This window comes from Rhipicephalus microplus, chromosome X, assembly GCF_043290135.1.
Source record: "Rhipicephalus microplus isolate Deutch F79 chromosome X, USDA_Rmic, whole genome shotgun sequence".
Lineage (NCBI taxonomy): Eukaryota > Metazoa > Arthropoda > Arachnida > Ixodida > Ixodidae > Rhipicephalus > Rhipicephalus microplus.
Genome location: NC_134710.1, coordinates 419,364,176 through 419,436,264, shown reverse-complemented (window position 1 = coordinate 419,436,264; position 72,089 = coordinate 419,364,176). Strand labels below are relative to the sequence as shown.

The 72,089-nt window shown below is 45.8% G+C and overlaps 5 non-coding genes across 5 annotated transcripts; all 5 read left to right on the top strand.

Annotated features, from left to right (window-relative positions):
• Positions 1-43,229: 43,229 nt before the first annotated feature.
• Positions 43,230-43,302, top strand: TRNAT-CGU (transfer RNA threonine (anticodon CGU)). Its single transcript has one exon. It is a non-coding gene; the product is annotated as a tRNA-Thr (tRNA).
• A 384-nt stretch (positions 43,303-43,686) lies between these two features.
• Positions 43,687-43,759, top strand: TRNAT-CGU (transfer RNA threonine (anticodon CGU)). The gene has a single exon. It is a non-coding gene; the product is annotated as a tRNA-Thr (tRNA).
• A 384-nt stretch (positions 43,760-44,143) lies between these two features.
• On the top strand, positions 44,144-44,216 carry TRNAT-CGU (transfer RNA threonine (anticodon CGU)). Its single transcript has one exon. It is a non-coding gene; the product is annotated as a tRNA-Thr (tRNA).
• A 384-nt stretch (positions 44,217-44,600) lies between these two features.
• On the top strand, positions 44,601-44,673 carry TRNAT-CGU (transfer RNA threonine (anticodon CGU)). The gene has a single exon. It is a non-coding gene; the product is annotated as a tRNA-Thr (tRNA).
• A 384-nt stretch (positions 44,674-45,057) lies between these two features.
• Positions 45,058-45,130, top strand: TRNAT-CGU (transfer RNA threonine (anticodon CGU)). The gene has a single exon. It is a non-coding gene; the product is annotated as a tRNA-Thr (tRNA).
• The last annotated feature ends 26,959 nt before the right edge of the window (positions 45,131-72,089 follow it).

The following is a 72,089-nucleotide window of genomic DNA, read 5'->3' as shown; positions in this document are numbered from 1 at the left end:
ATTCCCATGACGTAATACCAAATTGTGCATATGTGAAACTAGCGAAATGATCCCGAGCACATCATGAGCGTTGCATGTATTCATGTTTTTACATGACACGCATTTGCTGATTCTCATGCTTGGAACGGTGGGATACCTTTGCCATCCATTCACGTCATGTATTAGCGAATCGTGTATATATGAAGCTAGCGATACCACCGTGAACGCATCATGAGCGTGGCATGTAGTCATGCTCTTACATGACACGCATGTCATGATAATCATGTTTGCGCAATTCATGTACCTTCATTATTTATTCTCGTCACGTAATGCTAGATTTGGTATATGTGAAGCTAGCGAAACGACCATGAGCACAACATGAGTGTGGCATGTAGTCACAATCTTACATGACACGCATTTATTGATTGTCATATTTACAACAGTCAAATAAAATACCTTAACGATCCATTCACATCCCGTAATAGTAAATTTTGTACTAACTTTTTCATGAGTGGGGGGGGGGCAAATCTCTCTCTCTCTCTCTCTCTCTCTCTATATATATATATATATATATATATATATATATATATATATATATATATATATATATATATATATGTATATATGTATATATATTAGGGAAAGAAGTGTATACCTAAGGGCTCGTTTTCCCGTGTTTTGACACAATAACAATGAGATCTAATACACAATATTGCCAAGGAATGTATAGGGCAAGTTGTTAGAACCAATGTATTGTAAATAAGAGAAAGAAAAGTGGGTGAAAAAATAACTTGCCGTGAGCAGGAATCGAACCTATGACCTTCAAATTTAATTAGCATACACAGAAGTGACACAAGGCGCCTTCTAATGGTGTCAGATTCAGAGTGCTCTCCGTGTGCTTCATTGGCAGATCTGCAGCAGCTTCGTTGCGAGATCCACTCCACGGAGCAACTTTTTCTACTCCGCGAAAATCTGCGGATTCGACCGGAAGTCGCCAGGACCCCATCCCTTGAAACAGTGCCAACTTTGGCCACGCCAACGAACACCGGTCGTGTCAGTCTCGCCTCACCTCAGAGCTCACGTTTTACGAGCGTAGCGTCGCTGTGCCCAGAGTGCCCACTCATGCAAGAGAGACGTGCGAATCCCGTTCCATTCTGACCCTACTATTTGCTCCAGAGGGAGCGCGTGTGTTCTATTGGTGCATTCCCTTTCGTTGCCCTCCGCCAGAGTGGATTGCTCCGGCGCAGAGGTCGTTGGCCACTCCGAATCTGCCAATCGATGGCACCATTGGATACCACAAAGTTTAATCACACTTTAACAGGCCGAGGAATAGCGCCCTTAGCCCAATTTCTGCGTCCATTAGGCGACGCACATCTTGCTATCACGCCTCTTTCTCTGATTTTTGCTTTGGTTTTACATCTACAGGTAGCGTCATGGTTTGCACAATTTATCATAAATGTTTTCTACGGGATAGAGACGTACCAACCATCAACGGGGACACGTCCACGTTGAACGGGGCTTTAGCTGTCAAACACCGAAACATACATTTGACAAACTATCCTTTCTCGATGTTGATTGATTGATATGTGGAGTTTAACGACCCAAAACAACCATATGATTTTGACAGACGCCGTTGTGGAGGACTCCGGAAATTTCGATCACCTGGGGTTCTTTAACGTGCACCCAAATTTGAGCACACGGGCCTACAACATTTCCGCCTCCATCGGTAATCCAGCCGCCGCCGCCGGGATTCGATCCCGCGACCTGCGGGTCAGCAGCCGAATACCTTAGCCACTAGACCACCGCGGCGGGGCTTTCTCGATGTACAGTAAATACTCATATACTCCCCTAAAAACGCGTTTTACTTTCGTGTTATAGGCCAATTTTCATGACTGTGGGATCAACCATACTTTTTCAACGCATAATTGCTGTTATTTTTTTAATAATAAGTACTTCTAAATAAACCTGCATAGTGCAAAAAACCACGATCTTTTGTTTACCCTCTCCCTGGTCTTGTGGCTCAAGCTGAGGGACAAGCTTAAAAGCTCCGCTTTCTATCGAGCTCGAGTTCAATGCTTTATTTGTGGCCACTTTGCAAGCTGCCGCTATGTCTCAAAGTTACCATAAGCAAGGCTGATGATCAGGTTTATCAGAGACTAAGACGGAAACCACTTTTGGCGTTTCAGTACCGCAAAAACTTAAACATCAAAAACGATTCGTCACACTCATCGGCTCGAAACAGCCTCAATAGAGCAGCGTTGATGATATATCTTTTTCGAAGAAAATTATTTTCCGGAAGAAGCAAATGCTGTGACCGGTTTTTAAAAAAGTTTGCTCATCCCCATTCGTACTTGCATCAACAAGTCACAGCAGAATAAAATCATAAACAAGTGATGCAATACTATAGGGACCCTGTTCAGCGCTTGCCTGCCCTGAAATACTACAACAGAAGACGCGAAAGCATCCCATATGCGACCCGCACCACAAAAAAGCCTACAAAGAAAACCATTTGAGCGGAAATGTTGGCAATATATCACTATGTTTTAACATTTTCTCGTAACACTCTCATTCTCCCGTAAGAACACAATTGAGTGATTACTGCATGATGGAAAACTTCGCCTTACTTGTTGGTTTCCCCAGCGTGCGGCCAAGAGCGACCACTGTTGAAAGGGGGTAGGGCTCAGCCCCTCTAACTATTCTCAGTGGAGGGGCTCGCGCCCACCTTGTCCTCCCCTCGGCTGATGCGCCTATGAATTTGATGTGAAACTAGCGAAACGACCGCGAGCGCATTATGAGCACGGCATGTAGTCGAAGTGCGGTTATATGAGCATTTCGGTGTGCAAGTCGGCTTCACGGCACTTCTTTACGGCTATTTAAGGAAGGCGGCTTTGCGTCAATACGCCGGTAGTTTTTCTCCCGCGGTTTGGGGACGGGGGTGCCGTTATATGCCGGGGTGGGTTATACAGAAAAAAAAAAAACGATATCTATATGACCCTTAGGGCGTGTCAAAGCTTCGTTAGAGGCCAACTAAGAACTGCGGCTGAAAGTGCCGAAGATCCATATATCAAGGCCGTAAGTGTATGGCCGACAGCAAAGCCGTAACGCTTCCTGTCGTTTTATCGCTTTATTACCTTTAATCTACGGCTGTGTTAGCTGCGCACCTTCGAATAGTATTCACTATCGATGAAGACGACGATAGTGACCAAGGTTTTTTGCGCAGCGGTTGCGGCAAACAGTAGTTCCGTTTTCACTCTGTGCACGCTGCGCCGGCCTCACGAGCGTGACTTAATAACTTCATCTTTGCTATTTTGTTGACATCATTACGGCATAAAATATCGCTTCGAGTCAGTGCGCGTTGACTGCGCGCGTACTTTCGTGATCGCCCACGATCGCGTTGGACACGACCGCCTCTCGCAGCGGTTCTGGCAGAATGCTGTTACGCTGGGACTAGGCGCGTGCTGCTCGTGTGCGTGCCTTCATGACGCCGTGGTTGTCATTCATGATCGCAGGGTTAGTGACTACGAAGGGTAGTTCTGCTTTGAGCACGACGTAAAACACATACAGCGGGAGTTCTTGAATATCACGATTCTGCTGCGGCCTACACGTGCATCAAACCAACTGGTAGCATCACGGCGGATGGGCGAGCTGTCGCCGTGCGTCTCAATGGCTGAATATTTAACGGAATGTGCATGTGGTGGCACAAAGCGTATCTCTGATGAAGAGACGTGGTTTCTTCGATGTGGCCGTGCGCTCACGAGCCGCCGAAAAACGGCCGTGTTTGTAGCGGATTTTTGCGGTGATCCTAGGCAAGTTTGTTTTCCTTATGGGGTGGTACTAGCGAAAACTTCGTTGGAGCACTAATATTGAGAAAAAAATATTTGTTGTGACGAGACATTCTTCACATTGTTTTCTAAAGGCGGCTGACGGGGAATTGAGAATTATCCGTGGCGGAAATTTCGTTGTAGCGGACTTCGTCATAGATTAGACTGTATAAGGCAGCTCGAAGTGGCAAATTACAGGCAGACACAACATTAATGAAGCCTAACAGTGATGCGAAGGAAAGTATAAGGGATATTAGAAATTAATGTAACTGTGATAAAAGAAAAGTGCGCGAAAAAATTATTTGTCAGCTGCCACCTTGTAATAGGTCGACGTGCTACGTGATGCCAGCAGGCAAAAAAAAAAAATGATTCATACTCACCTTAATGGCAACAGACAGTGCTGACTAACGCACCTACATTTAAAAGCGCATATATACCCTATGAAGTGGACCGGGAACTGACCGCCTCCGTGGCTTAGTGGTAGAGCATCAGACGCGTTATTCGAAGGTTGCAGGTTCGGTCCCTGCCGGTGGCAAGTGATCATTTCGTCCACTTTCCTTTCTTCGCATTTATATTACATTTACCTTTAATGACATCCCCTACACTGTCTTTCCTCTCTATTTCTCTCTCTCTTTACACTTTCCCTGTTATTATTGTCACTTCTCCTCAAAATTGTGTCTAACAAAAAAAAAAACAAGCCCTAAAACTTACACTTCTTTGAATCAAATAACAGTTACCAGTGACAAATGCAAACTAAAAAATATGTTCAGCCATATCCAGTCAAAAAATTCTTAAGCACATCATCTTGATTGATATGTGGGGTTTAACGTCAGAAAACCAGCATATGATTATGAGAGACGCCGGAGTGAAGGGCTCCGGCAATTTCGACCATCTGGGGTTCTTTAACGTGCTAAGCTCCCTATCTTAAGAGTAGCACTATATTGAAAAATTGCAACCAAAGCATCATGCGCATGTGGCAACCTCGATAGTGCGGGAACCAGCATATCAAACATTTTTTTATACGCTTCTCAAATGCGCATCATCCGTTTGGTCACCTGACCAGCCTTCTCTATTTAGATCAGCGTACTAAAATCTGTGCGAAGCCATGGGGAACATTTCAACAGTTATGACGACAACCACCACCACAGTGTGACTACTACGGTGTCACCACTGGGATAGTATCAAGAGATAGTATTCCTTGCCATTTCTTTGTCACTAATAATAATAGCAGGTTTTAGAGCATAATAACCTTTATTTGACTTACATCAGATCACATTATGGCAGATTACAGCTCACTTCTATGGTGCTCATCTTTGGAATCACATGCTTCTTCATGTTAAGTCATCTCATTCATTGCAGCCTCTTAAACATAACATGAAAACATGCTGTTAAACGACCCTTGTTCATCTAAAACAAATTTATTTTCAGCATCACATCATTCTTTTGTGTTGCTACAAAGAGTGTTTCTCAGTGTTGTACAATACTGTTAAGTAAATATGTCTTCTTAATTATTTATTGTCCTGCACGCTGTGCATTTTCTTTTTTTACTACCACTTTCAGCTCTTGCAATTTTTCTGTTGCTGCATTTCTGCATGTAAAAAAAGTTTACTCGCAATAAGAACAAAAAACTTGAACGTGAATTTTTACATGAACCAACACGGAAATTTCAGTATTGCTGTAATCGATGGTATCGCACAGTAAGATGGCAATTTCTCTGCCAATTGAAACTGCATAAAACGGTTCACAGCATGGATATAAACTACATCGTCACCATCAAAACGACTTCGCACTTTTTGCCGCCTTCATAATCAATATATGTTTTCTAGTCGTTTCAACTAAATCTAGGCATTTAACACATTCACAGTAACACATGCCATCATTCAGTGGGATGCCTTCACTGATGATGTCTGTACCGTGGGATATGCACAGAACCCACTGCAGGACAAGTATTATGTGAACGCAAAGCTGCTGTTGTACAGAAACACAAAAATCGTCTGTCAATAAGCTGCATCTGCTGCGTCTCGGAGGTCACATATTGGTAGACACTGCTGGCTTCACGGAGCGCTCACTTGCCAGGGCTTACTGCATGACATAATGTTCTCTCTTAACCTTCAGTGCAAAAATAATCAAGACTTCATACCACCGAAAGTCAGGTATCGGAGTTATCAATCTCACAACTGGTGATGCCAACAAAGGAATTGATATAACTCATATCCCTTTCAGAAATAACCTCTTGTGAGACATGAAAAATGCTGTTTTACTAGTGGCAGTGTTACCTGTCATGTGGCTCAAACTGGTGGCCTTGTCTGTGAGCGAAAATTCAAGATGCAAAAAAAAAATACTAAATTGTTTTGTTCGTGTTGGATTCGACCTCAGGCTTTCTTTGTGGCAGGCAGGTCTTCAATACAGAGTCATGATAGTACTTGGAGCGCCCCCCCCCCCCCCCAAAAAAAAAACTACCAATGATAAGTATTTCGCTTCGTCACTTCACAAAAAAATTATTGCATAACCCATTATGTCATATTTTGCATCTGTACTTGCAGCAGGCATTCTAGGATTGTTTGAAACCTCCAAGTGTTACACACACCGATGTTCCTTTCCTAGTGGCACAGTAGTGGTGTCCAGCATGGTACGAAGCCGGGCTAGCGATTTAGATGGGGATGCAAACGGTGCGCAGTCGCGCTATTGCACTCTACTCTTGAAGGTGAAGCACAAGCATCCTCCAATTTTTTCGCAGCTGCTATGGTCGAGACCTGCTGTGTGCCATAATAATTTTATTCCACTGCCCTGTAATTGTACACTGTGGAAATCATCCTTTACAATGTATTGAATTGTACTGTATACCCGCCTCACCTTATGTCTCTTACGGGGCGTGTGAGGTATTCTCAAATAAATAAATATGCAGAAAAATACCACCAACATGAACCAGCACGCACATAATGACTGCGTAAGCATTCTATACAGTTGGTTAACTAGAGAAAAGCCGTAATGTGGGCCCACTGTTTTTGCAACGGTTTCTTCACGTCTCCCCGATTGCTGGTAACGCTTATACAGCAATCTTAATCGGTGTTTGCCGCCTACCTGATCCCTTGTTTACTTTTAGTGGAACCGTGGGTTAAGTAGTAGGATTTGCCCGATTTCTGTGGCACATACGTGCACTAGGACTTTTACAGCCGAGCTATTATATTCTACGTCTGCCATGTGTCGTGGCTAGAAAGTTATCACCACTATTAAGCGGCAGGCGCACATTGCGCATGCGTGGTTAACCAGAGTAACTGAAACGTGCCGAGCTGCCATGCTAGCCTTACATGACTTAGTGCACACTACGCCAACTCTTGGTTTCTCCATGATCAAAGGCTGCTACAATGCGTGTCAAATGACGTAGGCAAGTCTTTTGCAATCCTCCTATGTCTCCCGTAGTATTGCTTTGTTAAAGTTGACGCGACATCACTAAATAGGCACTCGTCACGTAGCATTCTCAGCAGTTGCATGCGTTGCGTCAGCTATTCCCTCGCACCACTACACTCTGAAAAGTAAATGAGGAAAGGAGTATCAAGGTTGCTCCTCCAAAAAAGTAACTAACTTGCCACACCCATTGCACCATTTTGGGAGTAACTGCGAAAGAGTAACCACGCTCTCGTAGTACTCCTCAAAGGAACAGTTTTTCGCAGAAGAAAAAAGAAGGTTTTAAATGACTTAACGGGTCTTTAAAGGGTGTGCAGGCATTTCATTAGATGAGCATTTGATGTGCAAGCATCACATTCAGAAATAAATTTCGACACATTTGCAGCAAACACACGGGATTCAAACTTGCGAGCACTCAATCAGCAAGCGCGTACACTAACCAATATACCACAACATGCTACGGCACCGTCTGAAGGAAAAGAGGCTTGTGCAAGCATTCATATGTCATGTACACACATCAATTCCGTGTGCACACCATAAAACGGGCCCTTTACGCAACAAAAAGGAAAGGGCCCTTCCTTGCCGTGCCATGCGCAATCTTTTGCAAGAAAAATAAGGCTTTGAATGACTTAGCCGGTCTTTAAATGGCGTGCAGGCATTTGATTAGATGTGCATTCGATGAGAAAGCATCTCATTCAGAAAGAAATTTTGACAAATTTGCAGCGAACACACGGGATTTGTTTCGTCTTTTGAAGGAGCAAAGAGCGCCAAAGAGCCCCATTCCATTAGTGCGCCAAAGAGCCCCATTCCGATTAAGTGCGCAGTTTCTCCTGAAACCTTTTTAGAGTGTAGAATGACTAAATAAACTTCCGGCGCTACACAATACTCCCGAGAACCATATGTGCGGGCTTACGATAAGTGCTTATTTACAAATAGCGGGGCATAGAAAGATCGAACAACCATTTTTCGAACACGTCAAGAAGGAACGATCAACACAGTATTCATAATTCCTCACCAAACGGGGATCGTGTTGCAGCTTGGCTCCCTTTGGGATGACTTTCGCCCTCTTGGTGGGTCTCTCCGACGTCTCACTATTCATTCCTGCCATTCTCAGAGAACAATCCACGAAGCTCCGTCTGACGCTGAAACAGTCGGGCTCTTCGACTTTCCCCTTCTGACTGCCCGCGGGCTGCCAGAGACAGCAAGAGTGCACCCCTGTTTCTCGGGTCGCTCCGCCTACCCAGTGGCGCACTTCCGGTTGGCGTTCACTTTTTCTCGGTTTGGACGCATCTGGTAAACTGCGGAAAGCCCGAGGGTCGTCAGAAGCTTCCAGGGCCATTTCGTCGTGGAAGCTCTCTGAAAGATATCGGGCAGGTTTTGGGCTAGCGACGCCGAAAAGATATGATACGTTCTCGCCGTCATCCTTGTGGGGACTCAACGGATTGCAGTGCGGGTGCTTGGGGACTGCGCATTCGCTTGTCAATAGGCGTGGCATTATCTTCTAAAGCCTGTTCCGCCGTGCGAGATGGGGTGATTACGAGTGATGGCGGCGAATGTTTAAAGCCACAGTTAATCGCTTTTCTTATGTTTTCCGTGGAGATACCTTCTGTGAGAAACGCGTTGAACTGTTGCCTGCTAACTGCGTTAGAGTGTACTAGAAGGGGGCAGTGAAATTAATGAGGCGAACACGCCGCATCTCGGATGATTGTCCGGCGGGCGACAGTAGCGGCGGCGCTGTTGTCCCATGGAACTGAAGATCTCAGAAGCGTCTGCATTAGGAGAGCGTGCGCCATATAGCCTGCCAAAGCGTGTAATTGCTCGTTTTTAGCGCGCTTAACGCGTTTCCGAGCCTTTATCAGTGGACGCACCTGCTACGCGCCATGGTGTACGAGTGAATATAAAGGCATGCCGAAATCGCGTCGTTACATTCACTGTTTCAAAAGCCTGCCGACCCACAAAAAAAAAATTGTCAATCGGAATTTGCACGGATCTGCATAGCTTCGCAATCAAGCAGCGCTTTGAGCTGCGTTACATCATAAGTGGCTACTGGCAAACTACAAAGAGAGGAGAAGTATCAAAACCGCGAATAAATCATACGCTCGCTTTGTCGGCAGTAACTACGATATCCAGAGCACAGTGTTCCTCATATGAGCCTAAATGCGCTCGATTGTTTCACTAGAAACCTGAGTATACGTAACGTTGTCACAACATTCATATCGGTGACGACTCAGCTTTATCTTACCAGTTTTGCAGAAGGTAATAATAATTGCTTTCTGAAACGCTTACTACGTATTAACATATTAAAAACAACCCACAAGAATATTAAACAGTACCGATTGTATATATATAGCTCGTCTGTTAATCTGCCTAAATTCATTGCAACCAGTTCTCATTTTGAGTCGACAGCTTAAATTGGGCTGCTTTCCAAATATTCTATTGGCGTAACGCCATTGCAAGCCCGCAAATTTATGATGATGTTTTGTATTATAAGCGTAGTGCTATTATTAAGTGTTAAAAGTGTAGGCATGCAGTGCTGCATCTTGTTCTGAGAAATTTAAGTTTTATGTGTACACAGTAAACACACACACACACACACACACACACACATATATATATATATATATATATATATATATATATATATATATATATATATATATATATATAAAGAGAGAGAGAGAGAGAGAGAGAGAGAGAGCATCGAAAGTGTTATTCGATTCGAATCGCAGGTTTGGTTCCTGCCCACGGCAAGTTATCTTTTCACCCATTTTTCTTTCTTCATATTGACATTGCAATTCGGTTATAATTTCTCTATACTTTCCTTGGCATTATTGTGGGTTAGATCTCATTAATATTGTGTCAAAACACGGAAAAACAAGCCCTTATGTATACACTTCTTTCCCTTATATATATATATATATATATATATATATATATATATATATATATATATATATATACAAAAGTACGCGCATTTAAGTCTGGCGTCAACGTCCAATCAACAATACCCATGCAATACCCCTTAGCACAGATTCTGTTTTTAGGCGGTGCGTTTCTAGTCAGATTTCAGTAGACTTGAATTAGTTGTAAGATGTCATACTGTTGAAAAGGTGAAATATAAAGTGCGCATTTGTACAGAAAGACGCTCTATTCAGCTTCGCTAACTCTTCACGTTCGGCGCAAGGCTACCCGGAACTTTTTTATGGGAAGGGGGGGGGGGGGAGCCGCAAAACGAATGACTTTGGCAATTGGTGGTCGCTGTGAACGCGTGTAACTGTTTAGTATACCCTCAAAAATTAAACTTTGAAAACATTTCGTGGTGTAGGGGGTTCACGTTCTCTTCCTCTCCCGTCTTATGGCTTCCTGGTTCTGCATGCGTTTGACACGGTATTGGTCTTTTTAATCTCACATATTTCTGAGCACAGCTGACTTCCAATAAATTGACACAGTTATTCTGAATATTGTAGACGCCTAACTAACGAAGAAAGAGTTAAGACAGAAGTAATCAGAATAAGACATGCGCTTTTTAAATAATTTTTGATCTCTCACAAAGGTTTTTTTTTGGGAGCTCAAATTCAGAAGATTAGCGTGTCATACTTCATAGGCTATGGTATCATGTGCTAGTCATAAATCACGGGAGGTACGATGAAATCTGGATTAACAAAGCATGACGAAAGAGCCGAAGCGCATAGCAGTTCCTGCACGAAGCGCACGGCTCTTTCAGTACTATTTGACTGCAGCGCCGCCGCTACGCGCAACGCGAAATAGATCAGGCGGCGAGGCGCGGTCACGCCACTCAACACTTCTAGTAAACTCTAATTGCGTCTTGCATGTGCCTCAAAAGTTATGCAGCACACGTTCATAGGCACGCACGGAGACCACTATAGAGTTATTATTTTCGTAGTAGTCGTTTGTGGCGCCATGCCTGCTTTCTGTGAACTAAGCGGAGACGATAGATGGTCATATTCTGGATGGGTGGATAGATTGAATGGATTGATATGACTGTACCCTTTAGATCGGGCAGTGGCTAACGCCACCAAGCTGCAATACTTAGCGAACCCCAAAAACTAGATTTATATATTTTCCTTTAAATAGTGAGGTTGAGGACTCGTACTTTGCAATGAATGGTTTGATTTTCACTCGTGCCTTGACTTTAACCACCAATCAGATAACCCCCTTCTAGTTAATTCTACCCGTTTAAAGTCTATTTTGCCCTTCCTGTCTCTAAACTCCAGTGCTTTGAAAAACTCTGCGCCATCATTCTGAACTATAAGGTGAAGCCCTTTACAGAACATTATCAAGTGTTCGGTAGTTTCCTCTTCCTCTCCACATGCACGGTATACCATGTCTAGCCCTTTGTATTTGGCCCGATATGTCTTGGTTCGCAATACTGCCATCCTGGCCTCAAACAGTAGAGAACTACCCCGACTATTATCATAGATCTTTTCCTTGGCAATTTCCTACTTGAAAGTTCGACAGATCTCTAGTGCGGACTTCTTAATCATGCCGATTCTCCACATATCGGTCTGAGCTTCCATCACCTTCTTCTTTACCGATAAATCTTTTTGGTTGGTCCCGCTGTGGTTATCCAAGTATTTACCAGTCAATTTTCATGTTCGCTTTGTCCATTTTGTATCAACATACTTCATGTACAAGTAGCTTAATACCTTCCTAGCCCAGCGCTCCTCCCCTAATTCTCTCAGTCAATTCTTAAATTTTATCTTGCTCCTAGCTTCCCTACCCTCAGAATATGTCTAGCACATATCACCTTGTACTCCCTGATTTGGTGTATTCCCGTGAGCTCCTGAGGCAAGCCTGCCTATTCCACGTTGCTTAATTTCTAATCTTGCTTGAACTTGTGATCTCATGCACAAGACCATATTGCTGAACGTCAGACCTGGAACCATGACCCCTTTGTATATTCCTTTCAAAACATCATACCTATTGTAATTCCACAGTGCCCTGTTTTTCATTACCGCTGCATTCCTGTTACCTTTAGCAGTCACGTATTTTCCGTGTTCCCTTAGGTACTCGGTCCCAATGCTTATCCTAATGGCCAGATATTTATATTTATCTGTTATCTCTAGCGTGTCCTCCTGTATCCTAAGCTCACTACCTTCATGATCATTAAAAATCATGACTGCTGATTTTTCCTTACTAAATCTGAAATCTAACCTATCTCCCTCATTACCGCAGATGTCCACCAATCTCTGCAAATCTTCCTTGTTGTTGGCCATTAGCACTATATCATCTGCATACATCAATGCTGGTAGTGCCTGTTCTATGAGTTTTCCTTGTTTGACGAAAGAGAGGTTGAAGCCCAGTCCACTTCCCTCTACTTTGGCCTCTAATCCTTGTAGGTACATCGTGCATAATAAGGGTGACAGGGGAAACCCCTGCCTAAGCCCCCGTTTTACTTCTGAGGGCTTGGATACCTGTTTTTCCCACTTGATAATTACATTGTTACCTTTATAGATATCCTTTAAAAGAATAATGACCACATCTTCCCCGCCTAGTGTGTCCAGTATTCCCCACAATTTCTCTTGAACCACGCTGTCGTACGCTCCCTTGATATCCAAAAATGCTAGCCACAGGGGCCCGTGTTCCTTTTCTGCGATTTCGATGCACTGCGTCATTGAGAACAGATTGTCTTCCAACCTCCTGTGTTTCCAAAACCCATTCTGCTGTTCCCCCAGCACCCCCTCATCCTCTATCCATGCCTGCAGTCTTTTCTTCATAATCTGCATCGCCAGACTGCAGAACACTGATGTCACTGTTATAGGACGGTAGTTGTATATGTCAGCTTTGTCCCCCTTTCCTTTATAGATCATGCTCATCCTGCTAAGTTTCCATCCATCTGGAACTTCACCATCAATTATTATTTTGCTCACAGGCTCTCTCAAAGCCTGCTTAGACTTCAGACCTAATGTCTTTGTTAGCATAATTAGAATGCCATCTTGGCCTGTTGATGTACTACTAGGAACTCTCTTCTCAGCCCTTTCCCACTCTCGTTGTGAAAATGGAGCCATTGCGCCACTTGATTCATCCTTGTCTATTGTGGTGCATAAAGCACTTCTCTGTTGAAATTTTTCTGCCACACTTGTTCTTATATATTAATAGCTTCGTCGCCTTCTAGCCTAGCACCTTGAGCTGTAGTTATAAACCTCTGCTCTAGGCTCGTCTCATTTCTTAGGGTGTTTAGATGGTTCCAAAATTTCGCAGCTGCCTTTCTATCTTTTTTATGTACTTCTGCCACCCACTGAGCTCCCTTTATTCTAATATTTTCATTGATCCGAAGGGATGCATTCCTTCTACAGCCTAGAAAGATTCCCCATTTTCTTTCACAATCATCTGTCGGTTCACTCCGCTGCTTAGCTTGTCTGTGTTTCCTAGAGTCTTCCTGACATTTTGCTATGGCTCACTTTACTTCATCATCACACCCACTCTTGAGTTTGTGTCTTCTTTTCCGGGGTGACTTGTCACGTGCCTTAGCAAGCTCTAGCTAAAACAGTCTAAATAGATTCATATATATCTACCCTGTTTTATTATCATCAGTGATTACTTTCTCAATTTGTTTAGCAGCTATTTCTATTTGCCTCTCTGAATAAAAATGTTTCTGTAGTTGCTCATCTTCTCTCCTTCCCTCTTTCACTGCTCTTCGAAAACTTTGCTTGATACTTTGTGATCTCAATCCATACTTCTGGAGCCACATTAATCTATGTGCATTCCCCCGAGCCTATCATACATCCTATGTTACTTCAGTGCGTAATACATCGTCGACTGTAGCCTTCCTACCTCCCATGTTATTTGCCCTTCACACTTCTCGGTATTGTTGCAAATGATCAAATCCTACCTTTCACACATATCCATGATCATTTTGCCCGTTGGGTCGGTATGTCCATATATCTTCTATGTGCGCATTCATATACCCTAGTATAATTATCTCGCACTCTCCTCCTAATTAATCAACGTGCTTTGATATACAGTCTACCATTGCCTGGTTTTCCTCTCTGGCTTTTGCTGCCGGAGTTTTACGGACACGCAGCGCCACCAGTTCACGCAGTTTTGAGTACTGCAAAGCCTGACTCTCTTGCACAATTTGCTGTGCAACCAAGTGCAACTACAGCGCACGAAACAATGATTGAGCTAAACATCAGATGTGTTTGCGCATTGAACACTCGGAAAAAGAGCTACGAATTTCTCTGCGCTAGTCGGACGCGTCACCGAACCACCCTGAAATCCATGCCGGTTCACTCGCCTAAAAGAGCAGACGCAAAAGCCCCGCGCTCAAGGAAAAAGACCACAGTCTGCGCTACTGTTGCGTTATGACTTGCCATGCACGTAAATGGCTTCAGTTTTACTCATTTCCGCAGCTTTCGCAAAGGAGAATGGTGAGAGCGCTAAATACAGGCCGTTGCGAACGTGTTGGGTATAATACTCGCGTTGTCCACAGCTGTTCACTTGAGTAAGCGTGATAATGTAGGTCTCCTGTTAATATGGAGTATTAGAATACCGTTTGCAGGCGCTGCTGGCGTTGCGGGCGTAGCAGGCGCCATATTTTATTTTATTTTATTTTATTTATTTACATACCCTAAAGACCCAGAAGGGCATTACATAGGGGGGGGGGGATTAGGAAGATTTTCAACATGTGTAAAATACATTAAATATTCAGAAGCATCATTATATAAAGCTTAAATGAAAAAAAATTGGAAAAAAGAGTACACACAACAGTGGTGATAAGGATGATAAAAAAACATATATATAAACTCTGCAGAAGAAAAGGTACGTTAATAAAATACAATAGGCTCCAGGTAACAAGTGTAGGGGCGAATAACACACACAAAAATATTCAAGTAATTCACATAAACAACACCACCGCCTAACTACATTATTCGATTGGAACTTCTAAGAACACTTTTACCGCTTTCAGAAAGGATGATGATTCTGTTAGAGTTTCTACATCAGCTGGCAAGGAATTCCAGTTGGTTATTGACAGGTCTAAGGGCGAATTTTGGTATTTTTTTGTTCTCGGGAAGATGGGATTAACTTTGTTAGAGTGATCAACACGGGTTTTATAGTAGTTTTATAATAGCTTTATAATAGTTTTATAATAGCGTTAAATTACTTTTATAATAGTTTTATAATGAGTTTTATAATAGCGTTTGCCCTGTTGCAAACCACAACGCACGATCGCAGCGACACCGCAGCCTCGAATCTAGTGTTTGCGGGCCACATGCGGGCCACGATCGCCGCACGCTATTTCGGATTTCCTGCGCGCGGGCCGGCCGTGGATGCGAACACCGACTCACGTTACGACGCATGCGCAGTGGCAGTGACCGCACTGCAAGGGCTCGTGATGTGCTATTCTAAAATTCCCTAATGTTTTGAGTAGCCTTGACGAAGAACAGCGGTTACTTTGATTATGAAGCTTAACAGAACTTCTGACCGTGGTGCGCGACGTGCAACAGTAGACACGTGACACCGGCGATAAGAATCGCACACGTGGCAACCACCGGTAATATGAAATTGCCGCCACCACACAGAATTGCGCACGTAGAGCTTTTAAGGCTCTATAGGTTCCGACTTTAACTAGAAAAAGTGAACACGTGCGTCATGCAGGTAAATTGCAAAATGATCGCGACCACAATCATGTTTTTTTTTTTTTTGCCGTTGGTCTTCATGGTTACCGGATCGACCTCAGAGGCATCAGTTTTGCCTTTCGTTGTACACTGAGAAAGTAGACGAGCTTGTATACTCATTTTCGCTATATACAAACAGAAGACAACCGTAAACAGAGCATTCGGCATGCGTATTAAAACAGTTCAATGCACAGGAAGCGACAAATCAATGGAGAATGCAACTGCAAAGCGAAAACCACCAGGGTCACTCGTGCCGGATAAAGTGAGCTTCGTACCACTGCTCGCATAGATTGCTCCTGTATACGATTCATCGCTTTGGCATCATGTGTATGCTCAAGCTTAACGCAGTGCTAGATATAGTCAGAAAACAGGTAATTTTTTGTCCATTGGTTTCTAGATATAGCCAGCATTTAAACTCGACCTGATTTAGAGTGTACAGAACTCACGTTGGAGTGCTTGCCTGGAACTCGATGACATGCGATGCTCGCTTACACTTAAATTGCCAGTTGCAGCACGCCGAAATTAATGAAATATCTTTTGCATGGTGCCCACATTTTGTTTTGATGAGCTTCTTACTTTTATGAAGTGAAGTTGGATGGAAGGAAGAAGCTTTTCAGGTTCTTGATTTTCAGAAAGCCGTGCCTAAATACCAACGAAAGAGTAGGGAATATGCACGTTCGCTTGTGAACGGCTCTCTCTGCACTACCAATTTGTGACCGGCGCGGCAATGGGGGCGCTGGTGGTGGCGTTTCTCGCAGCGCCACCTGGGCAGAGTCTGGCATCGATTGTGGTTGAACTAGCGCGCTTCATCGTTTGTTTCCGTCCGTGAACCTCTTAAAACTTGACGACTCGTTCTTTAAAGGTGATAGAATGCCCTTATTGATTAAAAGAGATCGCGAAAGCCGTTTTTATGTACATGATACTCGCTGGTCTTTAACGGCGTGCGAGCGTATTTCCATCTATTGGTCAACATATGTGGCATGATATAATGTTACGCTATGACGCGTCGACACGAGAAAAAAAACGAATATGGATTCAAAAACGTATACAGCCTTCGTTGCCAGCTTCATCGTCGGCTTTGTTCTCTTTTTACGTCTTAGTAGTATTACCATGAAGTATGTATGGTTATGACCTAGTTGCTAAAAGCAAAGCTGAGATACATGAGACTTCGTAAGTGCCACTTAGGACTGCAAAAAGGCCACAAGCAAGTCGTAAAACGAGTCGGAAATGTGTCAAGCACAGAATTTTATTTCTGATACGACGCGCCCTCGTGGCACCGATACATACGCATGTCTATACTTCAGACAAAAACACGATAGTTCCTCCCGAGATGCCCGTCAACAGTGGTTAGTGGTAGGTATAAATAGCTTGCCGGTTGATTGCTGAAGGTGATTCTTCTTCGTGGCTCAGTGGCTAACGCCTCGCACTCTTAATTCAGAGGTGCCGCGTTAGATACTGCGCGACGGAGTCTTTTTTCTGGATTATTCTTTTTTCTTGCGTATACATATATATATATATATATATATATATATATATATATATATATATATATATATATATATATATATATATATATATATATATATATATATATATATATATATATATATATATATATATATATATATATATATATATATATATATATATATATATATATATATACGCTGAGTGACGGCGGCAGGCCGCAAAATCCAGCCGAGAGTGTCTGTATAATTGCTATCACAATAAAACGAATGTTGGTCATCAACGCTGTTCGTGACGTATACTATATACGCGATAGATGAGCAGGTGTATATCTTCAAGCTCCATTTGGGACACAATCACTTTCGCGTGATTTCGCGTCGTGTAGTGCAGTGACTGTTACATGACGTGAGCATGTTAAGCCGTCAGCGGTGCGGCAGCTTATCTTGTACAGTTCTTGCAGCGGCGTGCACCAGGTGGAGTTTCGTTAGCCGTCGCGGCGAGTTGCGAGTGGTCGTGCGAGCGTACAAATTGGTACTCCAAATGCCTGCGCCCGAGGATATTACTTAGGCTCTTCGCCAAAGCTAGCCACACATTTTCAAGCAGACAATGGTGGAAAAAAACCAACGCAGATGGGGTGCATTTTTTCGTTTGGTGCTATACGACAGTAGTGTTTGTTTACGCTTACGCCTGGTGTCCCAGCATTCGGTCCTAAATCTTACGGCAGCTTCGGGTTGTCTTGGGTTCCCTACACACGTGATCACGACGCTATTTCCTGTTTCGACCCGAACAAGCTTGCTGACCTTCTGGCTAGCTCTGACTGCCAGAGAGCTGCCATACGCCTGAAAATCGAAGATCCCCAGTGTTGCCAGGTCTAACGAGGTGGCGTAGCCAAAAGCCAAAGCAACTGTCGCCCAAGTGTAGCAGAAGACGAAAAATAGCAAAAATATTTGTAGCAAAATATAGCCAATGACTTTTGCAGTTTTATTTAAAGACATAAATTCCCATTTGACTATTACAATCAGTTTTCGTCGTCTGTGCGTCTTTTGTATTGCGTCCCAAACCATGATGTGATTATGAGACACATCATACTGAAGGACTCCGTAAATATTGACCAACTGTGGTTCTGCACCTATATCTAAGTACATAGGCCTCATTCTATTGCGATATATAGATAGGCACGGCAAGATTGTGCCACCGGCATCATTCACCGTATATGTATACGTATCTGTATATATGAAAACGCAAGAAAGAAAACCAATCCAGATAAAGATTCTGGCACGTGGAATCGAACGTCTGACCTTGTCCTTGTGATTTCGAGGCGTTAGCCACTGAGCCACGAAAGAGCACCTTTTTTACCATTGTAACGGGAAGGTATTTATATCTACCGTTTACCACTTAGCGCTGGCGACGCCCATCTCGGGGGTAACTATCGTGTTTTCAGCATTACCAGTGAGATAGGGCGTTGAGCGTGCGCCGCCAGATCATCCTTGGTACTTTGCCCAGCGGGGGGGGGGGGGGCGATTGCACACCTTCAGCATTCACCAAAACAATTCTGGCACAGTTACCGGCAGCACAAAGGTCACCCCACTCGCCTCACAGTGTCCGTTTGGAAAAAGAGCGCGCATTTCAAACACAGCGAAGTGACAACTGAGACACTTATTCGCGTATGCTAAGTGGGGCATGTTTTCATATGCTTGCGATTCTTCACATGGCATTCCAATTTGTTGCTATCGCATTCACTGCTTCTCTTTTGAGGCAATGCTGAGACTTTTAGTGTACCAAAAAGCTTGCGTTCGAGAACGTGAAAGTAAATATTCAGACGCTTTTTAAGCAAAAGAACCACTTTAAGCTTTTATGACGTCGGGCAAGCTTTTGACATTATAAATATTCAAGAAAAAAACGAAAATAAAACAAAACTATAAAAGTTACATTCCAACGCGAGGTGTTCTGTAGACCGTTCAATCGGGTTAGGAGGACGCGACTGGAAACCAGCGCCTTCCTCCTTTCTGGAAAGTGCTGACGGCGTGGAGTGCAGTGACTCAGTGCCTGGGGGGGGGGGGGGGGTCATTTTAAATAAAGAAAAGAGAAAAGGGAGCCCCGTAACTGTCTCTCAGGGAGAGGATACCTCAACAGTAGCTCTCGAGGGGGGGGGGGTAAAGGAGGGATTAAAAGGATAGTATTAAAAGGTCAAGAGATACAGAGAGAGGAAGGAGAGAGCAAGGCGCAGGGACAGCGAACGATGGAAGTAAGGAGAAGATAGGAAAGATGGAGACGGTCGCAGGAGTCCAAGGACGGGGCACTACTGGCGAGAGCTCTTGTCGGCGTCAGGAGATGGCGTAGGGCGAGTCCAGTCGGCCAGAGCTACGCTGTCATCGAAGATCGGTGTCAAGAGATGGCGTAGGGCCAGCCCAGTCGGCCAGAGCTACACTGACGTCAGAGATCGAGAGAGCACAACCGGTCGGCACGAAATCCAGTGCTTGGATGAGTGCCGTTGTCGAATAATTTAGCATGTTTGAGGTCGACCCGCGGATTCTTTTCTCTTTTATGGTGATGTCAGGCAGGGAAAGTTCAACGGGAAGCCACTGTGCCTCCTTGGTTATTCTAAGAAATACAGCAAAAAAAGGAAACTGTTATTTGAATAGCAAGCGGCATGCATCACCAAACGCCCGGCATTTGTGGTCGCTTAATGGAACGCATCGTTTGTGTTACGCGACAAGTGTTGTATCAGAAAGTCTTGTCAGCTACAAAACACCTAAGTACGACTCGTGTAGCCACTTGTGTTGTTTTTGCTTCATTTCATTATTATGTTTTTGTCCGATGGGTTTGTTGAAAACAATTAGCCTCGTAGCTCAGCTCAACCTGCTGATCAATGTAGTTAATGTGGCTGTATCAACACGAAGGAGAAACCACTCACTTCACAGCGGGTAACCAGCATGAGACAATTTATTTGTTTTTGAAACCGGCTTTGTGCCACGCAAACATTCGCTGAATTTGACACGAAAATTAGAAGCGGAATCTTTGTCGTGAGCGTGCAACTAAAACGGCGGGATTTATCGTACACGCTGTGCGACATGAAAACCGAATCATAAAAGAAGAAGTCTGCCATTTCGTGTTTGGAATATCTGCTTCTAGAAGACAATTTTCCATGGGGTCAAGAACCGTGTCTGAGAAGTGGCGCGATAATATACAACATAGTTTATTATATTTTAAGCTCAAAACAAAATTAAACCATGTTGTCGCTGTTGTCTATTGTTCCAACTGTCGATCTCGCTGCTTAGCTTTGCGAACGACATGCAAGCTTTCGCAAAAGCCGTTCAACTGGTAGAGAAAATTATAAAAAAATAATAAACAGAATATTACTCCTATGCCGATCACAGGATTGAGACCGCCGGTTTCGTTTGGGGCCTCATCGGCAGAAGAAACGTCGTATACACTTTAGCGCCACCGCAATCCAATCAAATGCTATGACTCTAAGAAGAAAATAGTCATGCTGATATGTAAGCTTCATCATTGCTTTTCGTGTACCAGCACCACCAGTTCTTATTTCATGCACACCGGTGGCCAATAGACAAGCTAGTAATAGGGGTTCATTAAAGGCAGTGCGAACGATATATAAGCAGTTCGTGAGCAACAATCAAATGCCATAATCGCTAAGAAATTGCAAGGCGCAGTACTAGCAAACAAATTTAATGAGTACTTTACCTCACTAGTTGACAGTAGTCATAATTGTGATTCATCAGGTTATTTGCCTCCTGCTTTAAATAATTCTGTGTTTGCAAATCCTACAGACGCGCAAGAGGTCATCAGCGTTTTTCAGCATTTCAAATTGAGTAAAAACAAGGACATAGATGGCTAAAAATTAGAACCTCTAATATACATTTTGGATCTCATATGCGCCTGCTTAGTACATATTTAAAATCTCGTGTTCACCAGTGGGCTGTTTTCTAGAGAATGAAAAACGCTAAAGTAACGGTTATATATAAGGGTGGGGACAAAAGCAATTTAGGAAACTACAGGCCAATTTCGATTTTACCAGTCTTCTCTAAGGGGTGTGAAAAACTTATTTTCATTCGGTTATAACATTTCTTTAATAAATACAACATTATTACGCCGTCACAGTTCGGTTTTCAGCCAGGCCTCTCAACCGAAAGTGCCTTACTATACCAAAAGGAATTGACTCTAAAAAATATAGAAGCAAATAAACTTACCCTAGGAATATTTTTAGATTTCTCGAAAGCTTTCGATAGAATAAACCATGATATTTTGCTAGAAAAACTTCACTGTTGTGGAGTTCACGGTACTGTTTAAGCTTTAATAAGAAGCTACTTATCTAATAGGAAACAATGTGTATCAATCCATCGGGGGCTATCATCATCCATGAACGTTAAGAATGGCGTACCTCAAGGTAGCATTTGGGGACCCCTATTATTTAATATTTTTATCAACGATATTGTACGTATTGACAGCTCTGTAGAATATGCAATCTACGCGGACGATACTAGTATGTTTTTTTTTCTGGGGAAACGGCTGATGACCTCATTGTTTCTGCTAATGAAATACTAAATAAAATATATGCCTGGACTGTGGCGAATTCTCTACACATTAATTGCTCTAAAAGCAAGGCTGTACTGTTCTGTGCGAAAGCCAGGTCATTTAAAACGTCTCACAAGCTAATACTTAATAACATTGAAATTAAACTTTGCCAAACAGTTAAAACTCTAGATGTGCACTTTCACGAACATATGGCATGGAATTACCATGCAGAACACATTAGTCACAAACTTTGTAAAGTTCTAGGTGTGTTGCGTCGATGCCAGAACATACTACCTGTGAAACAAAAATATTAGTGTACAATGCTCTTTTTTCTTCTCATTTACACTATTGTCATCTGGTCTGGTCTACAGGCTCTAAAACATTTCTAAAGAACCTGGTCGTGTTACAAAAAAATGCCTTGCGGTGCATTGAAGGTGTATTCTATAACGCACACACTGCTTCAATATTTGCAAAATATAGAATTTTAAGAATTACCTGTTATTACGAATGCCAGCTTCTGTCTGCTTTTAAATCACAAATACGCAGAGGAAGTATCTTTTTACATACCTTGGCCACCTTGCAACCAAATCCTGCCAGTCGCGTTACTCGCTGTACGGAGACTTGGAACGTACCTTGTCCTCGCACAAACTATGGATTTCAAACACTACGTTACCGCCTTCCAAGTGTGATGAACAAATGGAAACTAACAACTTATAATCTGCGTATATTGTCTAAAACTGAAATGTTAAATCGGATGTGCTGATTGTGTTGTAAATGAATGTTGGGCGATTTCTGTAATGGTTATTCAGTTTTTATTCTTTCATGCATTGCTTTGTTATGAATATTTTTGTATGTATTTTAGTGTTGTGATTCTATTATTTGCTGTCATGGGCCACATGCGTGTTTCTTTTTGTATTGTCGCCTTTCGTTGCCTGTAATGTTTGTTAATTTTTGTAATTTTGTAGTTCAGATTTTTTTCTGGGTGAAGGGGCCAGTCAAGCTGTGAAATGCAGCTTTTTTCCCTTCGCACCAAAGCACGTATACATTGTATTTTCGTGTACTTGTCACGTGGTTGAATAAACTCAAACTCAAACTCAACTGTGTGCTCCCACGTGGTCGCATGTATGGGTGCATGCATGCTCGCCGCAACAGCATAAAGAAAGCCCCAGTGAAAAAACAAACCTAAATATTACAGTCCAAGAATAAGACTAATTGTATGTTCAAAGGGTGCCAGCATTCTCGCCTGCTTGAATGGGTCGAAATACGATTATGTTTTTTTACAACAGAAAGAGTGTCAAAAACATACGACACCGACCACTTGCCACTTGTTCGCGCCGTTGCATATTCTGATATTTGACCCCGAACGAATGTAAACCTTTGAGGCCGTCTTACAGACATATTTTTTACAAATACTGCACCATTTGAGACGAAATTAAGCACGCCAGAACAACAACAACAAAAAAGACTGCAACTGCATCCGTATGTATAGACCATTTCATCGGGAGCGGAGAACCGGGCTGGCAACTGGCGCTTTCCTCCTTTCTGGAGCGCGCCGACATGGCGGAGTGTACTACGAGCGGCGTCGTCGAACAATTTTAGTGTGTTTTAGGTCAAGCTGCGGATTTTCTTCTCTTTTATAGCGATGTCAGCCAGTGAAAGGTCAACGGGAAGCCACTGTGCAATTTTTGGTTGTTCTAAGAACTACAGAAAAAAAATCTCTCTTCTGAATAGTGTGCGGTACGCATCGCCAAACGCGTGGCGTTTGTGGTTGCATCGTGAATGTTACATCGTTTGTGTTACGTGACAAGTTCTCTATCGCAAGTGCCACTATATACCCGGAACGCCTAGAGTTTCACTCGGCCAAATGACAATAGAATATGGTTACACAATGCAAACCAATATGTTTGGTTACATAACCACACATAACGCAAGTACGTCCCTGTTCGTTACAAAACATCTACGCACCACTCGTGTAGCCACCTGTGTTGTTTTCGCCTCGGTTTTATTTTTACATTTTAGTATGAAGGGTTTAGTCAACATAATTAGCCTCGCAGCTCGGTTCAACACGGTGATCAATTTAGTTGATGTGGCTGTATTAACACGGATGAAAAACCACTCACTTCACAGTGGAGTTACCGGCACTACACAATTAGTTTGTTCATATGGTGGTTTAGCGACGTTACACCCCACATATCACGCAATTAATTTGTGTAGTGCCAGCCAAACATTTACTGAATTTGAGAAGAAATTGACGTGGTGGAATTCTTTTAATTATTGTACAACTTACGTAAGAAGGCTGGATGTATTGTGCATGGTGTGTGGTATGAAAGTCGAGTAGTAAAAAAAAAGGAGTTCTGTAACTTCGTGTTTGGCATAACCACATAAGGAAGACAATTTATTGCGTGGTAAAGAACCGTGTTTGAGAATTCGCGCGATGACATACAGCATATCTAACTCTTCTAAGATCAAAGCAAAAGTAAACCACGTTCTCATAGTTGTTTATTGTTTCTGTAACTGTCAACTTCTCTGCCTACCTTTGCGAACGACATACAAGATTTCGCAAAAGCCGTACAACTAGTAGCCACAATTATGAAAGAAATAAACGCAGAGTGTCTCTTATGCCGATATCGAGCCCGGGCGCGCTTGGTGCCTCATCGGCATAAAAAACTCTAACCAGAGTCCTTCTCTAGCTATATTCACTTTATCGCCGCCACAATCCTATCAAACGCCACGACTCTAAAAAGAACAAAAAAGAGAAAGCGTGCTGTCATGTAATCTTCACCATCGCTTTTTGTACCGGGCCCCATCAGTTTCAATTTCGTGCACACCGGTAGGCAACAAACGAGTGAGGGCTAGGCATTCATTAAAAGTTGAGAAAAACATAAACAACAGTATGTGGGGAACAAACACATGCCGTCATTTCCAGGAAATCGCAATGGCGCGCTCACGCGCGATCGCATGTACGGGTTAGAGCCACAGCGAAAGCATAAGCATTGCTAGTGAAAAAAAAAAAAACTTAATATTGAATTCAAGAAAAAAAATAATGTATGTTCGAAGGGTGTCAGCACTTGCTTGTCCTGCTTGAATGAAGCGAAATATTCAAACGTTTTTGTTTTTTTTTTCAACAGAAAGAGTGCAGAAAGCATACGACACCGAATAATTCCGACACGTTCACGCCATCGCATATTATCATATTTGACCCCGAACGAATGAAAACCTTTCAGGACGTCTCACAGTCTCATTTTCTACTTATACTGCACAATTTGAGCCCAAATTCAGCACGCCAGAACGAAAACGACTGACAGCAACTGCAGCCGTACGAATACTTTCCATAGAAACGCTGAGCTCGGCATGCTCTAGTGGGTTGCCGGACCAAGATAGAGTCGTGGTCTCCGAGATTGGCGGGCGACGCCGCACGCTTGCCATCTCGGAGGCTATGGTAGAGGTTACTAGAACTTTTGAGTGGCATGGCCACGTCTCACCGCCTGGTGCCTTCCGCGTTGCTCGTTGCGGCGGTGCTGCAGTCGATTAGAATTGAAAGCGAAGCGTTGCGCGCATGAGCGGCTATACACTTTGGCTCCCCCGGCGCGCTACTTTGACTCCGGCTTTCTTTGTGCCTGCCTGTTAGGCACGTCTAGCATATGCTGTCGTGACTCTTGAGAGATGACACGCCAAAGTACTGAATTTTAGCTCAATGATTCCTTGTAAAGGATAAAAAAATATTCATTTTCTTGAGGTTAAAGCGTTAAAAGCGCTATACTATATAGGTATAAAAACTACGTGAAAAAAATACCTAATCGGCACAGTGAGACTTTATAGTCCCGACATTATTACACACGTTAGCTGAAGTTAGATGTGCTACAAAGTACTTTAGTACTGTGAACATCAGCAGAAGCGCGTGGTCTATACAGCCGAGTTAAAGAGTACTTGACTTCGCAGGTTTTATCATGGATAATTATCGGGAGCAAAAATACCCTGCCAAAAGCGCACCGAACCGGGAAGCTGTAAATTTAGAAGGAGAGGAAGGTAATCTAAAAATCCTTCACCCCGACATTTTTCATGCTTGTCAAAAGCTGTTTTTACCCACCCCCCCGCCCCCCCCCCCACCGGAAAAAAAGATCCTCTGTGCCGACCGTTTACATTTGGCGAAAGTTAGTAGAGCGCGTCTCTTCACAAATGCGCAATGTAAATTTGACATTTTCTGCTGTACGTGAGGTCACAAAAATAATTCAATAAGACGCAGTCGGACGACACGGGTCACGCATGGCATACCCATGTATAAATTGCGACTGTTCTGAGGGGGCATTTCACATATATTGTTAATGGGCATGGCAGGGACTTGTTACTTGACTGCATGCACTTGTGCATGACTCTCTCCAAGTGGTTATGAAAAAGAAAAGAAAAGTGCCGCCCGTAACTCTCCATCTTTACGATGACACCTAATCAGGTTGGCACAGGTATGGGGTAGTGGTAATAAAAGGAATGGGTGGGGTAAAGGCAAAGAAATACAGCAAAAAATTAAAATAGGACTCATTCGATTCTTCTCCTCCGACACACGCCCGATTAAACGCAACGCGCAGCCGACTGGAAAAGCCGCTGAGGAAGCAAAGGGCACAAGTAATGCGCTAGATTTAACGCGGGAAATAGGAAAAATGGGGTCTTCTAAACTCACAGAGTAAATCCAGTTGACACCCATGGTTGTGCCACTTCAGAAGGCCAATCCGTATCGCGACGAGAAAAGCTGCAGCACTTAATCATCACTCCGGAGAGTCGACTGGGAGCATCAGGATCGTAGCACGTATTGCCGCAAGTAGTGACCCAATTTTTCCGTTCATCGAAAGGCCGGCTTAAGATGGCGGCGTCAAGGAAGCGGGCGGTGTTGTTGTCGAACTCTTAGCGACGTCGGCAGTAGCCGGCGGAAGTGAGGCAGCGCGCGGTGTTCACGTCACCGTCGAGCACGTGTGGTGACGACGGCAGAGGCCGGCTGAGTTGAGGACGAGAACGATGTCGTCGTCGTGCTCGTGGGCACGACGGGCGCACTCGTTTCAGATCGAAGGGCGGCTTCCGAGGTCGCGCTGCCAGTACCGGTGAGCGCATCCCGAAAAGAGCGGCCCTTGATCGACGCGCTGCTCCTAGGGGCTCTGGCGTAATCCATGGTTTGGAGGCGACTGGTGGTGCCATAAAATGAGACCATCACGACCGCAACCTTGCCCTGGAGCTGCCAGGAGGGCAGCGCGGATCGGTTGCGGAATGTTTTTCATAATAGTTTATGCAGTGTGGATGCTGTACTGCTCACGGTCCTGGGCGTGCTTGACACCGCAGCGCAGGCACCGTTCGTCTCGCAAGCAGGTGGTGGTTGCGTGCCCGAAGCGGCCGCAACGCGAATACTGCAGAGGCCGGGGCTGGCGAAGACGAACAAAGCGAATTTCCTTGTAGACCACTATATCCAAGGGTTTCACCTTCGCGGGTGGTACCCGCGAAGGTGAAAGCAAGCCAGTTGCCTCTGCACACACCGGACACAAGTGGCACTGGTGACACAATGTTATCGGCGAGGTCCTCGAAGGTGATCGTCTGATCCATTCCAAAGATATCACCGACACAGTTGAGGTTCAGATGCTTGGTCTGAACCTGAGTCTCGCAGATCGTCCCAACCCGAAGTGGAGGGGAGGGGTGGGTTAGATCTGAAGTGGAATGCTTTTCAACCACAACCAAGTTGGGCTGGGTCACACGTCCGCGCTTGGTTGCCGGGAACCCCGAGAGGAAGGCAGCGAACGCGTCCCGCAGCCAGGAAGTTCGTCTTTTTCTGGACAGGCCAACAGATGATGGTGGCCGCATGGTCACTCGGATTTAAGTCACCAACGAAGTGGGGATCTTGAGGGCGTGGAGATGTTCTCGAAGACACGCGCGCACTTGGAGAGGGCGGCTTTGCTGGGCTGCCTTAGGGGATGTGAGAGGAAAGAAGAGGGTGTTTTGTCCCTATAGCAGGAAGTCGCGGCCGTGACAAGAGAGGTAGAAGGCCAGGTTTCCGCCTTCTTTTCGCTCGAAGCCAGGAAGGCGGTGGCAGTGTCATGGTTGCCAGTCCCTCTCTCTCTCTCAGTGATTATGATAAGGAAAGAAGAGAAGAGTGCCGCCCGCGTCTTTCATTTCGATGACACCTCAACAGGTCGGCACAGGGAATGGGGTAGTGGGAATAAAAGTAGATAGGTTAGGAAAAGCAAAGGAGGAAGGAGAAGATAAAAAAGGGTAACATTGGATCCGTCTCCACCAGCGCACGTCCGAACAATAGCAATACACAACCGTTTTGGAACGCCGCCGAGGACACCACGAGAAGCTCCGCCAACATGGGAGAGGTTTAACAGGTCGTATAGGTGCGTTTGATGTTGCATGAGCGCGGAGCGCTCACCAGGGCTCGTAGCTACGGCTCTGAAGAAATCAAGATCTGTTGAACTAACCGAAGAGAGTTCACTCGACTTCGGTGTGATTGAGAAAAAAAGAAAAAAAAACATTAAAAAAAGAAAACACGTCCACGAAGTCAGAGGTGCTCAAGGAGCGCCGTGTCCTCGCAAAAAGGTAGCAGATACAGTAACTCTAGGCTCGCCGGCTGCTGCCGGCTGCTGCGCGCTCGTCCGTGTGGCGGGAAGTGATGGTGAGAGAAACCCGTTTCCGCGCATCTTCGAAGAGGCCGACAGATGTTGTTTTGGGCGTGGCCACTGCGAGCTCCACTTTCGCGAGCTTGTCGTAGAACACCTACCACATTAGAGAACGGAAGCTGTACCTTTGGACTCTTGTATCAAAACAAGGTAGTGGCGGCGTACTGAACTGCAATACCGCGAGCGAGATGGCGTTGTTAATAGTATCATCATTAAGTAGACGCTTTTTTTTGCTGCAGGTGGGGTGCTCAATGCTGGTTTGCACTGCTCGCTCCCTCTGGTACTCTGTTTTTTTCTTGTTGATAAATTGTGGATCGCGAGTGTAATTATCGCCATGTGACCTAACTAGCCTCTCTCTACTGCCAAGAAAAAACGTCAATCAAGTAAGGTTGGGATCGTTTATTGCTAGTGTCCTAGCCTGTATGCGGTCGGGTCCCATGTATGCGGTCGGGTCCGAACAAAACAAGTCACTCATACATTTCGAAATCTTTCAACCCATGTGTAAAATCTCTTGAAAGCTAACAAGCATATGGATATATTTGAACATCGAGATCGCTGAATGAACGTCACTCTTATTGTGTTGTGGTGTTCGAGTTTAACAGCGTGACTTCAGGACAAGCGTCCGATTATGCCGTCAGAGGCGGCACTTGCCAAGCAGTTTTGATCTTGAAGTGAAGTGAATGCATGATTTGGAATCGGGAAGAAAACTTGCAGATTGCCGATAGATAGCTCGTGCAGTGAGAGCAATGTAGGTTTGCTAAATTTGTTTTACAAACAAATTTGCCGAAGCGTGCAGCGGTGATCCTAGTACGAGCGACAGACTGTCCTCTCCACTGCCTGCTCACTTGTGCCTGAGCATAATGACAGCGAGACTCACGCAAAGCTTATAACGCAGGTTGTCCGACATAAACTTCAGAAGTGTCATAGAGCGGCGCCTCAGGGTGTCGCAGCTGTCACCGACCTGATTCGGGATGAAATCGGGCAAGTAGTCTCTTTTCCGCCACAATCCCGAGCTGAACCTCCCACGCTATCCTACGCGGATGCCCTGCGAGTCTCTACATCATCGATGGCACGTTTCTCGCGTCAACCTGCTGAGACTTCTCGACGTTTCCCAAGCCCAATCCACCGCCCAGCTTGACTGTGCCCGCTTGTTCCTGTCGGCACTCAAAGAGGACGAAGATGCTGCAACGAGGCGGCAACGTTACACAGTCGTCGACAACGCGTAACTCCACACGTCGAAGTTCGTCCGCGTCATCCGAATCTGTGTGGAATCAGTTAGCGAAGGTTACAAACAAATCTCGCAGTTATTGACCGCTCCATACTGCTGAAGACAATTCATACCCAACGTAACTGGTCGGGAACATTTGGGCAGCACAAGGAAAGATGCTATACAAAAACCGATGCACAGATTTCAAGCCTTGCGGTGCACCGGCTCATTGGTGACCCGAGGTGATCCTCCAGCGGTGATAAGTTGTGGGCCGTCTCACGTTATCAGCACCTTGCGTAGCTCAGTAGCTAATGCAGCACTCATCACAGAGTAATCATCTCATGTATCGACGAGAGCAGTTACTGGATGATAGTCAACGGAAACGGTTATAGCAACAGACGTTCCTTTAGCGGTTACGGAAGAAGGCGTCAGCAGTATGTCATTGGGGGGTGGCATCTAAAGATATATGTCAATTCTCCCAATTGGAGGTTGCTGATCTCAGTTTCTCCGGCTGAACTTGAGCCACTGACACCAGTGGACTCAAAGGCCGCTAGGACGTGGTTTCGCGATGTGGGATAACGAGGTGATAGTGAGCGTGACTGTCGTCACTGAGGGTGAGGATGGAGATGACTGCTTCCTAAGTACTGCTTAATTTCGTACGGGCGCTCACCATATATAGCTTGGACAACGCGCATCAGGGTGGAATCCGCGCAGGCCTATTCTTCGGTAGTAGCAGTCGCGGTACATGCGTTCGCTTCGCTACAGAGGTAGCAAAAAGGTCGACTGTCAGGTGCACGCCGTATGGTGGACTTCCGCGGGCCAGTGCGATATTCAGTCGCACTGGCCGTGTTACGATCGGCGCTGGAGCCAAGCAGAAAGGGGTGTTCGCGGTTCTGTGAACAAGTTGTCGAAAGGATGCGGGCCTGCTGACAGCCGTGTAAATATGGGTATTGTACTCCCAACGGGGAAGTGAGGCGCATGCAATTGGGACGCCGCGCCACAAAGTGCTGATCTAAACGACCGAAATGGTTTCGGACACGCTAGCTTCCTTGAAAAGATGGTGGTGACACCATAGATTTGCTTCAGCCCTACAAAATGAGCTTGACAAGCGTGGTTCATTTGATGCTCTAGTGGTGCGGTAGTAGTACGAGCGTTCTACACAGCAGAGACAATTCGCGGAATTCGAAATGGAGCAAAAAATAGAAAAAGTCCGGCTTCGGATTCAGGAAAAGAGGGAGTTTTTGTCGTTGCGTCAGCAGTATACTACACAGTCGGGACAATGTACCGGCACAGAAACGGCCAGGCGCATGCATCCCATTAGCCCACAAAAACTGATGCCCCCATTTAATCTGGCACGTTATGACATTGACGCATACCTGAGAAGGTTTGAGCACGTCGCGCAAAGTCAAAGGTGGCCCTGCGAAGACTGGGATACAGCCTTAAGCCTCTGCCTAAGCGGGGAGGCGTTGAATGTTTCAGCTAAATGCTCGCGTCAGGTTGTACTGACTATATGAGAAGCTGCGAAAAACGCTTATGATCCGTTCCCATCTCACTGAGGAGGGTTTCGCGAAAAGTTCCGAAGAACGACATGGGACGCTCAAACAGATGATAAAACGCATGTGCCAGGAGAAATTGCACGACTAGGATCGTTACCTCGCTCCGTTGTTATTTGCTTACCGCGAAGACCCACAGGAAAGTCTCGGATTGTCTCCATTTGAATTGTTGTACGGAAGGACTGTTCGAGAGCCGCTGGTGGTTCTAAGGGAGTTGTGAACAAATACGGCTCTTTCGGAAGAGTTCAAAAACCACGTACGAGTACGTGATTTCCCCCCGGGAGAAGTTAGAGCACACCTGTCGACTGGCGCACGTGGAGTCAGAGCGTGCAGGGAAGCGTTATGGCAGGTAAACAACTTGATGAGCCGAAAGCGTTACTTGAAACCGGGGGAGCAAGCACTGATCCTATTGTCCACAGATAACAACAAGTTGCTAATGCAGTGGAAGGGGCGCTTCAACATTTTCAGCAAAAAGGGGTACGTCGACTATGAAGTCGAGATCGGCAGCTCCTGCAAATTTTTTCACATAACTATGTTGAAACGCTATCAAACGCGTAGCCCCGGAATTGCTGGAGCTGGAGCTATTGTCATTTGCGAAGACCCGGAAAGTGGGGACATCGAGCTCTTACAGCCTCATCAATTGCAGTCTTTCAGGGACGTGAAGATATATGATCACCGGCCAGTGTAACAAAAAGCAGAGGTCAACCAATTACTCCAAGAGCACCAGAAGATCTTTTTGTACCTTCTCGGAAGGACAGAGCTGACTGATTGCAAGCTCGAACTGTCCAGCGAACAACCCGTGCACGTCCGACAATACCCAATGCCGTTCGCAGTGAGAGGCATTAGAAAGGAAAAGGTAGCCGAAATAATGAAGCTAGGTATTGTGGAACAATCTGAGTCACCCTTCAATTTACCTGTCATCGCTTTGCGAAAACCAGATGGAACACACAGAGTGTGCATCGACTTCCGCAGACTTAATGAAGTCTTGATGGACAATGCTGAGCCAATTAATCCTCCGCTCTGATGAGCTGCTTGCGACGGTAGCCCTCTTAAGTTAGATTTTGCCAAGGGGTACTGGCAGGTACCTCTTGCTCCAGAGGCAAGACCTAAAACAGCGTTCGCTACCGAATCGGGGCACATACCCTTTTGCTATATGCCTTTCGGGATAAAAACTGCACCGGCCGTTTTCACTAAACCTATGAGGCACGTGCTCTCGGACGTCCCAGACTTCGCGTACTATTATGACGACGTACTAGTCGCAAGTACCACGCGGGAGTAGCACTGCCGAACCCTCAGGGAAGTATTCGTCCACAACTGTAAAGCGGGACTGACGGTAAAAACGGCAAAGTGCGAAATAGGCATGCAGCAAATATTGTTTCTTGGGCATCAGATCGGCGCAGGAGAGCTTTCTTCGCTTTTAAAGACCTTGGAGAAGATTCTGAGGGCGCCCCTGCCGACCACGAAGCGACAAGTGCGATCCTTCCTTGGGCTAGCGGGATACTACCGAGAGTTCAACAGCGATTATGCAACATTGACAAGGCCGTTGTCCGACCTCACCCGAAAGGGGCTCCCTAACACTGTGAAATGGGGTCCAGATCAAAAGTGTGCGTTCGTTCAGCTCAAGAAATGCATGAGAACGACACCAATAGACCTCTACCGGGATACGTCACAGCGTGACGTCATCGGTGCACGTGCAAGGTGGTGGTTGGCAAAACACTCCCGCTGGTGGCTGAGTGGACTGCAGTCGCTTGGTGCTTGGGGCATCGTCCGTTGGCTTGGGGCAAGTTTTTTTCCTTTTGAAAGCTCAATTGTCATCTCACAGTGGCAACATTAGCTCTGGTATGTGTCAGAGGACATCTACGTGTGTGGTAAAGTGCGTGAATAAATATTTGCCACGCTGGCTGGCTTTTTATCTCGGAGAAGGGAACACACGCGGTGGCCTGTGCGAGGAGCAGTGGCATCGTCTTTGAAAATCTGCAGTGTCGACTGCAGAGTGTAGTCTGCGTTGAAAGGCATCGACAATATTGCTTCACCTTTACGGGCGGTGAAATCGGGAATATTGTGCGTGGTGTGTGCAGTTTGAATAACGCGATGCATCCTGTTTGCGAAAACACTGGTATTCGTTGCGGGCTGGTTGCAGTGACCGGTTGTCGATGGAGCTTTGCGATCCGACAGTTTAGTCAAGGTAAAAATGCATTTCACGCAATAATCTGCGAATGGGTATATCTCAGCGTATGCGCGGTGTGCAGAAAAATAAAAGTGCGTGATCTCCGGGTGATATATACGACTACTCATGAGCTATAAGAATGTTGTAGCGTAGCCGAATCTGCATGTACACTTCACTGCGGCTATAACTCCTATTATTGGATACACGATACGTGTTTATAGAAACAGCGGGAATTTTCGTTTCTTATCTACTTTGTACTTTTACGGCGCGATCGTTATTAAGCCACAATGCACATTAGAAGTTTTTGTATCAAGTCTAAAGGAGCAATAGGGGTATGAAAACACGTTATAGCTGTCAAGCGCGGCAAGGTATCTGTGCCAGATAATACTATATATTATTAGGTTATCCGGTGTTACTTCACACAAATTTTCACTGGGTTATTGAGAAACGCCGTGGCAGAATTTCACTTTAATTTTCACGAGGATATGCTAACCTCACCCTAACGTACGGCAAGAAGTGCTTTTTTTCATTCATCTCCAATCACACGTTTGCGCACTGAGTAAGAATCTTATCCGTGGCGTCGCGCACAGCAGCTCAAAACCACGCTGTCACCAATGCTGTAACTTGTTTAAAACTGCAGTGCACATTCCACGATGGAAATTGAATGCGTTAACGCCCGTGCCATGTAAATATTTCTCGAAGTGCCCAGTCACTGGGTAGATTCAAAACATTCGCTTTCAAAAAGATGAAATTTTTTTATGGCTGCCATCTACGTGGGTGAAGCCCACTGCGGCCAACTCGCGTCTCTCAATACACTAAATAAAGTTTCTCCATCCATCCATCTACGACGACCAAATTTCCACACCATGAAGTGACCCTTCCGTGACCCCTTTCTTTCAAAAGCTGCGACTTTAGACATAGCAATGTAGAAATTTCTGTCAAAGGAATGCAGACACGCAGCTCTCCTCTGCAGAAAGATGCTGCCGGCCGAGCTTTCTTGCCAACCAGTACCTGCTCCGAGAAAGGGTTTGATGGGCGGGGTGCCTGAAGCGACGTCACACTGTTTACAAACAGAAAGAGGTCTATACTGAAGCTTCCTGATTTCGAACGACAGTTAGTCATACAGACCGACGCTTCGGACAGGGGAATCGGAGCGGTGCTCATCCAAAAACACGAGCAGATTCCCCCCCCCCCCCCCCCCGTGGCTTATGGTAGTCGAAAGTTGCTTCCCCGAGAGGTAGCGTACTCGACTGTCGAGAAGGAAACTCTTGCTCTTGTCTGGAGAGTCAAAACGTTCCAGGCTTTCTTGTACGGGAAACGTTTTCTTGTTCAGATGGATCATGAACCTCTAAAGTTCATTCAAAGGGCGAAATTTCCCAATGGACGAGTCCTTCGTTGGAGTCTTAAGCTCCAACAATACAGTTCCCACGTACAACACATAAAGGGCTCAGAGAATGTAAGGGCAGATTAATTGAGCCGAGTTGACGATGAGGAGGCCTGAGTGTACTTAGGTTCTATGAAACGTGGATGACCGCGTCGCGCATAGAGGCCCAGGACATTTGCTTTATTTGGTTTGTTTTATTCATGTCATATGGCCACATTTTTAAAACTTTTTTTGCATACATGGATGCTTCGTATCTTCTTAATTTTGTCTTAAACCTTTCTGTATCACAGTGGTTTAGAATTGCCCCATATTATTTTTCTCTTGGCTTTGGAATAATTATGTGTAGTGATTATCTTGTGATCCGTGTCATGATCGCCGGAAGGGGTGCTTCGAAAACAGCTGCCTCGATTCTAGCCGCGGGTGTTATTTCTTGTTTCACGTGTGTAGCCGTGTCGTGGTGCGCGGGTTATGACTTTCTTCGTATAGTGACTGTGAAGTGTAGTGTGTCGTGTGTTCTCTGCGATGTCGCCCACGTTAGTGTAATGGTGCGCGAAAAAAAAAAGCGCATTTGTGGACAACCAGAATACCAAAAACTTTCGACCAGTGCGAGTTTGTGTTTTCCTTGAATATTACTCAGCAATATTCAATGAACCTCTGCAATCCTCGTTTCGCCTACACGCCGCATCGTCCAAGGAAGGGCGCTTTTGTGTTGGGTAGATTACATTCAGCGACTGGCGACACAGTGGCGGCGCGGCCACGTCTTCTCTACACCTGTACTGTAAGGAGAAACATGTGTCGAGGAAAATTAAATGACCCCGAGAGGGAACGAGACATCTCGACAGAGTTTGGACTGCATCAGAATTGGCAGTTGACGTGCAGCCAGCAAGATTTGCGGTCGTTGGTGTCGCGAGTCTCGCGTAGGCGGCAAGCACGGAGTGACCCGCACAACGTATTGAGACGGCTGCAATACTGGGCACCCTCGTCGTCTAATAAGCTGGCGAGATCTTCAGCGACACACCGCCAACTCCCCTAAGTGTTCCAAGAGCTGGCCTAGTCAGTATGAAACATTTCATTGTGACGTTTTTTAAACTGTTAATTTATTATAACCAGCTTTTTAAAAAAAATGATTGTAGTTTGTAAAATGATTGTAGTGCACTGTGTCGCAGCTAGCAATTCCGATGCGCGCGCTTGAGCTTTTTTTTCCTAGTTTTACTTTCTACCTCTACTTTCATCATGTTGTTATTTTATTAACATTCCGCGTGTTTGTGTTTTGTCTGTACCTGTTGTAGTGTTCTTTTAGAGCATAGTTTTCTTCATCACGTATTAATGTTTTTCCTCTGTTATTTTTGTAATCTCTTGCCGATTGCGCTTGTTTTAATTAAATGCTTGTTCGTTTTGTATGAAATCTCCGTGTCTGCTGTACGGTTGCATCGGTCAGGCCCATACATCACCACACGTGCAACACCGCACGGTACGACCAACCTGCAAATAAATTCGAGATGTACCACTTCGAGGCCTTTCAGGCGTCGAAGACCGAAGCGTAAAGTGGAAGCCAGCGAGTCTGCCGCACGTCGATGTTAGATAGGCGGGGCCTCACCCGAAGCGTGTGACAAGTTGTGACGCCACGCCACAAAGGGCTCAACGAAACGACCGAAATGGTTTCGGTCGCGCCAGCTTCCTTGAAGAGATGGCGGTGGCAGCATGGATTACCTTCAGCCCCACAAATGAGTGTGACGAGAGCGGTTCATTTGATGTTCTAGTGGTGAGGCGGTAGTACGATGCATGACGATAGTTATAGCACGAGAACAAAACGACGACATAGAGACAAGAAAGAAGGACACGAAAGACACGAGCGCTTTGTGTCCTTCTTGTCTCTGTGTCGTCGTTTTGTTCTCGCGCTATAACTATCGTCATGCCATACCAACTAGCCCAAGCTGCCAGACTTCTAAAGTAGTACGAGCGTGCGACGCAGCACGCAGCGGCATCCTGACCCTATATAAGAAAGAGACAACTTGGCACCGGAAGGAGAGTGTGGACCCACCCGTCAAAAACGTTGACCAGGGCGGGCGTGAGCGGTAGCGTTCAAAGTGGTGCATGTGTGGTGGTTAGACGGAAAATTTTAAAGCTTTTCCTTCATCTAAGAGTGAGGAAAAAAAAAAGACTCATGATAACCAGCCACAGTGTGCTTCTGAGAGGGCCTTTGACGAGATCGTCACGATGTAGGACGACATCTTAGTCCCGATGTTCGTCATGTGGCGAGAAACACTCGCTTGCACATAACGCAAAATAAACCTCTGAACACTGCTTTGTCGGTCTCTTCATACTCGGCGTCTTCCTCCCGAGTCCCTGGAGCCAATAACGGCAAAGTCCCAACACCGCAACTACGGATAGCAGCGGTGGGATCCTGGTCAGCCCCGGGCTCAACAGTCGAGATACTTGTTTATTTTTCGGGGGGAGGGGGGGGAGTCAAGGTGTCGATAGGGTGGACGTAAAACATTTCAAAAAACGTGTCGAAAATCATAAAAAGTGAAGAATATATGATATTATTTGCTACCTTTGTAGTTTCCACTTTCAGTATAGCGCCAAAAATTCTAAAGTGGTTCAAAACATCATTTGGGACAGAAATTAAGAACGTAAATCAAATCAACATTTGAGTTAGTTGAGTTGGGTGGTTCCGTTCGGCTGGAGAATAGCGATTCTTTAAGGCTACATCATACTGCAGCTATATATAGTTGATACGGTTCCGGGCATAGCACCATTCCGTTCATTGTCGTTACTGCAATAACTTCAATTCTGTGAACCACAATATAATTTTACCACAAATGAACCACCATCTCGATCATGAGTTCATTTTTTTTTGTTTCAGGGATGCAACACAAAAATCTAAAGACGCAACGCTTCACGAACATAATCACTGTTGTTATCACCGTGCTCAATTGGGTTAAGCGTAGTAATGCAGTAGATGCATATAAAAGCCATCATCAGTCTCATCTTAATCGCAGCACTCAACCCAGGGTGAGGGAGTATGGTCGAGACCTCAAGAAAGCAACACTATATATATATATATATATATATATATATATATATATATATATATATATATATATATATATATATATATATGTATATATGGCACAATGGGAGCATTGTCAACAAGGATAAATATATTTATTTCCCAACAGTTTCGGGAGGAGTCCTCCCTTCATCAGGGGATGAGTTATACTAACATGAACTTCCAAACTTCCTTGCTGCCGCGTCCCTCTCACCTTGAAAGATGTTTGCGAGAGTGAGAGAGAACTAAAAAAATAAAGAAAGAAGAAAAGAGAAGAAAAAGAAGAAGGAAAAAAGAAAAAAAAAGAAAAACCACTGTGAACACTGAGCACGAAACCAAATATTGGTGTACGTCCACATCCAGTTCTTATCCCGTGCTGGTCAGTTCTCGACGTGTGTCGGGTCACCCATGATTGTCGCCGCGGTGGCGGGAGGGGTCCGCGACGGTGTGCGTAAGGAAAGGGTTTCCCCTTAATGGGTCGGTCAGCTCTTTGCCTTTCATCTTCTTCCGTTTCCCTTGGATGGCCATCAAGTGGTAGGCGAACGTAAACACTTTGTATGTGCACGTGAATAAAAAAAGAAAACAAGAAAGGACAGTGTACACGTACGAGTCAGTCAGAAAAAAAAAAACAAGCATGGTCTCCAGCTATCAATCTTTTTCACCAATTTCCTCCTGGCTTACTTCTCGGAGGCAGGAGAGTCTTCCGTGTCCTCGTTGATGCCGGCTACTAATGTTCTAAATTTGAAAATAAAATATGCCTCACGCTGTTCGCGCTCGCGCCTGTTTGAGAAACCGGACTGCAAAAGAGTTACGCTGATATTTCCAAAACTGTGGTTTGGCAGGCGCAGATGTCTAGGTAAAGGTAGCTTCGGCAGCGAAGTGGTGTGATACCGGTGATTATTGAAACGCAGCCAAAATCGTTTATGAAACCTGATATCTAATAGCCGGTTGTGGGCCTTTGCGGTATAATCAGACCTATTCATGACTGCAACAGCACCACTCTTATCTGCTGACTTCATGATAATGTTAGGCGGGATGACAACAAATTTAGGGCTTTAAGTTCGCTAGAAGAAAGATTGCGGTGAAAATGTACGCGTTTTTTATATACTTCCATATTGTCACGTTGAACAGCTTTATTATACTTATTGATGCGTCTATCGCGTTGGGAAGGCGGGACCCAGTGTTTGTGGGAAGGCAGGTTGTTTTTAATATTACTTTCGTTTGGCTGGTCATAATAATACTCACGTAAGCGTACATTACGGGCGAAATTGTCCAAATCTTTTAGCAGCTTAAATTCACTGTGTTCACCTGTTGTTGGACAAATATTGAGGCCACGACTAAGGACGCTACGTTCATCAGTCGTCAGCATTGTGTCTGAAATGATGACAATGTTGTTTGCTGTTGGTTTTTCGGTTCCCCACGAGAACGAGACTTCCGAGAATCGGGGCACAGTACTGCGGGATGGTTAACTAGAGACTGCAGCTGCGGATTTGCCTGCCCTTTTTCTACTGGAAGGAGGACAAAAGATACCGTCGCGGGATTGATTCTGAGAAAGCTCGGACCCCGAGAAACGTCAGTAAACCTGCTTGGCACGCGCGTCTGTTTTGAATTTTTTGTGAATATTGAACCGGACCCAAAAGCCCTTTATCCCTTTGTATTTGAAACTATGGGTTCGAAGAGGACCACGTCGAAATACTGAAATACTTGAATTACCCGAACGCCTCTCCATCCTTGACTGTCATTGATGACTCCCAAACCAAGCATATCTACCAGTACTTCGATCCTGCACTCGTTGGTACGCCAGCTTTTGTATCTCAGTGTGGTGCCGTGATGAGCGACGCGCCTGCGCTGCTTGATTTTGTGCCCTGAACCCCTACAACAATTGTGCTTCATGTAGGTACCAATGACGTCGTTCGCATTCCGGTGCGAAAAGCTTTCCAAAACTACTGTGATCTTTTTAACGAAATGAGCAAACTGCACCCTGAAATCCGGAGGATCTACGCCAGTCTCATACTGCCAAGGACCACGAATCACCGATAACGATATGCCAATGCGACATTAATTCGTTGCTTCAACGAAGAAGCATGCTATTTCAATCAATTGGTGAAAAGTATTGCGCACATTCTCGGCTCGTCAACTTTCTGGATCACTGCTTCGAATGGCTGCCCTCGCACAAGGTGCTAGCTGAACACGGTGTACACACAAATTTCAAAGGCATTTATCTTAAGGCTTGCCACATACGCTGCCTCTGTTACAAGACGTTCAACGTTACGTCTCTCGTCTGTTCTGACTGCACTCCAAGCAGTCCTTTTCAGCAACGTACAAGAGAACCACGCGAAATGAATAAGCATTCCCTGTCCACGCCTTCATTAGGCCAGACAGTGAATTGCAGACCCGCTGAAAATGCATCACCGCTCCTCCAACGCAAGACGCAATGGTCGTACACAAAGAAGGCTTCAAAGAATTCTCCAGAATGTTCCACAACACTCGCTGCGCCACTTGAGCGTTCAACTTCCGCTCTGTGCACAATTGAGGCCTCCACTAAAGTTCGGCGCTACGAGCTTCACAGTACATACGCTCAAGCCGTCCAGGCAGCGCCAGCCAAATGACAGACCTTCACTGCTGGTAATGCTACGTTTCTAAGTTCTAAAAGATTCCTAAAGCTAAAGACAGTGGTTGAAAAAACGGTTTGTTGTGATCTGCACATAGACAAATTGAATAGCTACCTGTCTGCATCAGTTTCTCCAAAGGGTCTCCGCATTTGTGTAAAACCTGCTTTGTCTGACATGTCAAAACTGCATTTATCCAGATGAAATGGCATTCAAAAAATGCTTCTTTAGAGCTCACTCGCGTTGTGTTAGATAATTTCACTCATTTCAGTGAGCATCTTATAAAACAAGAAAACTCACTCGTAGCTAATTCAGACTTGTCATCAGCTGAGTCGGCTGAACTTGATCCATTTGAATCGAAAAAGCGTCATGACATTACCGCGAAAGAAATCAAGAAATTATCCTGCGACGGTATCTTTTGTCCTCCTTCCAGTAAAAAAAAAAGGCAGACAAATCCGCCGCTGCAGTCTCTTAAGTTAGCCATCCCGCAGTACTGTGCCCCGATTCTCCGAAGCCTCGTTCTCATGGGGAGCCCATAAACCAACAGCAAATCAACATTGTCAACAATTACAATTAAGGTGCACGTTAAAGAACCCCAGGTGGTCAAAATTTCCGGAGCTCGACTATACGGCATCTCTCGGAATCATATGGTGGTTTTGGGACGTTAAACCCCTCATATCAATCAAACATTGTCAACATTTCAGACAGAACGCTGACGACTGATGAACGTGGCATCCTTAGTCTTGGCCTCAACGTTTGTACAACAACAGGTGAACACAGTAAATTTCAGCTGCTAAATGATTTGGACAATTTCGCCCATAATTTACTCTTACGTGAATATTATCATGACAAGCCAAACGAAAGTAATATTAAAAACAACCTCCCTTCACACAAACACTGGCTGCCGCCTTCCCAACCCGATAGACACCTCGATATGTATATCAAAGCTTTTCAGCGTGACAAAAAGGGTTTTTGATAAAACAGACGTTTAAACTATTTTATTACAAACGCTTCCTTGATTACGTGTTCCTTGTATGGCCACATGGTGAACAGGAGCTTCTTTCATTCATAAATGATTTTAACAATGCCCACCTATCAATATAATTTTCTCATGCGTATTCTGCGTCCACCATTACCTTTTTTATTTGACCATTTTTTGTTACAGACAACAAACTGTCGACCACGCTGTATAGAAAGCCGACAGATCGACAACAATATTTGCATTTTGACAGCAGCCACGTTAAACACTGCAAGACCAGCATTCCACATAGCCAATTGTTACGCTTAAACAGAATCTGCTCTTAGCCATTCGTCTTTCAAAAAGATTGTGCAACACTTAAAAACGCCTTGTTGCAGCAAAAATATCCCCCGCAATTAGTTCACGATGCGATCCAGCGCGCAGATACATGTGACCGCAGAACGCTTCTCTGTACCGCGAAGCCATCTACTCAGCCATCCCAGACAAACCAATAGTGCTAATTATATTGTACATAAGTCCCACGTGAATCGGACGTACTTAACAAGCACCATAACATTCTCATGCAAAGTGAGCGCACGAAACACATTTTTACTGAACCACCCCGAGCAGTGTACCGCCGAGCTAGAAACCTTTGCGACATACTATCTATCATCTTCATCATTACCTAACATTGCCCGCCTAAACGCTATCGGATGCCATCTATACCACAAACCGCGTTGAGGTATGCCCCCATATGTGCACTTCCCAACAGGTCGCCAGTAAGTCTTCAACGTTCCGTTTAAAAATTAAAGGTGACTTTGACGGTGACACCGAATATGTTATTCATATGCTTGAATGTACAATGTGCGGCAAACAGTAGATCGGACAAACAGATAGCCCTTTCCGAATACGATTAAAGAATCATAAATCTCACGCTAACACATTCCCACACCTTCCCATATCAAAACATGTGCATCTCCCAGGGAATCCTTCCTAATTCACAAGTTTGATACCATCGCGTCTGGTTTAAGTGAATGCACTGGCAAACTAGGTTGTTTGTCTCTGTAATCGACTTAGTGATAGTAAGTGTACTTACATTGTTCGTTGAACTGTGAAGTTTTTATGCCTTTCTATTTTAGTGCTTTTAGCTTTCCGATTTGAATTTTTTTACACGTGTATACCTTCAGCCTCATCATTTTATCATTTGCATCAGCGATTGTCTTGAGCTGTTACACACATTTTCATGGATGACGTTTATACCAGTTGTGGTCAGCGTTTCTTAACTGTGCTTGATATGAACATGAATATATAATGGCCTTGTTGCTACGCCTTTTATCCTCATGATGCTCGGACCCCAAGCAAAACGTCAATAAAACTGATCGCACGTGCGTCTGTTTTGACTTTCTCGTATATATATATATATATATATATATATATATATATATATATATATATATATATATATATATATATATATATATATATATATATATATAGATATATATATATATATATATCTCATTATTATTGTGTTAAAAACACGGAAAAACGAGCCCTTAGGTATACACTTCTTTCCCTTATTTCATTGAACGAGGGTCTCGTACTGGCAGACTTGGTGTGTTTAGGTTGTATAAGAGGGACAATTAATCAGCTGCCCGCTCATAATAAGTTCACGTGCTACGTGACGCCAAACATGCACATAAGAGTGTTTTCACACTCGTTGTTTGGCTTATAGATGGCGCTGACTGTCGCTCCTACTTCTAAATTCACAGATAAACCCAAAAAAAGTGGATGGAGGGAGTGCCGCTGTAATAGCTCAGTGGTTAGAGCATCGAACGCGTAATTCGAAGGTCGTAGGTTCGATTCCTGCTTACAGTTGGTAATTTTTTCATCCACTTTTCTTTCTTCTTATTTACATTCCATTATTGTTAATAACTTCCCCTGTACATTCCTTGGCATTACTGTCTGTTATATCTCATTATTATTGTGTTAAAAACACGGAAAAACGAGCCCTTAGGTATACACTTCTTTCCCTTATTTCATTGAACGAGGGTCTCGTACTGGCAGACTTGGTGTGTTTAGGTTGTATAAGAGGGACAATTAATCAGCTGCCCGCTCATAATAAGTTCACGTGCTACGTGACGCCAAACATGCACATAAGAGTGTTTTCACACTCGTTGTTTGGCTTATAGATGGCGCTGACTGTCGCTCCTACTTCTAAATTCACAGATAAACCCAAAAAAAGTGGATGGAGGGAGTGCCGCTGTAATAGCTCAGTGGTTAGAGCATCGAACGCGTAATTCGAAGGTCGTAGGTTCGATTCCTGCTTACAGTTGGTAATTTTTTCATCCACTTTTCTTTCTTCTTATTTACATTCCATTATTGTTAATAACTTCCCCTGTACATTCCTTGGCATTACTGTCTGTTATATCTCATTATTATTGTGTTAAAAACACGGAAAAACGAGCCCTTAGGTATACACTTCTTTCCCTTATTTCATTGAACGAGGGTCTCGTACTGGCAGACTTGGTGTGTTTAGGTTGTATAAGAGGGACAATTAATCAGCTGCCCGCTCATAATAAGTTCACGTGCTACGTGACGCCAAACATGCACATAAGAGTGTTTTCACACTCGTTGTTTGGCTTATAGATGGCGCTGACTGTCGCTCCTACTTCTAAATTCACAGATAAACCCAAAAAAAGTGGATGGAGGGAGTGCCGCTGTAATAGCTCAGTGGTTAGAGCATCGAACGCGTAATTCGAAGGTCGTAGGTTCGATTCCTGCTTACAGTTGGTAATTTTTTCATCCACTTTTCTTTCTTCTTATTTACATTCCATTATTGTTAATAACTTCCCCTGTACATTCCTTGGCATTACTGTCTGTTATATCTCATTATTATTGTGTTAAAAACACGGAAAAACGAGCCCTTAGGTATACACTTCTTTCCCTTATTTCATTGAACGAGGGTCTCGTACTGGCAGACTTGGTGTGTTTAGGTTGTATAAGAGGGACAATTAATCAGCTGCCCGCTCATAATAAGTTCACGTGCTACGTGACGCCAAACATGCACATAAGAGTGTTTTCACACTCGTTGTTTGGCTTATAGATGGCGCTGACTGTCGCTCCTACTTCTAAATTCACAGATAAACCCAAAAAAAGTGGATGGAGGGAGTGCCGCTGTAATAGCTCAGTGGTTAGAGCATCGAACGCGTAATTCGAAGGTCGTAGGTTCGATTCCTGCTTACAGTTGGTAATTTTTTCATCCACTTTTCTTTCTTCTTATTTACATTCCATTATTGTTAATAACTTCCCCTGTACATTCCTTGGCATTACTGTCTGTTATATCTCATTATTATTGTGTTAAAAACACGGAAAAACGAGCCCTTAGGTATACACTTCTTTCCCTTATTTCATTGAACGAGGGTCTCGTACTGGCAGACTTGGTGTGTTTAGGTTGTATAAGAGGGACAATTAATCAGCTGCCCGCTCATAATAAGTTCACGTGCTACGTGACGCCAAACATGCACATAAGAGTGTTTTCACACTCGTTGTTTGGCTTATAGATGGCGCTGACTGTCGCTCCTACTTCTAAATTCACAGATAAACCCAAAAAAAGTGGATGGAGGGAGTGCCGCTGTAATAGCTCAGTGGTTAGAGCATCGAACGCGTAATTCGAAGGTCGTAGGTTCGATTCCTGCTTACAGTTGGTAATTTTTTCATCCACTTTTCTTTCTTCTTATTTACATTCCATTATTGTTAATAACTTCCCCTGTACATTCCTTGGCATTACTGTCTGTTATATCTCATTATTATTGTGTTAAAAACACGGAAAAACGAGCCCTTAGGTATACACTTCTTTCCCTTATATATATATATATATATATATATATATATATGGAATTTTTTTTTTACCGCGGTGGTCTAGTGGCTAAAGTACTCGGCATCTCAAGCATTTTTGATAGAGGCGAAAATGCTTCAGATGCCGTGCGCTCAGATTTCGGTGCACGTTAAAGAACCCCAGGTGGTCGAAATTTCCAGATGCCTCCACTATGGCGGCTCTCGTAATCATATAGTGGTTTTGAGACGTTAAACTCCAGATATCAGTCAAATCATCGAATGGAAAACTCGTTCCGCAAAAGACTGATGTTTCGGCCATGGGACCAGCCTTCCTCGGAGTGATGCACACATGTGACAGACGCGTTATATAAGACAGCGAATGACGTATAACACTGTTATTGAGTGACAAGCGATTGTTAGAAGCGCGTGGAGAAACAATATGCGTGATGGGACAAGAAAAAGAAAATGCGCTCATGTGCATTAACGCCAGAAAACAGAGTAAAAGAATGAAGCTGCAATACAAGTGTCATCGGCACAAACAATGATTGATTGATTTTTGGGGTTGAACGTCCCAAAATCACCATATGATTATGAGAGACGCCGTAGTGGAGGGCTCCGGAAATTTCAACCTCCTGGGGTTCTTTAACGTGCACCGAAATCTGAGCACGACGCAGAAACAATATCAAGCCGTAGGTTCAATTGTGTACAGATTATCGATCAACATCAGCACGTGCGCAACATGCTGTCATAACCCGACAGCAAAAATGAAAGGAAACAGTGACCTCATCTAAGAGTATCAATAAAAGCAGCGGGGATGGTGGTGAGCAACTAAATTGGTAGATATAGGTTTGTTTGGCAGCTCTTTCATTGATACCTTAAGTAACAGCTTTAAATTTACGGATTACTATGATTCTCAAAACTCTGTCGTGGTGAGAACGGAAACAATATTGAAGAATTGTAGCTGTAATATCATGAGTGACCTGGATTTTGCCCGTGTTTTGATATCGGAATGTTAAGAATACTGAAGCATGACACTTTTGGTCGTTAAATTGGTATCTGAAGGACGTTTCGGTTGTCCAAAGTATATACTGTAGTTGTCTTACGGAATTAATTAAAGAAAATGATGCCTCCTTCAATAGTAACATGGCCTGAGTGAGTGGAATTGTTCATTTCCGCTTCTCGGCTATGTGTTAACATTCCCAACAATGCCTCGCCGTGGTGGTCTAGTCGCTAAGGCACTGAGCTGCCGCAGGTCACGTGATCGAATCCGAGCTGTGGTTGCTGCATTTTCGATCGAGGCGGAAGTACTGTAGGTCCATGTGCTGAAATTTGGGTGCACGTGTTAAGGAATCCCAGGTGACCAAAATTTCCGGATCGCTCTACTACGGCGTCTGCCATATAATATGTTGGTTTTGGACGTTAAACCCCACATAACGATCAACAATTCAGAACAATAGTAAAGGTAATTGGAACATTTGTGTTGTACGTTTTTTTGCGGAGAAGCTAGTTTCATGTTATATATACATTACAGCATTTCATAGGAACGCATTGGCGTACCATGAAAGGGAGGTTTGACCACCTCCGACGCAACTCCTGGTACGCCTATGCTTGCCTATAAAACGCTGTACTATTTCTGCCATAAAGTTCGGAAGAAACGGAATTGGAAAATTAGCTGTTTTTGCAAAACTGTCCTTGATATAATTATGAGAGGTGCCACAGTTTAAAGCTACGAAAATTTGGACCCCCAGTGATGCTTTATCATGCACCCATATTTAAGTAAACCGGCCTCCAGCATTTGAATCCCCATCGAAAATGCCACCGCGGCGTCCAGGATTAGATCAGCCCGTGACTTGCGGATCTGCAGCCAAGCACTAAAACCACTCCACTAATGTGGATTGTATTCTGTCTTCTTTTCAGAAACCCAAAACCTTTGGGGTAAGGTAATAATGTTCACCTTAAAAACTACACACTTCGCGTTCATTGACGAACCCATTTTACGGCTTGGTTTCCTCATTCAAAGTTTGTATCGGGACCTTTATTCGGCGATGAGGTCTAATCACAAGTATCGCCAAGTACTGGGGAACAACAATGGGGTGAGAGCCAAAGAAAGATAAATTTGCTCTTCAATAAGCCACTAACAACAAAGCTCACTTGTCCAGTGCGCAGGGTTTGTTGAAAAGTCGTCGCCATCGATGTCCGCTACATAGGTTGGTGTACGGGGTGCTCCCCCCTGAAAAGGGGGTAGGGGCCCTCCACCCGCGGCACCTCCCTAATATATTTCTTAAGAGCTTGCTATTGGCTACTGAGAACGGACGTTTGCGCTTCCTGGATAGAGCTATTTCACAGGTGGCTGTTTATGCCCGCATATTTTCAATTTCAAGATTTTACAATTCGAACCTTCCGCCGATAACAAGTCAAATAGCCCATAGATAAAAGATCCTCAAGTGCATTTGTAAGTGCAGAACACCATATGTTGGTGAAAAACTGAGGCTACTCCTTCAAACTACGGCAAGGTAAAATGTCTTGAACCACGTAACGAGAGGTTTTGAGAACACAGAAATGCTACTGAGAATATGAACAAATCCCGACACAGTCAGTAACTGAGTGCTTTTGCACAGACTTTTACAGCAATACATGAAAGGGTAATTGCTAGGTTGTCTACAAATTGATACGAGTCAATATGCCAACAAACCATAATGCCAAAGGTACGCATTTTTTAAAAATTATAAGTAAACGGTCTTATCATTAGTTAGGGGGCCGAAAAGCAATGTTGTTTTCGGACGAGTATGTACTCTTCGGTAAACAACATTTTGCGGAAAAATTCATAACCCCAACTTCAATAGAGGTGTATATGTAGCAGATTATATTTGCTTTTTCATCAGAATTATTTTGGACCATGCTCAGTTGAGCTCTAAATCATACTCAGCGATTTCTAGAAATATCGCACATAAAAAGATTATTGCCACTGCTTATTACAAAAACTCGTACTGTTTAAATTTTCTTGCACCAGCATTACGCATATTTTCTCCATCTGGTGCATGTCTCAACAACGAAGTCATGTCAATTAGAATTGTTTGGCGGACTTAACGCAAGGGGGAAATAATTTTATCCAGGGAAGTAAGTCATTATAGTATACCAGCCTGTGCGGCCTTTTTGACACTGAGCCAGGCGCGTTACAAGGTGGATCAGTGTCTTTGCGTAACAAAAAAAAAAGTCTGGCGTCTACCACTACAAATCTTCGTAATGTTGTTTGATATTGAATTGTTCAATTGGCAAGTATAGCTGCCGTAATAAAAATATGAACTTTAAGAGTAGTGCGACATCAGGAACAAAACAATTATATATTTATTTATTTATACCTAAGAGCCTTATTCAGACGATGTAAGTGAAATGGTACAAGTTCCACAATCCGTAGCAGAGGGCCACCCTCAGAGATAGGAGGGCCCCGAAAAATAAACAAAAAAGAGAAAAGAAGATATAGAACTAACGAGGCAAGCGACAAACCATAAAACGAAAAAAAAAGAAAGGAATGAAGGAAAGTCGCCGAAAGCGGGCGGGTAATCCGTGTGTTGTCACTAAGGGTAGATAAAAGGCGCCGCCAGAGGATGCGACCAACAAAAAGGGGAAAAGGAAAGAATATTGCCGCTTTCTCCCATCCCATACATGGATTGAGTTAAAGTTCAGGTGGTTCGGTGGTTGGCCCGCGGCGCCACACCGTACACACACAAGAAGATACATACGACCCGCCGCAGCTTTAGGAAAAGGGACTCGCTCGCTGGATTACGTGCCGACCGGTTGTGCTGTCGCGATCTCCGACGTCAGTGTAGCTCTGGCCGACTGGGCTGACCCTACGTTATCTCCTGACACCGATCGTTGATGACAGCGTTGCTCTGACCTACTGGACTTGCCCTACGCCATCTTCTGACGCCGACAAGAGCTCTTGCAAGTGGTGCCCCGTCCTCGCACTCTTGTGACCGTGTTTCTATCTTTCCTATCCCTCATATGTCGTCGCTTGCTGTCCTAGCGCATCTCTCTCTCTCTCTCTCTCTCGACCTTTAATCCTATCCATTTAATCTCTCCTCACCTTCATCCCTTGTGAGCTACTGTTGAGTTGTCGCACCCTGATGCAGACCGTTACGGGGCTCACTTTTTTCTTTTCTCTCTTACGACCACTCCCCCCCCCCCCCCCTTTAGGAAAAACAATGGCCATGATACAAAGTTAAATGTGTGCTCTCCCCCTCACCTTTTTTTTCTCGTCTCCCTCTTCTTGCAGAAAATCAAATAACCAGTACTGCTCAAAATAAATGAATGAATATTTTTTGGGATGGAGAAAGAAAAGCCCACACATGAGAATAAAAAAGAATGAAAAAATAAAAGTAACATTAATAACACTAACACGCACCAGCTGATGCACGTAGCATTGAATTCATTTTCACGTGCTAGATTGATCATTCTATGTGTGTGAATTCACGTCTGTTAAAATAAATTATTTGATTAATTCACTTTCTATGTTCTCTATACGGGACTTCGCGGAGGCAGGTTAGTCACCCAGGGCTTTTGTTGATTTTGTGGGCGAGTGATCTAAATTTTTGTGAAGTGTGACTCCCTCTGTTCGCTCTCCCGTGTGTTCTGGAAGCCGGATCATAAGAGTATGATACTTATGCGCTCGAAAGAGAGACCAGGCAAGTTGATTTGTTCGGAGAACGACGAATTGGGGAGAGCTTTTTCGTGTGTCCTGTGGTTTTTGAAGCGAAAACGGAACGCTGTTTCTGTCTGTCGAATATATTCCTGCAACGAGGTTTTCTGCACGGTCTACAGTCCTGACAGTGGTCGGATATGTGTGTTTTTGCCCTGTTCAGTAAGTCTCTCGTGTTTTTATTTCTTCAGTAAACCACCTTGAACGGAGTCTGAAAAATGGCAGAGAGGCGACTACTCGCTTTAAGTATGTTGAGGTGGAGTTCACCTGGGGGGCGACGGCGAAGTACGTGAGGATTAAATTAGCTCTTGACGTTATGTCATTATTTCTGTTTTTCTTCCATTGTTAATTCTCGGTCCAAAGATCGAGCGTGCTCAATTGCATTGCCAATGATTTTTTCGGGGTACTTTTGACGCAAGAAGGCTGCTCTCTATCCCTGTGCGTGGGTGTCAAATTGGGTAATTTCAGAGCAAATTCTTCTGTATCTGTGGGCTTGAGAGTAAGGAACATCTGGTTTGCAGTGATGGGCGTGGGTGCTGTGGAAATGCAGATACTGTTGGTGGTTATTTGGTTTTTTATAGAGGAAAGTAGAGATGGTGGTGGCAATGAGTGATGCACTGACATTCAGCAAATGAACACGTTTCTGCGAATACGTGTGCGTGAATGTTATCGAAGAATGCAGGAAGTTGAACTCAGAAATGAATTTGGAAATATTATGCTCACCATCAGCCCACATGAAGAATATATCATCGAAGAAGCGTCGCTAGAATATCGGTTTGAATGGAGAATTTTCGAGGAAAGGAATCTCTGAAGAGGCCATGAAAATATTGGCATAATATGGGGCCATTTTTGTTCCCATGGCATTTCCGTTTAATTGTAATTCTTTTGGTCGAATTCAGACTTGTCATGTTTACGTACAAGGTTTAGAAGCACCCCTAAAGTGCTTTCATCGAACTCACTTGTCGATTCACTTTTTTTCTCTAGGCGGCGATAGTGGCGGTGATTCTTTCGGTGTGGGGAATGTTGGTGTGCATTGATGAGACCAAATAGCATTCTAATGGTACTACAATTTTACAGACTTCTCGAAGGGAGTGGCTGGCATCTTTAACGTATGATGAAAACGATTATGGAGTATGCTTATTGAAAGAGTTGATAAAACTCTGTGCCACCTGGAGGGGCGTTGTGCCCCTCCAGGTGGAAGTTGCCAGCTTGCTCTCCCCTTTTTCCTCTTTGTCCTTGTGTATCAGTGTATTCAAATCAAATATTGGTAAATAATAATAATAATAATAATAATAATAATAATAATAATAATAATAATAATAATAATAATAATAATAATAATAATAATAATAATAATAATAATAATAATAATAATAATAATGGTAATAATAATAATAATAATAATAATAATAATAATAATAGAGATTTGTTCAGTAGCAGTGCCATTGCTAGAAACTATAGGTCAGCAGGGATTGTCAGTCTTGCATATTTTAAGTAATAAATAGAAGCGCTTAGGAGAGGAGTTGCCAGGTTACATTATTTTAGGCATAGGATTTGTTATTTTATCACTCTTACGTAATTAGATCAAACTGGTCTCATTGTACTTTCACATTCCTTTGTCGGATCGCAAGGGAGTTCTATATAGAAATTTTCATCTACCAGTTCGCGAAGCCCTTTCTCGATGTAGTCAGGCCTGCCGAGTACAACTACACAGCACCACCCTTATCAGCCGGTTTGATAATGATGCTCTGGCTGTCACTTCAACTGCGCAGAGCCTCCCGCTCCTCCTTGAACAGATTGTTGCGGTTGGGTTGGTGCTTTCGATATTCCTTCATTATATCCCCTTGTACGGCTTGAATGTACATGTTTGATATTTGTCTCATTGTTCGCTTGGAGCCTATGATTTATCTGAAAATTAATTTCGTTGCCTGCTGCTTCAGTCATGAAAATATTCTTTGAAGCACAAGGTTCTGGCAAAGTTCTCCAATCTTGGTAAACTTGGAACTCATCAATTTTTCCAGAGGCGGGGCAGAAGTTTTGAGCATGTGAAAGCAGCTTTGTTTACGAAGGCGCGTGGTGGCTAGCAAGGCAGCACAAAAAACGTGCCTGTCTCCCTTTCAAAAGCTCACTCATCTCGACCCAGGCAGAGGTTTATTCTCGCGCGTTGCGTTGTGTCCGGAGAGAAGCTTTCCCAGACTGGCCTTGGAAGACCAGTGCCTCCGGGAGCGCATTTGGAATTGCTGGCCCCGCATCGCAAGAAAGAGGGAAAAAAAAGAGTGCGAGGAGGCGCCAGTGCCGGCCTCAGGATGGCTCGCGCGCTATTGGTTTGTCTCTAGAGGAGACGTGCTGGTGACGCGCGAGCTGATAACGCAGCGACACCGACTAAACTTGCGCACCTGCACCTGATTTTCAGCAATGCTCCCCGCTCTGCCATAGACCCTTTCCGACTAAGCGGCGCAGCCCCTGCCATAATCCGTGGTAACGAGGGACGGGGTCTGGGTTACACAATAAGGTAGCGAAGAAAAGACTTCAGTTGGGTGCTCGAGCTGCCTATTCAGACGCCTCGGAAGCTTTGGAGAGGGCGCTGTTAACTCCCCCAAGATTGCCCGCTTCATGGTCGTTTGAAGCGAAGACATGGGGCGAATTTTCGTTCAGCCGCCTATCTCCCGAAGACACGCCGGCACCGTCGTCGTCGCGGAGTCACGGAAACTGTTGCGCGTCGCGGCGACCGCAGTCTGCGGGTAGCGGGGCCGATCGCCGTCGCTCCGTCGAGCTAAGGACCAGGGGAGAGCTTTGAGCAAACTTAACGGGTTTATTTACATCTTTACAGAGAGTTGTCGAGATGACAGAAGAGAAGAGAAGAACTAGTGGTTTCACAAACCACGAGCGTGGTGGTTGAACTTTACATAGTTCAGAGCGACGTCCAGCACTCTGCCGCGTCGTTTTATGCCCTGTCGGGCTCCTCCTCTCCGAGTCGACCACCAATCACGCACACATAGGTGAGGGGGGGCGAGCATGCAAGGTCCACGTGAACACTGCACTGTGGTGGCGCCAGCAGGGCTCTTCCTCGTCGTGTGTGTGCCTTTTAGTCGAGAGTGCCCACGATCCTGGCCGCATACTTCAAAGGGTCCGCCGATTTTGTTCGCTCAATTAGCGGGGCGATCCGCGGCAGCCACCGCGGTCTCCCCCAGGAAGACGCCGTCCCTGTTGTCCTCTCTGTGGCGTCGCGGCGTCTTGGCGACACTACGTCTCGTCCTCCGGCAGCAGGGACAATGCCTGGCGGGCATAGGCAGTCGGCTGGTCGGCTACTTGACTACGGATTAATGAAGCACCGCTCTTTCGAGAGGTGCCAGGTTCGTGGATTCCTCTGGGGAGAGCCCTTTGACCAGCGCCGTCGTCGTCTGCCGGTTAACGCGCTAACGATGCGTGGCCCAGGCGGGAGATAGAGCGGCGGCTCCAAAACCCTCTTTGGCGACATTCCACCGAGTTGGCGCCGCTGTCAATCAGTGGGCGCCGTCTCGTATAGTCGGCCGCTGTTGCTTCCTCCGCCCAGCCGTGGCGAGACTGTCCTTTTGGCCCTAATCCGGCGTGGCGAATGGCCCGCTGGGTCAAGCCATAGCTTGATCGCTACAAAACACAGTGAAGTGTTTACGGCTGTTCCATCGTGCCGATGCACCCTCGCCCCTTCGGTGTCTTGGATGGATCGCTACCACGCGGCGAGGGCGCGAGCGAGTGAATTTCGATAAGATGGCGATAGCATGGTGATGGTTTCAATGAGGGAATAGGTTCCGACTGTCAACGGGAAGTGCCTCCGCGACGCCTTCAGCACATACAGCAGCAATGCCATTAATACGACCTGGATCGTCGTATTAGCTGCCTCGTCGGATCGTCGTAATAGCTGGCGAGGCACTCGTGCGCATCCGTTCATGCAGAGGTCGACGAGGAGGCACTTGACGTCAGACGGGCCGGCCGAACTGGCGTCTATTTCGCACGTAAATGTGCGCGAGGCTTCCATGTCATTTGGAACTGCGTCGTTGACTGAAACACGCTTCACGTTTGGTGTGTTGGCGTCTAACTCAGATGTGAGCGTCTGGGCGTCTGCCATTACAGTCGGAATCGCGTTTCTGCAAGGGCAGTTGGAACTGGTATGGTGTGTGACAGAAGCGCGATGCATGTGATTGAACGTTAGATGGTAATTTCGAACTTTAATTCGCTCATGAGCGTCGACCATGCCAGCAGTGGCGCGTATGTTGCAGTGGTTGATTGAATTAAACAAAACAAAAATGTTACAACTCTTCCAGTTAACTTAGTAGTGTGGCAGCTTGGGCTGGTTAGTATGGCATGACGATAGTTATAGTGCGAGAACAAAACGACGACACAGAGAGAAGAAGGACGTGCTCGTGTCTTTCGTGTCCTTCTTGTCTCTGTGTCGTCGTTTTGTTCTCGCGCTATAACTATCGTCTTGCGGGTAGCATGGTTCGGCTCAGCTCTTACAGGGAGAGGGAAAGAGGGATGCAGAAAGGTAGAAGAGAAGACGATAGTTATAGCGCAAGAACAAAACGACGACACAGAGACAAGAAGGAGACGTCTCCTTCTTGTCTCTATGTCATCGTTTTGTTCTCGCGCTATAACTATCGTCATGCCATACTAACTGGCCCACGCTGCCGCAGAAGAGAAAGGTAGAGAAAGAGTGCGGCGGCAGGTTGTGGGTGCTTCCCTACGATGGAACAGCCGTGAAAAGTCCGCACATTACATCGCGGGCGCGGGCGTGCGTCACCAGCACGTCACCTATATGCGCGCACGTTCCCTACAGAGAGGAAACAATAGCACGCGAGCAGTCCTGATGCTCGCGCTGGCATCCTCCTCGCACTCTTTCTTTTTCTCTTTCGTGCGATGTGGGGCCAGCAATTCCAAATACGCCCTCCGGGACTTTCTGGCACCTGTAGCAAAAATCAGCCGTTGGGAGAGTGCTCATCCAGTGGGGCTGTGTGTGTCGCGGAAGGATTGCATCGCAGTTGACGGCATTCGCTTTCTACCATGGAGAACGGGACCCATGGGAAAGGAAAAAGTTAGGAGAGGCCCTGACGTCACTCGTTGTGAAGCTGTGTTGAAGCCGGAAGTCGGCCATATTGACTGGGAATATTCTACTGTCTTGTTTACTTCTGACTGTAAAGCAGAAGGCGCGAATCTCTTTCCGGCTCGGAAACCACGTGGGCTGCACAGCGCGCGTGCCGTGACGATTCGAAACTAATGGAACGGGGCTCAACACTCTGGGCCAGCGCGACACCCTTAGCGAAGTCATTTCGTCCGAGTATTGCCAGCGAGTAACAGCTCACCGGCAACGAAGCAAGTACAAGAGAACGCGTGCTGACAACGGCGAGCGTTTTCACGTCATTAATTCAGTAACTGTACAGACAACACGATCGGTCGTGCGCCTTCTACTGTTGCATTCTGACGCGAGGCCGATGGAGCGCCCGGCAACAGTGCCCGTGTTCCGCGTGAAACTCACCGGCTTCAGCATTTTGCGACCGTGGTGACTTTGAGCATGATGCAAGTGACACGTTGAGATTACAATGCTGGGGGTGAGTATAACAAGCGAAACAGAAAAGATGTTTTATTACGCACATGAAAGTCGTTACTACACACATACCGAACACGAAACTACGTATGTGCACATGGTGCTAATTGCGTCTTGCTGAGCACAACAGTTTCGTGCTTTGCCACAAGCAGGAGCACTGCCAAACCATCAATGACCTGCAAGGCGTTCGTCGTCATTCCGCTTCGTCATGGTACCCAACGCAATTTTGCTGAACACTTCAAACGCTTCATCCGCGTCATCCACCGCATGACACATAAATATGCGCTAGTTCTACGCACTGTTCAGGTCCCGTGGTTGATGAAAGGTTTTGTAAACGTTGCTAGGAGTACAGTAACTGCCAAGAGAACACTGCGTAACCAATAATGTGGCGCTGAGCACGGATATTGTCCGCCACGGCTCAGCACGAGCCCTGCGGAGGCACACATGCCGTCGCCAGCCGCGGCCGCTCACTGATAGACCAGTTACACTGCACAGCACGTAACCATAGCAACGTCGCCATTATGCCCAGTGAATATCGCCACCATGATGTCATTTCCTCCACACTTTTCACATAGCGCTCCAGCTGGGCATTCCCTCTCCTATGTTTCCTTCCTCCGTGATGGGACCCTTCTCACCCCGGTCCTTGCAGACGGACTGCTGTTTGTGTTAAACACGTCTGCGGCCCAGCCCACGTGACATTTCTCTTTTCTATCCACTTTTTTTCTCTCATTCCCCTTTCTCGCAGGTACTGCATCATGATCCCTGCTGATCTGCACAAATTAGGCGCCGTTTTTTTCTGACCACCACTACCACCCCCACCACTCGTTCCTTTGAAAGTGGCTCTTTCCTGCCTGGCGATACTCTTCCATACGGTACAGAAGCTGACGCGGTTCGTACTAAAATTGCGATCCTCGTGTTTTGTTGCGTTCTCTTTTTTCATCTTCATATTTAAATGCGCGCTGCGTCGCATTGAAGTACCGTAGCGGGAGTGCAACATTTTGATTATATTTTTCAGTTGTGGCGTTCATGGTCTAGATTGTTTTTGTCAACTCACCATGGTATTTATTGTTATTGGGTAGCTCACTTTGTACCTTTAAAAATGCATATTCTTGGTTCCTCTTAGTTTTGCATATATTTTGTTTGCCCTGTTTCCCCTGTTTGTAAAAAAAAATGTTTGCTCGTATATATCCGCGTCCGATAAACTTACCACATATATATATATAAATTGTTGAGATGTTTATTGGCGGACACTTGTAGACGATGCTTGACAGCGACAGTCAATGCGGGTACCGACTCTCTGCACGAGCTGCTCTTCTTCTTGCTAAAAAGGGCAACCCACTAGAAGGCGCTGGAGAGGACGACCCACTGTTCGAAGGCTTCACCACAACTACCCCGGGTACGAAGAGGGAGCCGCCTGGCGACCTAGCAGCTGGTTACTATGAGCGGGTCGTGGTAGGCTTTGAGGCGCTCCACGTTGACAATGTCGCGCCCTCGACGGCGCATGTCCGAAGATGGTTCGATGGGTTCGATCAAGTAATTTACAGGGGAAGTGCGTTCGACGACACGGTAGGGGCCTTAGTATTTGGGCAATAGTTTTGGAGATAGGCCAGTTGAAGTGGTAGGGATCGAGAGCCAGACAAGCGCTCCAGGGAGGAACATGGGCGCAGTAGTGCTGGTGTCAGCGCGAATGCCTTTTTGCAGCTCTTGATCATGCGCTGTAAAGGTCCTTGCAAGCTCTCGACACTCTTCAGCAAGCTTGGCTGTAGCAGAAATAGGCGCCCACTCTGACGGATCTGGCTTGTACGGAAGTATAGTGTCGATGGTGTGCGCCGGGTGCCTTCCATATAATAAAAAGAAAGGTGAAAAGCCAGTAGTGCTCTGAGGGGCGGTGTTATATGCGTAGGTGACGAAGGGTAGAATGGAATCCCAATTTGTGTGATCGGCGGCGACGTACTTGGAGAGCATGTCGCCGAGCGTACGGTTGAAGCGTTCAGTGAGGCCATTCGTCTGCGGGTGGTAAGCGGCAGTTTTGCGGTGAACAACGTTGCACTCTTTGAGAATGGCTTCGACGACTTCAGACAGGAAGACGCGGCCTCGATCACTGAGCAGTTCCTGAGGTGGACCGTGTCGCAGCATGAATCGTTGGAGCAGGAAGGAGGCCACATCGCTCGCTGTAGCCGCGGGGAGAGCGGCAGTTTCGGTGTATCGCGTGAGGTGGTCCACAGCAACAATGGCCCAGCGGTTACCGGCCGACGTTAGTGGAAGTGGCCCATACAAATCAATGCCAACGCGCCCAAACGGCCTGGCAGGGCAAGGTAGAGGTTGCAGACCTACTGGCGACAGGTGCGTTGAAGTTTTGCGGCGCTGACATTCTATGCAGGAGCGAACGAATTTCTACACATAGCGGTACATGCCGCGCCAAAAGTACCGTTGGCGAATGCGCTGGTAAGTCTTCGATACGCCGGAGTGCGCACATTGCGGATCAGTATGAAAGAATTCGCATATGTCACAGCGCAGACTGCGGGGTATGACTAGTAGCCACTGGCGGCCGTCACCGCTGTAATTGCGTCGGTGGAGAAGGTCGTCGCGAACGGCGAAATGGTGGGCTTGACGACGCAACACACGAGTGGATGTAGTGGATGGATCAGTCAGCAAGTCTATCAGTGAGGCAATCCATTGATCCTTGCGCAGTTCAGTAGCAACCCAGGTGAGACGCTGAGTCGTGGGCATTGTCGTCAGGCAAGGGAGAGCGCGACAGGGCGTCGGCGTCAGCATGTTGCCTTCCGTTGCGGTACAGCACGTGGATGTCGTAGTCTTGCAGGCGAAGTGCCCACCGGGCGAGACGGCCTGAGGGATCTTTCAATGATGACAACCAGCATAGTGCGTGATGGTCGGTGACTACATCAAATGGGCGACCATATAAATAAGGTCGGAACTTGGTAAGGGCCCAGACGATTGCCAGACATTCTTTCTCAGTGACGGTGTAATTAGTCTCGGCTTTTGTAAGCGTACGGCTTGCATACGCCACGACATATTCCGGGAACCCTGGTTTGCGCTGCGCAAGGACAGCGCCGAGACCGACACCACTGGCGTCCGTGTGTACCTCTGTAGGGGCAGTAGGGTCGTAGTGGCGGAGTATGGGAGGCGACGCCAGTAAACGATGGAGCGTTGTGAATGCGTCGTCACACTGAGATGACCACGAATGGAGAGGCCCGTTACTACCGAGGAGCTTTGTCAGCGGCGATACGATAGACGCGAAGTTTCGCATGAAGCGCCGAAAGTAGGAACACAGTCCTATGAAACTGCGCAGTTCCTTGACGGATGTCGGCTTGGGGAACTCGGTCACGGCCCGAAGCTTGGCTGGATCGGGGAGAATTCCGTCCTTGGACACGACGTAGCCGAGTATTGTCAACTGCCGAGCTGCAAATCGGCACTTCTTTAGGTTTACTTGTAGACGGGCGTCACTCAGACGCGTTAAAACATGCCGCAGGCGTTGAAGGTGCGTGGAGAAGTCCGGAGCGAAAACGACGACGTTATCGAGGTAGCACAGGCACGTGTGCCATTTCAGGTCACGTAGAACGGTATCCATCATGCGCTCAAAGGTGGCAGGCGCATTGCACAGCCCAAACGGCATGACGTTGAATTCGTACAAGCCGTCGGGAGTGACGAAAGCGGTCTTCGGTCGAGCGTCCTCAGCCATAGGTACTTGCCAGTACCCTGAGCGCAAATCTAGAGATGAAAAGAATTCGGCTCCTTGCAGGCTGTCAATCGCGTCATCCACACGCGGTAGTGGGTACACGTCCTTACGAGTGATCTTGTTGAGACGTCGGTAGTCCACACAGAACCGCACAGAACCGTCCTTCTTCGCGACGAGAACGACAGGAGACGCCCAGGGGCTGTTAGAGGGTCGAATAACATCGCGGCGTAGCATGTCGTCCACTTGCTCGTTGATTACACGGCGTTCTGTGGGAGATACGCGATATGGACGTTGCCGTAGTGGTGGTTGGGCGCCTGTGTCAATGCGATGCGTAACAGTGGATGTGCGGCCGAGAGAAGGTTGAGATACATCGAAAGAAGAGCGGAATTCTTTCAACAGGGCCAGAAGCTGGGAGCACTGTACCGGCGTAAGGTTGTCGGCAATGGAAGGACCAAATACATCAGCGGATGATGAAACAGATGTAGAAACAGCACTAAGCGTATTGGAACTTCGGCAGTGCGTGTCATCAGGTTGATCCATGACTTGTGCGTCTTCGATGGGTTCCACGCTGCCGAGACATTCCCCTCGCACCAACGTAACACTGTACGGGGATGAGTTCAGAACAAAAATAGTGGTGCTGCCGCGAGTTACTTGCACGGTTGCGAAAGGAACCAGCAAACCTTTTCTTGTGAAAACACGGTGAGATGGTGAGAGGAGTGCAGCGGTGTCTGAAAGACTTGCACAGTAGACCGACACCGCCGCGGACGAGTTCGCAGGCACTTGCGTGTCATCCCTGACGAGTAACTTGCTTGCAGTAGATGGACTGTCGGCCGGCGTCAAAGAAGAGAATGGTGTCAGCTCTATTTCTGCTGGTGCGCAATGAATGACGGCGTCGTGGCGGGAGAGAAAATACCATCCTAGGATGACGTCGTGAGAGCATGAAGGAATTATGATGAATTCGACGGCATACATCACGTCCTGAATCATCAGGCGGGCTGTACACATCGCTGTAGGGTGAATGCTTTGGGCGCTGGCTGTACGGAGGCAGAGCCCGGAAAGTGGCGTGGTCACTTTGCGCAGTAATCGGCTAAGCTTTGCGTCCATCACGGATACGGCGGCTCCAGTATCTACTAGGGCAGATGCACGAACACCATCCACAAGCACGTCTATCACGTTCGATGGTCTTTCCTGAGGGCTTCCGCAGTTCGACAGCGTCGCAGCCCTTGCCTCGTGGACTGCGACGACTAGTTTTCCTGGTCACCCTCTAGTGGACGTGGCCGCATCGGCGACAGTGAGCGACGTCGCGGAGAATGTGAGCAGCGGGTAGATGGAGCCGGGCGGGACGACAGTGACGTAGGTGGCGGTTGGTCATAAAAGCGGCTCGATTGGCTGGGAAAACTGGAGGCGACCTGTGGTCGCTGCACACGATTGCAGTAGCGTGCTACGTGACCGACGCAACCACAAGCAAAGCAGATGGGGCGATTGTCCGCAGTGCGCCATCGGTTCGCGGGGCCCATCCATGTCGAAGAACGCGATAGGCGAGCCGGCTGCTGATATAACTGCATAGTGGGCAGCACACGGGGCACGTGGATGACGTCGGTATATGTAGGCGGCACAGTTTCTCCGAAGGCCTGGGGTCTGGCGATGGTATCGGTGTAACCAAGAGGGCCAGTCACAGGAATCGGTGGGGGTGGCCTGGCGACAACTTGGGCGTAACTGAGTGGTGTAGATACTGCAGGCGGCTGGTGATATTCTGGAACGACCTCCGCGATTTCCTGCTGAATGGCTCGGCGGAGGGGAGGCAGAAGTGTGCTTGACGACTGTTCAGCACGTTGCGGGGAAGCAAAGGCCAGTAAAGAGACCTGGCGGGCCACTTCCTCACGCACGAATGACTTGATTTCAGCAAGCAAGGCGGTGTGGTCCGGAAGTGTTGACAAGGCCGAGAGATCAGCGTCACGTGAGGGTGGTCGACGGGTCATCGAGCGCTGCCGTCGCAGCTCCTCGTAACTTTGGCAAAGTGTAATGATCTCTGCCACAGTGCGAGGGTTCTTGGCCAGGAGCATGGTGAAGGCATCGTCGGCGATGCCTTTTAGAACATGGGTAATTCTGTCGGCCTCTGACATGCTTGCGTCTACTTTCTTGCACAAGTCAAGGATGTCCTCTATGTAGCTTGTGAAGGACTCACCGGTCTGCTGTGCTCGTTCACGTAACCGCTGTTCGGCTTGAAGCTTACGAACGGCAGGGCGGCCGAACACGTCGACGACGGTGGTTTTAAAAGCGGACCAAGTGGGGAAATCGGATGCGTGGTTGTTGTACCACATGCCGGCCACACCCGCGAGGTAGAAAACCAGGTTGCCGAGTTTACCTGCCTCGTCCCAATGATTGGGGACGCTGACGCGTTCGTACATAGCAAGCCAGTCCTCGACGTCGGTGCCATCCGCGCCGGTGAAGACAGGAGGGTCGCGGATGCGTGGAACACAGGAACATGGCGTCGGCGCAGGAGGAAGCGTTTGCTGTGCGGCGTCTTGGTGCATTGTAGAAGGCACGGTGCGGGATCGAAGCTCCAGGGGCATCAAATGCTAACCGAAGGTGTTAGAAGGGCACAGCACTCTCCACCAAATTGTTGAGACGTTTATTGGCGGACACTTGTCGACGATGCTTGACAGCGACAGTCAATGCGGGTACCGACTCTCTGCACGAGCTGCTCTTCTTCTTGCTAAAAAGGGCAATCCACTAGAAGGCGCTGGAGAGGACGACCCACTGTTCGAAGGCTTCACCACAATATATATATATATATATATATATATATATATATATATATATATATATATATATATATATATATATAATCGGTCTGTGTGTGCGTGTGTGTGTGTGTGTGAAGTCACAGTGCTGCAAAATCATACTCATTTTTTAAAATGCGTGTCACCCGCATCTGTTCAGGCTTCCACAGTTCCCGTGAACGGGAACAAAGAGGTTCCTATCTCATCGACTAATATCAAACAGCGACACAAGACATCAATGGAAGTATCGACAACCTCTCGTTTATTAGGGCGTGTTAGGTGGACGGCACATAAATCGTGGCAGTTTTATTTCGTGCTGGTTATATTACGTCAAGCGTCCAACAGTTATAGGGGCAGCGAGGCAACTGGATATATTTCCGTAATCTGAAGCAATGCGTATTTTGGTTATGTGTCTACTCTATTTTTTATGCTTTGTTTTCAGTATTCAATTATTATATTTCACACTACGTGACCTATGTCAATATTCTAAGGTTAGCCTTCCTTTTAATCACATTTTTTTCAGAATTGTTATTAGTCTTACAAGTTTGCATAATTGATTTGTCTTATTACTTTTTAATAAAGAGCCTAGCCAGCACTAGCTGTTTCAATCAGTGGTGCCTCAGGGAGTGCCAAGAAAAAGTCAGGAATAATGCTCCCGGGCCGATGACATGTGTCCACTGGCGTGAGCGCAAACCACTGCTCGAACGGTCTTGCGTGCATTCACCCTCTTTACCCTCGATTCTGCGTCCCACACATACGCAACTGGTAAGCGACAAGGAAACACCCGCAGTTTTTATTTTGCTTTTTTTTTTCTCAAAGGAACGCGAAAGTCGCCGGGTCGGGAGCTTGCTCTGCCAGACCTGCACCCCCCCCCCCCCCCCTGCCAAGAAGCACACGAAAAATGTCGAACGCAGATTGTTGGCGGGCCAGTTGGTACACACTCAACGTGAAACAGCGTACAGGCGCTCTCAGAATAAATTAGAACGGCGGACGCGCAGCCATTCGCCTGTGGAGCGTACCCGCAGGAAAAGTAAAGTGGTACGCTGGTCGGCGAGTGCACGGTCTCGCGAGAAAGTTAGCGCTGCTCCCCAGTGCTTGCGTTGCCTTGCTACAGAACGGTACGATAAGGGGAGGGGGGCTGGATGGTTGTGGTCAGCGGCAAGCTGCTTGTTTGAGCGCCGTGGTGTTTTTTTTCTCTGTTACGGGGGGGGGGGGGGGCGGGGCGTCTGCATTATTTCATCAGAATATTTACCCTGGGAGACGATGGTTAGCTCTGACAAGGGGTGGCATTTTCGTCTGATGCAACCATCAACATATCAGAAAAATAAAGTTGCATATCGATTCTTGCTTCTCTATTTAAAAAAAAAACGTGGTTTTCCCGTTACAAACGATATCCCTGCTATAATGCTATTCATATTGCGTTTAGCTGAAGCAGCCTATCACAGACTACATTGTTTACTTTGAGGAAAGGGAAATGAATGTCTGTGGCCACAAATGATAACGCGCGATCGAAATGTAAAAATAATCGTTACCAAACGCCCAGCTTTTGCAATTGACTGGTACTCGAAGATATGCGAACCACAATACGTGGTGCTCAAATAACAAACTCTGCAGGGCGGAGTTTATTAAAATAGGCATGAAATCAACCCTTTGCTTCAAGTTTGCCGTCAACAAACATGCCCCGTCAGTTCATTTTCTAAAATGATTTGTTGCGATATCACAAACACACCTGCAAGAAGAGCGTCTGTGATAGTTCCTCAAACCAAGCTAGCAGAGACACGGATCGTGAGATAATTAAAGGAAGAACGAATTATACTTCGCACCAAGGCCACGGTGGCCTAGTGGTCAAGGCGTTCCGCTGCTGACGCACAGGTCGCAGAATAGAATCCGGGCCCTGGTGGCCGCATTTCAGATGGAGGTGAAAATGCTTGACGCTCATGTGCTTAGGTTTAGGTGTGAGAACCACGGGTCATCGAAATTTCCGAAGACCTCCACCTCGGCCTCTCTCGTGATCATATGGAGATATGCGACTCTAAACACCCGCAATTAAAGAATACTTCGCAAAACAGACTAATGTAGTTTAAAAAAGGCAGCGATGCCATTGTAGGCATGCAGCCTTGCTCGCACTTAGTCTTCCAGAACGAACGGAGATAATCGCGAGTGCCCGCCGCTAGGAATCGACTAGTTTTATTACCTGTGAATTACAAAGCGCGGCAAGCTATCTATCCAGCGCTCATTCTCCGATCACTGAAGAGCACCTTGCACTACTCTTTTGGAGCAAGGCAGCGCCAAACTATAGACGCACTATAGAGATAAACTTGCTCGCTGGGTAGACTGCGCATGCGCAGACCTTGCCTGTCTTTATCCGCCGGTGGGCTTCGCCAGTAAGCAGCTGCGTGTACGGTGTACCGAATTATTCGGAGAGCACATAATAATATTTCTTGGAGGTCAACGTCCCAAAACCGCCAGACGCCGCAATGGAGACCTCCGAAAATTTCTGCCGCCTGTGTTTTTGCCGTGCATCCAAACCTAAGCAAACGGGCCTCAAGCAATTTTTGTTCTATCGAAAATGCAGCCGCCACGGCCGGGATTCAATACCACGACCTGCGGGCCAGCAGCCGAGTGCCTTAGCCACTAGACCATTGCGGCGGGTCCCTGAGTGACGGGACAGAACGTTGCATTCGTGGCGTTAGCCACAGACTATAGAAAGTATTCGGTAGATCAGGCAGGGATATATTTTTGCTGCCCCGAACAAACTGAGCAGTCTGTGCCAACAGGATCAATGCAGTCCTCTTGCTCAAAAACTGTGCACTAAGAGGCATGTGAAGCAGCTTGTGTGTAAAAAGGGTGAGGTGGTGCACGCTCGTGTACGTAAGACAAACAGGGCGTTGCCTCAATTAAATGGTCGCCAATGTGAACACGCAAGTGACGTGCGCAATGAATTTCTATTCGCAATTTTCATGACCTATAGGTGGTGCGACTGTACATCCAACATGGTGATCGATGAGATAATTGCCCCGAGAGAGACGGTACTGGAAAGTACACTTTTGGCGAAGAGTGCAATTTTCCGTCCTTCGACGGCCCTTTGGTTTGTTTTTGAGAGAGTAGAGGAGTGCAACATACTATATAAAGTATGTGAATGCCGGGTAGCGCATCGGGTAGATAATGTGCGCGAAATTGTAAATGAGGTACACACGTACGCCATTCACATTTCTGGTGGCTCGTAATCGGGAACAACGACTGGTGTAATGTTTGAAAAGTACTGTAATGGGAGCTTCAGTACATATTCCTCAGTAATATCAGAAAGATTTCCGGAGACGGGCTTTAACAATTTCACTTGCATTGCATTCTGCGCGAAGCTTGCTCCGCTCGAGGCCAGGATTCCGGCTCACGAGAGGCTAGTTCCCGAAACGTTCACCACGTGCCATACGATTGTGAACCCTTCCCCTCATTCTCGCATTTCTCCTCCCACTACCGAGAAGACAGGCTCCGAGAGGAGCAGGTACAATTAAGAGCAGGTTTTCCCAATGCCTGTCATGCCAGCATGAATACTGACTGTACCACGAAGTGTGGCAGCTTGGGCTAGTTGGTATGACATAACGATAGTATAGCGCGAGAACAAAACGACGACACAAAGACAAGACGGACATAAAAGACGCGAGCGCTCGTGTCCTTCGTGTCCTTCGTGTCCTTCTTGTCTCTGTGTCGTCGTTTTGTTCTCACGCTATACTATCGTTGTACCACGAAGTCAGCCGCCGAGCCCTCTCCTTTTTTCTCCGTCTGAGGAGGAATAAAAAAATACACACTGAGGCATGATGAGAGAGGGACGTGCCACAAGAAAAAACAAACTGCTGCACAAAAGGGGTGTAGACACACATACAAAAGAAGCGAAACAAAATAGACTAAGAAGTGAGAAACAGCGCTGGACACAGGACGTTCAGAGGACGACAGACGAACAGACGAAAGCTTTCGTCTGTTGTCCTCTTGCCTTTCCGTGTCCAGCGCTGTTTGTTCACTTCCTATTCAGGTACCAACCAGCCCAGGTAGACGCATTGCAAACTAGAAACAAAGGGGCGTTGGGCGTGCCCCAGGAAATAAACGCACAGTGGTTACGGGCCTTAGAAGCGAGTATAGAGGTCGGCGTCCCTGAGACGGCTGTCAATTTTTCTACGAGACAATTGTTTTCTAAATATGTTCATTATTTCTTAAACACTTGATTGCGTTTTGATTGATGTAGGTTGTTTTCAATTGTGGATGTTTAAGCAATTTTCAATGTCATTATTATTACAATCTTGTGACAATTCACTACCTTCAACATGATGTTTAGCGGGCAGTTTGGCTGCAATAAATAACCATTGCGCTACAGTGTTGTTGTTGTTTGCGCTCTCATTTCGTTTTGAGAACTTGCATATATTCACTCTGCTGAGCTCTGCCGATCTTTGAGCGCGAAAGTTTCCCGCAGTTGAGCGCTGAAGCCCTTTTAGAGAACCCGCCGCAAAAGCCGGAAAAACACAGCGGCCGACGTGCGAGGCGTCTCAGAGTAGAAGAGGCACTGGTTTTCCATACACCTTGTTCTCTCTACTGTAACCTCTCATTGGAGCCAAGATTAGCGCACCTGCCACCAGCCATATTCTTCGTAGAAAGTGAGTTTCTCACTTTCCCTTCTGAAGTTGTGGATGGCCATATAATGACTTCCAGTTCGATGCCTAGCTGTTCTGTTGAAGGGTTTAAGGTATTTAGGGTGTTTTGAGGTGTTTAAGGTGTTAAGTTGTTTAATATGTTTCAAGGTACGTGCCATTCAGTGTAATCGGGAGTAAACACGTACTTTTTGTGACGCGGTTCTTACCAGCTATCTTGCCCCCTACTGAATTACACTGAACCGCACACAACTTCAAGCAGCGAATAACTGAGCCTCGAAGGTTCCGTCAACCGGAAGTGCTGTAGCAGACGACGCAACGTTTTTTTGTTTTTTTATCCATTTATTCTTTCTGATTCATGAATGCTTCCGGAGTAGGCCGGTGTGCCAGCAAGTAGTGCTCTCTGCCAGTGCCAGCGTGGACTACTTCCTTTCTTAACCTCCTAATTCCTCTCCGCCCCTTTCTTCATATCCCTTTTAAACCTTTTCTCCAACGCGCTAAGCCGTGACTCCAATGCGGAAGGCATAAACAAGCGCCTCGCCTTTATTTTCCTCTAATAAAGGACAGCTCATATTATATATAATCTGGACCGGCCATGCACGGCTTCGCAGACTGAGGACTTCTTTCTCTAGCTCGACAGAGATCGTGAACTCACTAACAATTTTGGATATGGCATTCACGGAGAATTTATAGTACACGAAGAAGTCACGCCCAACCAATCTTAGTTTTTGTCACTGGTAGTATATTATATTTATAATTTAAGCTTCGATGAATAAACTAAGGCCTAAATCATTAGTTTGGCAACCAAATCATCAGCGCTCTGACTTTGTACATTATTTTTATTATATAATGTCTGAGACGGGTTCTCAGCGATATGGCGGCCACCATGACTTTTTATCACATAGAGTTTTGGTTCAGCTAATGACTTAGATTCGGTCAGTCCATGCGTTCTTTTGTGCTCTTCCCGCTTTCTTCTTTTCACCCGCCGCATCAAAGAGGCAAAGGCATAAGACAAAGCGCGGAGGATCCGGTACTAATTTGGTATCGCGATAACATGGTTTCTTGCTCCACGCGTATTCATATAACCCAGTCTCTAGCATAAGCCTCCAGAGCACCTTCTACTTTGTCTATCAAGTTAGCAAGACTATCGCAGTTGCAAAATGCCCTAGAGTCTCTGCTGAAAGCAACAGCAATGTTATGCAGTTTTCGGTCGCACTGAACACTCTTTCTTTTTCACTCGTATTTGATTCTTCATTGCCCGCAGCATAGCGAATTTTCAAGGCATGCAGTCAGAGAACCATGTTTGATATGGAAATACCTTGGAGGGGAGACGTTGAGTACATTGGCTGAGAAGAAATAAGACGGATTTTGCATTTCATTCATCTTAGTTGAGCGCATAAGGAACCTAGTGAGATTTATTTTTTTTCTTTAGCATATAAGTCGATACGGCACAACGTCAAGCTTCGTTGTTCTAACGTCGCTACTGCGTACAAGCGCGCGCTAAATGTGGAAACTTTATTGTACTCTATTTAAAATACGTTTTAATGAATTGCTGAGGTTTGTGTTAATGGCATATTAGCCCATAATGCGTGTCTGTCTCGTAAGTTGATACTGTGAACAAATTGCAGTAAAGTACATAAGTGGGCCAGTTGGAACTGACGCATATTGAAAAATTTTCAGCGTGAACAGGACGGTTCTTTGACAGTACTGTCATCGTGCACAAACCTAGTGATAGAAGGGCATGGAAACTCGCGGAAGCGTACTTCATAAAAAAATGCGGGCAATGTTTGCATATCTGAGCCGCCAGTTTGCCTTTAGAATGGTACGTGAGCCTAGTGAATTAAATTTGAATTTTAACTCAATAAATCTTCAGTTGATAGACAGCGCCTGTGTTATGTAGTTCCTTCTTTGTGCACCGTCCCGTTCACGCTGAAAAGTTTTATTGTGAACAAACAAAATGAATTTATCAAAGCAATGTCCCAAAAGTGCGCGTATCAAGTCCCTGATGCCGCTTCTAGAGCACTGCGCGCTTAGTAAGATTCTTAGTTCACGTGGGACGTCGCAGCTGTCAACACTCAGTGTGAAAATGCTGTTGTACTGCCTCTTGTACCGACATTGCTCAAGTCCTGTGACATTGCTCATTGTGACCGACATTGCTCATTGCCCTATGAGACCACCTGTGAGGTAGAAGGTATAAAACAGCGCAAATATGGGGACTTGTGGAACGATATGAATGAGTTTATAGTAAGAAATGCAGCGCTTGCGTCAATAGTACTTTTCTTGTAACCTTCATTTTGTGCGGATTTTTACCTTACGCCTTGTATCAAATTCAGCTAGCCCAACTTTTAATGCTAATTGAGTTCTAGATAGCACGAAAAATTTTCCAGAATAAGCGAAATAATTCCATTGGTGATTTTCGTTTCATTTATTGTACCGTCAGGACTAAACAATTTATTAAGAGAGGTGTAGGTTACAGGTTACAATAAGTAGTTTGTACATCATAAGTAAAGCATAATTGTGCAATACAGAGTAAAAAGTAAATTTACCATTACAAAGTATTAAATCAAGTTGAGTTACACAATGAATACACAACGCGAGAAAAACAAACCTACGCGATAGGCAGCAAAATAAATGACAATCTAGTTAGCAATAATGCTTAATGCAACACGAAACAAGGAGTTATCACTAAGACAAAATATTTTCGGGAAGGTGGTTCCACTGCAGTGACGTGCGAGAAATGCATAATTGAGAAAGTGTGTTGGTGCTGCTAAAAGGAACATGAACCTTATAAGAATGATCGATGCGACGCGATACATTGTGCGTATTATGAATGACCATGACATGTAATGTTGTGGGGTGAAATATTTCATGAAACAATGTTAAACTGGAGATTTTACACCGGGCTGCAAGAGATGAAACTGATTGGCTAGTTTTAGGGCTGTTACGCTGGCAGTTCTGTTATAAGAGAAAGAATAAAACAAGTTGCGTTATTCTGAAGTAGTTCTAATGCTTTAATTAGTTTATTGTTATGAAGGTACCAGGCTTATGAGGCTGATACCAATTTTGGACGTCTAAATGTTTTATAGTGTGATAGTTTTAAAAAGTCAGCAGCATCAAAAAAGTTTCGCCTGAGGGAACCAAGGGTGCGCTTAGCATTGTTAATTTTGTAATTGATGTCTGTTGTCCAAGTAAGATTTGATGTGATATGAATTTGTAAGTATTGTGTGAGGTTACTTGATCTAAAGGAAGAATATTGAGGTAGTATATCCGAGAAGAGTGAGGTGACCTAAATACATGCTTAACTTAACATTTGTTAATATGTAGTTCTATTAGCCACAAGCTGCACCAGTTAGATATTATATTTAAATCGGTGTGTAGGCGATTACAATTGTTGTCTGAAGTAATTTCTCTAAAAGTATCACAATCATCAGCAAAAAGGTGGATATTAGAAGTTACTTGAGAGGGTAGGTCAATAATATATGTGTGATGTAGTACCTTAAAAATGCGAGCCTAGCAGACGACAGCACCACATCATTTAGAAGATGAGAAGAATGAAGGGGCATTGCAGCGCGCCCATTAAAAAAAGAAGAGGAGACGCTCGCGGAGAACGAAGCCGTTCGGACGCCGGCAAGACGACGCAAGGGAGCCTAGGGCGAACCCGCAACTACGCGCGAGGTTCGAAAGGCCGGGTTCCTGTCCTCGAGCCATTGACGTCCTCGGGGCACGGCGTGTCGGCGTGGCCAGCACGAGTTCTCGGTGAGTGGTCCTGTGGACATCTCCGGTACGGCGAGCGCCCTCGAAAGACCGGAGCTGCTGACCACGTCTACCGAGCCGACGTCGCTGACAGTGTGCGGCTACGCCTAGACCTGGTGATGCCCTCGACAGTGGTATGCTGACCTGGCACCCAAGCGACGACAGCATCCGAGCACGCAACGGGTCCCACTTCAAGGCACCGGGCTACGGCACAGACTGTGAGACTGGTTACTCTTTTCTTTTGTGTGTGAACCACGCGTATGTATAACTTATAGTACTGTATGTGCAATAGTTTTTGTTCTTCGTCCAATATAACTCCCTTTTGTTTTCCTCACTGTCTCCATCTCCCTCGCGTCACACGCCTTGCGACGTGACGAACCTAACACACGACATATCTGGCGTCCGCGAGACAGGACTACTCTTGTTACATCTAAGGAGAGTATCACATCGCATATGCGTGTGTGACGGTCGATGATGGAGGCAGATAAGCTGACGGCGATCGGAAAGGAATTAGGGTTAAGTGGATCAGCACTAAAAGAATGGATGGACCAAGAACGCGCACGCGAAAAAGAGGCACGTGACGCTCGTCTGGCTGAACGAAATGCCGCGAAAGAAGCCGAGGCAGAGGCAGTCGCTAGTTTACAAGCAGAGAAAGAAGTTCTTGAGCTCAAGTTAAGGTTGCATCAGTTAGGTGCGACAGCAGGTAGCACAACTACTGGGCAGCTTACCGAGGGTGCGCCCGTAGGCACCACGCAGAGCTACCAAAGTCCACATAAACTCATCCCAGCCTTTAACGAGGAACGCGATGAGCTGGACGCATATATACAGCGATTTGAGCGCGTCGCTACTAGTCAAGACTGGCCGCAAGACAAATGGGCCCTATCACTAAGCCTTTGCTTGACCGGAGAAGCCTTGAGTGTAGTTGGTAGGATGGCACCAGAACATGCCACAGACTACGTAACGTTGAAGAAAACGCTACTACAACGCTTCAGGTACACAAAAGAAGGCTATCGGACAAAATTTCGATCAGCCAAACCAGATAATTCTGAAACGGGCACGCAGTTTGCCGGGCGTCTATTAGGTTATTTTGACCATTGGCAAGAAATGGCGAAGACAGACCGGACCTACGATGCTCTGCGAGACAAAATTGTCTCGGAGCAGTTTCTCGCGCAATGCCATGAGAAACTCGCTGTGTTTCTTAAGAAAAGAAACTGTGAAAGCCTTGAAAAACTTGCGGAGGCTACAGACCACTACTTGGAGGCCCAGGGGTTGATTAACCTTGGCAAATGTAAAGGCGATATCCTGAGCAAGCCTCCAGGTCAAACTCGAACGTCTGAGCGGCAAGATGACAAAGAGAGACCGCAGTGTTTCCTTTGCAACAAAAAGGGTCACAGAGCAGCTGATTGCTGGACCAACACAAAGGGCCCAGGTACAAAGCCACCCTTTTGTGGAAAAGGCCGCCGCACTGGGCATAAAACAGCTGACTGCTCCAAAAGGGCCAACAGCGTTGAGAAGGCCTCATGCTCTTTTCAACAAAGAGATGGAGCCAAGATGATTAATTCAGAGTCGCAGGCTTCCCTTTGTGTTCCTTATAGTACGGAGTGCGCAGAAACGCGCCCAGCTGAGCTGAAGGAAAAATCGATGCCCACGGGCGAAGGTGTACTCGAAGGATATCCCGCAACAG